The sequence below is a fragment of the Juglans regia genome, chromosome 15 (assembly GCF_001411555.2).
Source record: "Juglans regia cultivar Chandler chromosome 15, Walnut 2.0, whole genome shotgun sequence".
Taxonomy (NCBI): Eukaryota; Viridiplantae; Streptophyta; class Magnoliopsida; order Fagales; family Juglandaceae; genus Juglans; species Juglans regia.
The window spans coordinates 11862574-11934662 of record NC_049915.1 but is presented as its reverse complement, the minus strand read 5'-3'; the positions used below and the strand labels follow the sequence as shown (position 1 = coordinate 11934662).

Sequence of the window (72089 nt, the reverse complement as noted above, 5' to 3'; positions counted from 1 at the left end):
CAGGAAACAAGGCAATTTCGGGTGGATGTGGGAAAGAAAAATCGGGCTTAATGATGGGAGATTCAGCCGAGAAGCAATAGATGTGGTCGGGTGGAGAGGACAACTTTGTATGGTCAACGTGTGTTCCAGAGTTTTTTTTTGGTTGAATTTTGGACTCGAACAATGAGTTTCAATCGGTTTTGAGTAGATTTTTCAATTTTGTTTTAGTTTCTGACAGATGCTGGCATAATGGTTACACAATAGTTCCGCACGCCGGTTGTAAATAATTTAAAATTTAAAATTTTTAAATAATAATAATATTAAAAATAATAATATTAAAAATAATAATATTATTATTTTAATGATTTAAAAAAAAAATGCCAATTGCGCTTGTTATTTTCAAATATTTGTTTATTTTATTTCTTTGGGTAAATTATTTCCTCCTCTTAAAAAATAATATTACAAAAAAAAGTCTCCATCATTGGCAACTGAGCACTCGTTCTTGTCTTTACAAATATTTGGATCGAGCTGGAAATGGGGTCAGGGTGATAGATCATTCATTGCAAGGGTTGTCGGTGGGGGTTTAAGACGAAGAAGAATAAGAAGTAAAAGAAGAGCAAGGGAATTGGAGGATATGTCTCCGTCGAATGGTAATGGTAATGGCAGTGGAGGAGGAAATGGGGCGAACTATATAGAGCACCAAGTATCCAAATTGGACACCCTCGCCGGTGTAGCCATCAAGTACGGTGTTGAGGTACTCTGAACTCCCTTTTTTCATTATTTCAAGTATGATTTCAGGTCATGCTTCTTTTGAATATTCCCATTTCATTTCAATCGCCCTCATATTTTGCATACAAATGCGTACCCACTATGTTTTTCCGCCTTTAATGGTAGGGGAATGTATATTTGTAGAAAATTAAGCCAAGTTTTGAATCATATAGGTTAAACCAGTAGTTTTGCAGTCAAGTTTTGTGTTTTGGAACTTGCGAGATCAATAGTGCTGCTCAAGTTTTAATGCAATCGGTAAGGAATCGCTTCATTTGCCCAAAACTCCGGTTGACCCTTAATGTGGATCTAACAAGCAGGAAATTTGAAGGAAATAAGACCAGCATACGTATTAGGCTTTTTGGATTAGTTTCTCATACTCGTTGTCATTGATCATGAACAGATTAATACAAGACTTTAAGGATAAGTAACAAACACAATTTCACCACTAACAGAGCACCTCTAATTCCACCGCACCATTTCCTTAAATGTTTCTCTCTAACTACTCCATCGTTGCAACTAAAGGAATCAAATGAGAAAAATTTTATTCTCAAGCCGGTGTATAGAGCTCACATAATAAAGTGCTTAGATGACATAATTTGATTTGGAAGATAAATTTTAAAATTTGAATCTTACAAATCAAATCTTACCATTTAAGTAATGTGGATAGTGTGCTCAATACACTGGCTTGAAAATATAATAATAATTCATCAAATAAATGATAGATAAATCTTACCATTTAGTCAGGACTTTGTTCTCAGACACCCGGTACCAATAAAATAGATTAATAAACGATAGATAAAAACTGACTCTTAGACAAGCTCCTACAACTAATTGAGAGCTTGCTCATTTCTCTCCACATGTGCCCCTTCTTTGACTATTCTGTGGTGAATGCTCCCCTTTCCATGCTGTTGCTTTCTTCTGCAGCACGAAAACAGCAACTGGAGTCCTTAAATTTTTCTGCTCCAATTTGAAATCGGCCTGCCCTGTTTCATGCACCATAGAATAGGGTAGCTAAACCCCTAGGGGTTGGCCCAAGTGGTAAAGTTCTCAGGCTTAGGGGTATGTTCCCCCTAGGTCTAAGGTTCAAATCCCCTTAGGTGCAAACAATTTTTAGGGGTCATCGGACTGGGGGACTTTCCCCTTGAATTACCCGAGATGCACCTTCGGGAAACTCTTTGCCAAGGGCCTGTGCACCCCTAGCATTAGTCGGGACGTTGTTCCTTGCACACCTGGAGCCAATCAAAATAAAAAAGAATAGGGTAGCTATCTGTTGGAGATGAACATTACTGAAGCAATACAACCATGATGAATGACATACTGGACTGTTCCAAGTATTTTGGACAAAGGCTTATTTTTGTTGCACTGACTGTTGAATGTACACCATCCGTTTAGAAAAAATTTACACCATCTGTTTAAAGTATAATATATTTACACCGTTCTGGTTTGCCCACATTCTCCTACAATGACGAATAACCGTTGTTTCTGTATAATGCATGCTATTTAAATATGAGGTAAAAAAAGAAGATATTGTGCATGCAACATATTTAAATTGATGTGTTTGCGTAATTTTGAGTTACAAACATAATGATGCTGGAAACTGTTTGAGATGAATCAGTGTCTGTAGAACAGATGAATTAGATTGCTTGGTGATAATTGCTTCTATTAAATGTGCAAATAAGTTTACCTAAATTAAATGTCTCATCTACCAAAATGCATGAAGTGTCACTTTTTGAGCTGATAATCAGATATGATCTTTTCTTTCATCTAATGGAAATTTCATATTGAATTAGGTAGCTGACATTAAAAGGATTAATGGCCTGGCCACAGATTTTCAAATGTTTGCTTTGAAGACATTGCAAATACCATTACCAGGAAGACATCCACCATCTCCCCTTGTGTCAAATGGGTCTACTTCTCCAGGGTATTGATATAATTTATTTCTGCATATAATCTTTTTGAGTTAAGGGTCTAGCTGTCCGTCGTCATCTTTGGCTTGCAGTCTACAAGGCATTACTTAGATTTTTTCTTAGCATGTATGGTGTCGAATGTTATACAATGCTATGTTATATAGGCCTCTTCTTCCCAGTTTATCAGTTACTCATCATTTTACTTAGCGTGTCTTTGTTTTACAACAACACATTCTTACCTACCACAAGAAATGGTATGACAAGACACTCTTGTAGTATCCAAAATCTCCAAATTTACTTTTCTCTTTTTGGTTTCCCTAGAAGATTTGCATTATACATATAGGTATTAAGATATGTGAAGGTTATTGCATAGACGACATTAAAGTGGTAATACCTCAGACTAAGTATAGGAAGGTAGTGAATGGGATCTCGCATTGCTTGGGAGAGAGAAATTCTTACCCTTTAGGGTGATTCTGAAAGACTTAAATTGTATCATTGACTAGGTTTTAAGACTTAATGTTACTTGAACTTTCCTTTGGTTGTTACAAATGGCATCAGAGTTCATGCCGACCAGAAGTGTAGGACTTGAGTTTTGCAACCAATGGAATGGTCCGACGAGGATGTCAGAGATTTAAGGGGGAAAGACTGTAATACCCCAAATTGAATGCAGAAAGATGGTGAATTGGATTCCATATTGTTAGCATATAGTACGAGGTCCACCACCAGGTGTTTGTTGTTGGTTCCCAGAGAAATTAGAGGAATATCGACCACCACGGTTCGAATAATTTCCTCGACCACGACCCTGTCTTCCACAAAAAAAAGATCGATCTACCCCTTTGAGCTCAACCTCCTGAACACTGGGAGGTAAAATGTGCTGAGGGCTCAATTGTTTGTTTGGAAGAGGAAGAATGTGCAAGTCTGTTTTTATGGATGAGAAGCATCTGGTATAGCTCTTGAGAAGAAATGGGGTCAGATCGTGTAGTGATAGAAGTCACAAAGGACTCAGAGGGAACCTAGGCCTGTAAGCATATAGGTAACCAATTCTTTATCTGGTAATGGATTTCCCGTGGCAACTAGGTTATCGACAAGAGACCTGCCTTTTCCAAAGTATTCTTTGATAGTTTGATCTCCACGAGAAAGGTTTGTTAATTGGAATCTAAGTTGAAATTCCTTGGCCTGAGAATGGGATGTAAACATAGAGATAAGGGACTGTCATAGAGAGTGTGAGGTAGTAGCAGATAGTACATGAACAACTATTGAATCCAAAAGGGAAGAGAACAAAACATTGAGAACCAATTGGTTTGTTCTTACCCAAGATGTGAAATCAGGATTGATTTTAGGAATTTCATTCGGGAATCTTTCTGGACAGGGCAAGGTGCCATCAACATAGCAATAAAGATCTTGGCCTCTAAGGTAAGCTGATATTTGCACTTTCCATAGCAAGTAATTTTCAGTGGTAAGCTTAAGAGTGACTATATAAGAGAAGGAAGAGATAGGAGATGAGGAAGGCTGAGGAATGGAGGAATTGAGAGGCGTGGCCATGGATCGAGAGACTGCTTATCGAGCAGCTCTGATACCATGTTAGCAGATGAGGTGTTCATGAATTCCATCATATATTCATATTAGAGGTGTTGTGTATTTATACAGATACAGAATGAATCAATTTTGTTACAACCAAAACAGAAGAATAAAATCAATACAGCTAATAGCCTATTTCTAGAATATTCTAGTGCTATTTACAGAAAAATGACTTTATATGTTAGAACATATTGCTTGGGAGTGAGAAGTTTTGACCCTTTATAATGACTCTAAGGGATTTTAGTTGTAACATTGACTAGTCCTTTTGTAGTTTAGACCCGAACGTAGTTTGGGTTTTTCTTGGGTCATTACATTGTGATATATTGCAAACATTGGAGGCAAGGAGTTGTTGTTCTTTGTAAACATGCATCTTCTTATAAAGCCAAGTTCAAAATAATCATATTAATATTGCTTATTGCATGTGTCTCAGAGTTAAATTTCTACCCCTTTGTTCTTTTCCATCATCAAATGCCTTCTACTTAGTGATCTTCATGAATATCAAAATTCAAGTGCCTTTTGTCCCTTTTCATTGCACAAATTAGGTCATAGAGATCATTAAACTCTTCTATTAATGAGATATTATGGAAGGTCAGAAGGCACAGTCCTGTTGCTACTCTATAGCATGCTAATACTGCATTTTGGACTGATCGAAGGCCACTCCCATTCTGATGATATAATTGTGTTTGCTTTGTAGATCTAACTTAAGTATTGTGTGCATTGCATTAGGGACAAAAAATTAGGAGGTTATTTAAACAAAAGACTTCATAGATTACAACGGAGAATTGGCTGACATATGATTTAAGTTGAGACTTGTTTCTGCTCTCTATTTGATTTATGAGCCCCTTTATGTTGCATGATTGTATCACTATTTCAGCCTCCATGACATTCACCCCTAGGATGAACTGCAAGGAGGTTAAGTATTGCAAGCTTGATATATATATATATATATATATATATATATATTTATATGTATATAAGATGTTTGTGTTAATCTGGTAAATTTAAAATTATGCATTTATCACATTCATGACATTTGGGAAACATGATGAAGACATGGTGCTCTACCATCACAATGATCATGTTGACAAACCCCAAATAGAGTGTGTAACAGGCATTAGATATTTGTGAGATTTGTAAAACTTTACATTAACGTCTTAGTCCTTTAGAAATTGCAATATGTTCTACCTTTAGCTAGTTTTATATGTCCATAAATGGTTTTTCTTTTTTCTTTTTTTTTTCCTTTTTTCCCCTTTCCTTATTATCGGCTTTGATGGCAAAGTAGCAACCTGATAAAAAATAGCAAATTACACTCTTAAGTTTTAGTTGCTCGGAACTTTTTAGAAAAGCTTCACAAGTAGACATTTTGCATCAATTTTATTCGTATTCCCTTTCTTTCTTTCTTTCTTTCTCCCCCCAACCCCGGCACGCGGCTTCTATTCATTATTTTCCCAATCAATAATATGTATATGCTTTAGTAAATTACAACTGAACTTCTTAATGTCTGATGTAGCAGAAATTGGAAAGTGAGAAGAAGAACACCTCCTTCCTAGAGTTTCTTGAGTCCAGAAGGAGAGAAGAAGTGATGGAAACAGAACTCAACTTTATTAGAATTATGTGGAGTGATACAGAGGCTCTCTCTAAAATTACATATTTATGGTCTCCAAATCCTAGGCTCCCAAAAGAAGGAATTAGTGATAAACCCTTGAAAATAATTAAACAAAAGTAACAATGCCCTAGCTGCCACTTGGAATTAGTATACGTGTTTGAGGCCTATCCGAATACTACTTCAAACGGATACATTGTTCAGCTTCCTTTCTAATGATGATTTCATGCTCTTCCCTTCCCATAATGCATGCTTTCTAACTATTTGGTCAATGCTTTTCAAACCTTTTTCATGATGCATTTTGTCTGACCCCATTTGTCTACCTTTTGAAAATGAATGCCATTTGATTGGTCTTCTAACACTAGCCCTTCCTAACTTTATTTCTCTTAGGTGGCCCTTTGTATTATTGTTTGATTTGTCCTTTGTCGGGTCCATCCACTTGAATAAAAACTCATCCTCAAGTTGATGCTAATCTTCTTTAATCTATTAGATTCTATGTTGTCGGGTCCATCCTCAAGTTGTCCTTTCTGAGATGATGAATGGTTGTTGAAGAAGGGGAGTGGGTCAGTATGGGTTCTTCTATGGAGTTGGCCATAGAATCTAAATCCTTTACATTGATAAAGGAGGGAAGCATGTTGGCCATTACTGAAAGGAGTCGAAGGGTGATATCTAAGTTGGTTTTGGGTTCGACAACAGTGCAGTGGCTAACCAAGGCCATAGAAGCGTGTACTAAGGATAAGAAACAAGATTTTTTCTCCACTGTCCGGGAAGGTCGACGTAGTTTCACAGCACATTGCTGCTCGAATGCTCGTGGACGTTATATAGCGGTGGAGGAGTATGGTGGTGGGGGGAGGAGGAATTTTATTTTCATTCCTGAAGAGGGGGGCAGTGGTTGAAGAAGGATGGGGGAGGTGCTGCATCATTTTTCCTTCGGTAAGAGAGGGAGTGACGGCTTGGAAGGACAAGGTGGTGTGGTAGGGAGGGAGAACTTGGAGAAAGACCCAAGTACATCCTCGGTGGCGAGGCAATCCTATGCGGCAGCTCTAAAGACGGGACATGCTTCGGGGGTTCAGAGTGTGGGGGGTCTGCCAATCACACCTCAAGACCAGCTTCTCGAGATGCACAAGTCTCTAAAGGAGATGGAAACCCAACTTGTTGAGTTGAAGACAGCGATAACTTTCATGTCTACGAAAATAGATCGGCTTTCAGCTGGAGGCAACAGGGTGGTAAGAAACATGATAGGCCCGAATCCTTTAAACTTAGAAAAAGGAAAACGGAAGATCGGATTCGGCCCTGTCCCTATAACCAGATCTAGGAGAGTATGGCGGGTCAAAAGGAAATCTGGGTTATTTGAAGTGGGGTCTACATCGGGTATTGGCGTAGAGACATCAGTAATGGAACGTCATTTGCCTTGTGTTACATAGGATAGATCGATAGTCGGTATTACACCCTTGGTCCCGGAAGAAACTATGGCTCCTTCGTTAGAGTTGAAGAAAAAAGGTGTACTGCCGAGGTCTGAAGGAGATGTAGGATCCGCTATCATCCCAGAGGTGAAGGGACTTGTTGTCACTCCAGAATCTCCAATGGGGACCCCGATACCATTGGAGAGAACCAATAGAGTTACTGGAGAACCAATGGGCTTGGCGTTGGTGCCTTGTGTAGAGGATTGTCTAGAGTCGGGAGTGCAGGTTGATGGGGACATTGTGGCTCCCCTGGTCTCTCTTCCTCCAATAGCGAATTGAATTCTGCCTAAAGTTAACGAGATTCAACAGTTCTTGGGAATTTCACATGGAGGATCTGAAGACAAATTTAACGAACTAATTACTACGATCGAGGCAAGCCGCACACTTGAAACCAAATCAAGCTTCAAGAAAAGCAGGGAGTTACAACGTCTCTTTTCGACAATCAACTACGATGCTAAGGGTGATAGTTCAATTAGAGGGAAGTCTAAAGGGAGGGTATTGTGAAGATAGGTATCAAGGTGTTGGGGTTGGTGTTCGGGTAGAGTTTTAGTTCTACGGGAAACTAGGATTGGGGTCGGGTCTGATGTACTTTGGGTTGGTTTTTTTATGGGCTTTTTGGGTCATTAGGGGCTTGTTGGGTCATTTTGGGCAAGGTGTTTTCTTGTATACATTCAGTGTACTTGGTTTCTCCTTTTGATATATACAATATTTTTACTTATAAAAAAAAGAAAGAATCCCATGTAACACCTACCGCACTTATTTTTTCGTCGTCTCGCAAAAGTTAAGAGATAGTCTTGTAGCTTAGAATGCCAGTAAGCGCTTATACTTTTACCCACATGGGCTTGAGAATTATTCTTCAATTTGCGACATAAACAATAGTTGACAGACTACATGCAACAATCTTAATGCACCATTATCTTCTCCCAAATATTGGCTAAATGTAAGCCAAGTATTTCTAGAAACTTGACAAAATAATAATGCTTGATAAATTCTTCCCAAATAGAATCAAGTATCATTTTTTTCTCGTTTGGATAAATATTGAACTTTTTTTTAAGTGAATCTTCGTTATAATTGGTCCTTCAGGAATTTTATCAAACTCTGTTGGGCAATCTAATCTGCACATGTATGTCGGTTGTTGTCAACTTGTTTAAATCTTTTCTCGAGCATTGGATGAAATCCCAATTTTTAATTAGTTTCCTGATGTTATGGCAAATAATATTCCTCTACAAGGTTATCACATGAGGGTTGTGGTTCAGGCTCTGAAGACAACCCATCAGCTTTCTGACCTTTGCTTTCTTCAAGATCGTTTTAAGGTAAACAACTTCTTCAGCCATAATACCACTTCTTCTTAATCTTTTACTTCTTCTAATTCTTTAGAGGAAATTTCAAAATCCTCTTCTTGTGCATATGAAAGGGATGCTGCATATATTATTGCCCTTTAGTCCTTGAGATCATTGCAAGAGGGCTGATTGTAAGGCTAAACCCATCCATCACCATGCTTAACCATGTTAGGAATAGCCTGATCTTTAAATTGAATTTGAAGATGACAAAATTTCTACATCTATAGCTAGCCCATTTGGTGAGATCAACTCAGATAAGAAAAGAGCTAGGGAGCTAGAATGGCTTAACTGGACAGTTAATGATGGGGCAAGCGAAAAGAGTTTGAATCGTGGGAGAGCAAAGGGGAGGGCAAGGGAGGTTGAACAATGAAGCCAAAAACCATTTTTTGGAATGTAAGGGGGCTAAATGAGAAGGAGAAGCGTCTCGCAATCAGAAATCAACTTCACAAGTGATGAGGTGACATTAAATGTTTACAAGAAGCGAAATTGGATTTTATCTCTTTAAGCATCATTAGGAGTTTATGGGCATGTAATTAGGTGGGTTGGCACTATCTACCCTCCAATGGAACCTCAGGGGTCATTCTAGTGATGCGAGACAAATGGGTGGTAGAAAAGATGGAGGATGGCATGGAGAATTTCATGGTGGCTTGGTCGTTTAAGAATGTTGAGGATGGCTTCCAATAGGCCTTCGCAGGTGTTTATTGTCCTAATATAGATCAAGCAAGAAGACTATTATGGGATGGGTTGGCCGGGCTATGTACCATCTGGGATATACTTTGGTGTACTGGTGGTGATTTTAATGTCACTCTTTTACTGAGTGAAAGATCTTGTGGTTCCAACTACAATTCAACATTTTTAGACTTTTCCAATTTCATTTCTAATCAAGATCTATTAGATATTCCTCTTGTAGTGGCTCCTTGACTTGGTCGAGCAACCGTGAACATCCTTCTTGGTCAAGGATCGATAGATTCTTGGTCTCCTCTAATTGGGAAACTCATTATCCGAATCTCATTCAAAAGTGACTTCCCGGACTATGTTCAGACCACTTTCCCATCCTTATTGATTGTGGAGGAATAAACGGAGGTCCAAGGTACGTCAAATTTGAGAACATGTGGTTGAAATCAGAGGGCTTTATTGACCGAGTCAAATGATGGTGGACTTCCTATCAATTCCAAGGAACTCCAAGTTATATTTGGCATGTAAATTGAAGGCACTGAAAAAAGACATGAAGAGTTGGAATGAATAGGTGTTTGGTAATGTGGAAGGCCAGAAGAGGCTACTCTTAGAGGAACTTAAGGGACTGGAGAACATATTGGAGGTAAGGGAAATGGTAGAAGTGGAAAGGGCTCACAAAACTTTATGTCTGTAGAACTTGAGAGGGTCTCTCTCGTGGAAGAGATATCTTGGAGACAAAACTTGAGAGCCCTATGGTTGAAGGAGGGGATAAATGTACCAAATTTCTCCTTGAATTACCTGAGGTGCACTTGTTGAAAACTCATTGCCAAGGGCCTGTGCACTATCGGGATTAGTCGGGACACTGTTCCTAGACACCCGGTGCCAATAAAAAAAAATGTACCAAATGCTTTCATCAGGTGGCTAACTCACAAAGGAGGAACAATGCCATAGATACGTTGTTGGTGGATAGGGTGACTATCTCTAACCAACCCGAGGTCATGGATCACATTGTCAACTACTATGAGAATTTGCTTTCGGAACAATTTTCTTGGCGACCGAGATTAGACAAACTTACCTTTGATACTATCGACTCACAAGAAAAAGGATGGCTTGAGAGGCCTTCTGAAGAAATGGAGGTCCGAAAAGTGTTAAAAAGATTGGTGGGTGATAAAGCTCCAGGTCTGAAATAGCTTCACGATGGCGTTCTTTCAGTCTTATTGGGAAGTGATCAAGGGTGATATCATGGGGGTCTTTCAAGAATTCCATGAAAATGGAAGGTTTGAAAATAGCCTCGATGCAACCTTCATTGCTCTCATTTCAGAAAAATTGGGTGCAGTTGAAGTTAAAGATTATTGCCCCATTAGCTTGGTGAGTGGGATGTGCAAAATCATCTCAAAAGTCTTTGTGAACAGGTTAAGCATGGTGTTAGAGAAAGTAATATCAAAGCCCCAAAATGCCTTTGTGAATGGGAGGCAAGTACTCAATCGGTGCTTATTGCCAACAAATGCTTGGATAGTAGACTGAAGTCGGGAGAGCTAGGGCTTCTTTGCAAACTAAATATAGAAAAGGCTTGTGATCGAGCAATTGGAGCTTCTTACTCTATTGCTCGAGAAATAGACTGAAGTCGGGAGAGCTAGGGCTTCTTTGCAAACTAAATATAGAAAAGGCTTGTGATCGAGCAATTGGAGCTTCTTACTCTATTGCTCGAGAAATGCGGTTTCGGGGTGAAATGGTGCTCACGGGGATTGAGACAGGGGTATCCCTTATCTCCATTACTATTTATTTTTGTAATGGAAGCATTTATCTCCATTACTATTTTTTTCATAATGGAAGCATTTAGCAAAATGATCTCCGGTGTTGTGGAGGGTGGTTTTATATCCAACTTCTCAGTGGGGGAGGCAAATACTAGCTTTCTCAATATATCTCATATCTTATTTTCCAACGATACCCTGTTATTTTGTGAGGCCAGCCATGATCATATCCTTGCATTGAGGGCTCTCCTCCTATGCTTCGAAGTTGTTTCTGGATTGAATGTGAACTTGCACAAATCAAACGTAGTTTTGGTGGGGCAAGTATAAGGTGGATAGTATGGCTTCCATCCTAGGATGTAAAATATCTCATTTATCCATGAAATATCTTGGCCTCCCGTTGGGTGCTCATTACAAATCGATGCCTATGTGAGATGATGTCCTAGAAAAGATGGAGCGGAAACTTGCTAGTTGGAAGCAGATGTACTTATCCAAAGGTGGCAGAGTCACACTCATCAAAAGGACCCTCTCCAATTTACCAACTTATTTCCTCGCTTTATTTCCGCTTCCATTGAAGGTGGCTTACCATATGGAGAAAGTACAGTGGGATTTCCTATGGGGAGGGATGAATGATGTGTTCAAATGTCATCTGGTAAAACGGGCCACTGTTTGTTCTTCAATTTCATAAGGAGGTTTGTCTGAAATTTGCTCTTGTATCACTAGAACATCACTCATAGGCGTTGCTCTTGTATATGACCTGTGTACTTGGGCTTTTGTCTATTCTTCTAATCAATAAAATATTATTTACCGATAAAAAAAAATCTACATCTACAGCTGTATATGCTGTTGCAGTTAGTGAGCATGCCACTTCAAAGTTTAATTTCATTAGGGTGATCTTCTAGAGCATTAACTTCAAGACATTATCAATGTTGTGAATTTGGATTCCAATTGACTCCGCATAAGGTAGAAAGAAAGGAGTACTTTCTTTTTCCTTGTTCCTTGAATCCACCAGGAGATAAAAGAATGATGGAAACAAATCTCAATTTGCTTTTTGTTTTTGGGAATAATGTTGGAGATCTCACTATGTGCTTACAATCTCAAAACCCTAGGCTCCTAAAACCAAGTTTACGAATATGCCCTTGAAAATAATGAAGGAAACATAACTAAACTGCAATGCTTTGGATTAGTATGCACATGGGAAGCCTATTCCAATGCTACATCAAACAAGGCACACTATCTGGGTTCAAAGGCTGTAAATGAACAAGACTTCTCACAAGCAGCTCGAGATCAACTCGGTCAAACTCGAGTTTGGCTTGAAATAAATGAACCATTCGTGATCGATTATTAAAAGGTACAATTCGTGTAAAGCTCAGCCCAACTCATGTACACTTATTTTCTAGTATTATCCTTAACTTTATAATGAAAATATCTTATGTATTTAAAAAGATAAGATGAAATCGTGTTCTTAATACCATGTGTGTTGCTTGAATCCTTATGAATATACGTACATAAACTATATAGGGATATTTACAAAAACTCAAAATTTGCTTGTCAAAATTTATAGATAAAGTTCAAGACGTAATACAAATAATTTATTTTGGTAAAATTAAGTAGCTTGTGAATAAGCTCGAACTCGCCCGAATAATAAATGAGTTGTTCATAAACATCAAATGTAACTTGATGGTAAGCTCAATCTTGACTTGTGCTCGATTTAAATTTAAATTACCAAGGTTTGATGCCACCCTACTCACTAAAAATCGACTTGTTACACCCCTTAGTAGGTTCCGTTCAAACTATAGTTTCACTCCCTTTCCACGAAGCATTCTGTTTGAACATCAGTTTAACAATGCTTCCCATGCTTTTCCTTGGATACATTTTGTTTGAACCCATTTTTCTACTGTTTGAGTGATGTAAAAGGCCATTTGAACGGTCTTCCAATGCAACACCAGCTTTATTTCTCTCAAGCAGCTCCATGTGCCATTGTTTGGCTTGTTCCACCTATTGTCATATCATCTTAGAGATGCAAACTCTTGTTCCATCCAAACGTTATGGGAGCAAGCAGGACCCATTTTTGGAGACTGAATTGAGATTTCTTATCTTGTATACTAGCTGGAATGTTGTATCCAACTTTCTAAAATTGTGGAAGTTGGCTGACGGAGTACTCTGATTATTTCTAGTGCCAGTGCAGGTATTTCAGTACTATATATGCTAGTTGATGTTCTCACCTTTGCGGGCATCACCTGCTCTATGGTGCATACGTGCACTAATTTAGAAAATATTTTCAGTTCATTTACTCTTGATTCGTAATTCCCTGAGCAAGAACTTTTAAATCTGTCATTTTACTGGTATTTCTGCCACTGAAATGGAATAGATGCCTATGGTATAGGGCTGCTGTGTCAGACCAGAAAACAAAGGTCTCCCTGTTTAGGCTAGATAGTTAATTCACTGGCTCATTTGTGAGTTGAGTTGCTTCACAATAGCAGTACCATTATTAGTTAGATTTTGACTATATATACACATTTATCCTTGTATTCAGTGCTTCAGTTTCAGTTTCATTTTCATTTTCATATATGGTATAATTACCACATGGATATACTTAGGGCTGTACAACAACCGACGAAACCGGCCGGCACTGACACAGACTGACTGCCGGAGCATAGAACCGGCAGAGAACCGATTGGTCGGCGGTAGAAATTCCTTAAAACCAACGTCGGCCAGTTTGGTCCTAGTTCAAACTGCTGAACCGGCTGATTAAATAAATCTATATATTTTTTTATATATATCGTAGTTAAAACGACGTTGTTCCACTTAAATTTAAGTGAAACGGCGTCGTTTTAGACCTAACGTATACAAAAATAAATAAATAAATAAGTGAAACGACGCCGGCGTCATTTTATACGTAACATATTAAAAATATATATATAAGTGAAACGATGCCGTCTTTTGGATTTGAGCTTGTCTTCTTCCCCTCTCCTCTTCTTATCTGACTTCTCTGATTCTCTCTTTCCTCTCTCAGACTGCAACACTTCCTCTCTCTACTCTCTCAGATGAACCTCGCCGCTAGGGAGATTGAGAACCGACCGAGAACCGCCGGATTCGGTACGGCCGGTATTTCTCCTCCCCCATCAGTCAGTCCAGTCAGTTCTTGCATGCAAATTCCCTCCATCGGTGGCGTCAGTTTTGGTCAAAAACCGCGCTGATATGATCAGTTTTCACCCCTAGATATACTATATCAAAAAAGATAATTAATTAACACTTGTTACACTATCAACAATTAGTGGAGCTAAACCTCTCTCACCATTCATTTTATTCTCTTTTCAAATGCACTGATTTTTCCATTATGTTATAGCTGCATCATTACCTTTTGCATTTCTTTCAGAGCACATTGATAGCACCTTTATGGCTAGCATAAAAGAAATTTTTGTGCCTGAATACATTAACCCAGGTTGTATGTTAGGATTTGACATTTTGTACGAAAAGATAAATATGATACGTTTATATTCTGCAATTTTTAAACAACTTCTGAGGTGTAGACTTTGGTGTAACTCAGTCTGTGATTGATATCTACGGTAGGTTTGCAAAAACTCATGACAATTAACTTGTAATGCAGAGAACACAGCTCCAGAAAAGCACCCCCGTGCCTGGGACAATCTAACATGCTGGGATCATTACAGTCCTTAAGAGTGAAAGCACCTCAAAAGAGGGTGTCTCCAGCCATGAGCACATTACAGAATTACTATAATCTGAAATCTCCATATTTCAAGGGTGCAGCTGAAGGAACAGAGATGGCAGTCTACAAAACCGAAAGGTCAGAATTCTTTGATGATGGGCTGCTGCCCAAAGCCTCACCAATTTCTGATACACCTTCAAATTGCTGTCATAACTCCAGAAACTCAGATAATGGTTACTTGCCTGAGAATGGTGTGGTGACTGAGCATGTGCCTTGTGCTGACCCTGGAGATGGGGACGGTGAGAAATCTGATGAAAAGTATGTCCGAAGGCGTTCAAAACCTGAGGTTGATACCAGAGCTGGAACACCAGAAAGGTTGTTGAATGGAGAAAACAGTGGTGGGAGCAGCGGCTTCTCAGTTTCTACGGGTAAAGGTTTAGCAATGAGGCCCAAATCAGCAAGCCGAACAACATTAGTTGATTCAGAGTCAGGATGGTTGAATTCTATTCCAGTGGTGCTGGGAGATTCCCTTATAGCTGATGGGCTAGCTGCAGTACGTAAATCATCAAGCACATCAAGCCTGAAAGACCAGGAAACTAACACCTCAACCTCTGCTTGGCCAACTTCTAAGTGGAGCTTAAAAACAGACTTGCAAGCTCTATCAGCTGCAGCCATCACCAGGCCAATTTTTGACGGCTTACCAAAACCAATATGTGGCCGCAGGAATAAGGCTGCCCTTGATTAGCATCAAGCATTTGCAGTATGTGCATTTGTGGAACCGGTTTGTTTCTTTACTTCAATTTAATGCACGGAAATTTCTGAGTCAGAAATACAGATACATCATATAGCTGCTTGGAAAGGAAGAAAATGTTCAAGAAAGGAAAAGGAAGGCAGGTAAATATATAATACGGTACTTAGAAATCTATTCATTTATTGGTGATTAGCCATTGGTCTTTGAGAATGACATTGATGGTCTGAAGCAATAAATAGCAGTATTAGGGAAGTGTTAGTCAAATTAATTCACTTCGTTTCTTAAAGTGCACCTCAACACAATTGTATCATTGAATGCATATTGTCTATCTCATTCAGAAGATTGTATATTGTTATAAATAATACTTGGAAGACGCTAGTTTTCTAATGAAAGTGCCTTTGGATGAAAACATCCAAAGATGTCAAATCTCCTTGGCATCTAAATGCGATTGATGTGTCAGTACTCCATTCATTGAATCTCTAGATTATGTGCTTTGTAATGGAGACTTTGCTAATTTTGTTTGAAAGGATGGTCCTCATGATGTGGTTTCAAAAGGCTCATGATAGCAAAGGTAGAAATGGGGAGGGCATGTTCAAATAATTAGAAGCGAACGTGGATATATGTTTTATGGCAGCTTTTTGTGCATACTTTGGTGGTGGGACTAACATTTGCGGGGTTTTTAGGTCACTATTGGAGGGCAGCTTGCATGCTCTTATGTGTAAAGCTGATTTTGAGGGAGTGGAGATTGAATCATATTTATTGAAGGTTGCGAATTGGTTTAAAAATGGTCTTGGGGTACCGTAGTCTGTGAGTTTTTGAGGGGTTATCAGGAATTAAATATGGTTGCCATGTTGATATGTCAAAGTAGTTATCTCATGTGAGAGGCTATCGGCTATCCACGTAGCATAGTGTTGGTTAAAGACTGAGGGGTGTAAATATAGAATACTTTGAGTCATCGATAGCTTTCAAGAGAGGCGAGGGACTTTTTCTACTGGCTGATTGCATTGGATTCCGGCTTACGTCAGATTTTTGTAGTCACTTTTGTATATTTTTTGCGTACTCCACTAATATGATTAGTTGCATAACTTTTTTTAAATAAAATAATTATTTTAGCCAATTACATTAGTAAAGCGCACAAAGAATACGTAACCACTGAGGAAAAGAAAATTCCTAAAAGCCAAGCCTTAGATTATCCAAAACTATATATCCAAGGGTAATCTCGGTAGAAATGCAAAAAATACTTGGCAATGTCTGACCCAACACCACAACCAAAAGTTGAGGGCATTTATGTTAGAGTTCTTCTACAGCCACCGCTCGCCCATCTCGCTTGACGTGTCATGCCACATGTAATTATATTTAAAAAAAAAAAAAAAAAAGGAAAGGAACAAAAATATAAATGGGGACTCTTTCATTTTATCGAGACCCATTTCTCATTTTGTGCGACTTCCCCAGTCTGACATCGGCCTAGGTACCACCAACATCATCTTCACGCAGATTAAACGTGTACATCATCATCTTCCGGCATGCAGCTGCAATCCGCATCTCCATTTCCGGCGTCCACAACTACCAAGAATCCGAGGCTTCCCAGTTATTATTTATGTGGGTATTTCCATGAACATTCCATCATTTTCTCTTACATTAGGGTTTTTATATGTGATTATCTTGTCAGATTTGACTGTATATTGAGTTCAATTTAATAATTTGCTGGTGATTTTCATATCTTCTTTTCTGATGTTCTTTGTATTTGTTTTAGCCCCCACCAATTTGGGTCACACCAATTCCTTAGGACTGATTGGCACCTCATGGTTTGAAGAACAACTTTAGTCATTTGTAACTTGTTCCATTTGTTCCCTTTGATTCAAAATAAATTTTGGTTGAAATTAATTGGAAGTTGATGATAATGAAATGTTGATCGAAAACAGTACTAGCTAATAATAATATTGTAGCAAAAGATGTTTAAATTTTTTAAATTTCTGTACGAGATTTAAGATTATTGTAGTGCATATATATTCAAATGGCTATTTGAGAAAGTGTCTAACATCATCACAGATTAAGGTAGAACTGGACTTGGGCCATATATTTTGTCCATCACCACATATTATTAGAGGCATAATGAATATAGGTTTTTTACTATGCTGTGTGCATATTCATGCAAACTAAAAAGTGGATTGAACAATTAAAAAAAAAAACAATTTGGAATAGCCATCACTCCCATAAAAAGTGAGGGTTTTATTTTGACCCAACAGGTTAAATTTAAAAGCAGCATCCTTTACATTCTGTAAGAAGTCATGTACTGGATAATTACCAATTTGAAAGGAGAAACATTTTTAGATTCAAGTTTTTGTTATAAGTATTGCTTCCTCTGTTCGTGTACAAAATGTTTCAAGGAGAAATATTTCTAGATTCAAGTTTTTGTTAGGGTTGCAGCTTGTTAGATAATTTGAAGGCTGGACTTGCAATGGATTCAGGCATGGGAGGTGCATAATATGAGTATGATGAAGCAGGTTATGCAAATTATGAGTATGATGAGGTAGGACATGCAGTTAATGAGTGTGATGAGGTAATACATGTAGATAATGAGTGTGATAAAACCATTGAATCTCCTAAGCTTGGAATGACATTTTCATCTATAGAAGAAGTTTGGTCTTACTATATGAAGTTATAGTAAGCAGAAGGGGTTTGAGGTGTGAAAGGAATTCTAGATCGAATGACGATGGGAATGTCAGATGGCTCTGCTTGGTATGTACGCGCGAGAAGGCACATCCAAGAGTAAGGTTGCACATATTCTAAAGCCAAGAGGAACATAAAACGTAGGGTGTATGGCTAGGATTAATTCATCCCTGAATGATGAAGGTGGATATACCTTGACTAAAGTAAAATTGGATCACATAGATGTTTGTAGTCCAGGAAAGGCAAGATATTTCAGATGCTTTAACAATGTTGATGCTCGTGTGGCTAAAAGACTTGAAATAAATAATGAGGCAAGTATACGAGTGTCAAAAAATCTCAAGGTTGTGGTTGTTGAGGTGGGGGCTTACGAGAATGTACCATTCGGGGAGAATGAGTGTTGGAGCTACATTGTCAAAGCACTTCAGCTTCGCCTAGAGGTTGGAGGTGTTGAAACTCTATGTAACTATTTCCAAGATATGCAAAGTAAAAATCTAGATTTTTACTATCGGATAGACGTGGACCATGAGTTGTGGTTAAAAAATGTGTTTTGGACAAACGCCCGAAGTAGAGTTGTGAATGAATCATTCGGAGAAGTGATTACATTTGACACAACATACCTAACTAATGCGTACAAGATTCCATTTGCACTATTTGTTGGTGTGAACTATCATGGTCAGTCAATCCTATTTGGGTGCAGATTGATATCCAATGAGACCGCACGTACCTTTGAGTGGTTGTTTGAGGCATAGTTAAAGTGTATGAATGATCAACTGCCAAATGCAATCATCACAAACCAAGACAAGGCAATACAAATTGTAATTTCGAGAGTATTTTCGACTTCTAGGCATCGCTTCTGCTTGTGGCATATAATGAAGAAGTTTCCTGAAAATTTTGGATCACATTCTCGATATGAGGGGATCAAGAGTACTTTATAGAAGTGCTATATGACTCTTTAAGTGAGCATGAATTCGAAGGACGTTGGTGCCATATGCTCGACACATATGTTCTGCATGAGAATGCATGGTTGGGATCATTATATAGTGACCAACGTTCTTGGGTGTCAGCCTACGTCAGAGACACATTTTGGGCAGGAATATCAATGACACAGCGGAGTGAAAGTATGAATGCATTATTTAATGATTACGTTAATTCTAAGACAACTCTGAAACAATTTGTTGATCAGTACGATTCAGCTCTAAGGAGGAATGTAGATAATGAAGCAATTGCTGACTTCAATTCATTTAATACTGACATTCCTTGCATCAGTTGCTATCCTCTTGAGAAACAATTTCAAAAGACATACACAATGCTAAATTCAAATAAGTACAACAGGAATTGCGATAATTTCTATATTTGACTACCTCATTATTGGGTTGCAAGGGTGGTAGATATACATTCGTAGTTGCCGATGTGGTTCAAGTGCATGATGACTTATTAAAACATGCAAACTACACTGTTAAGGTTCATGAAGATCCCCTTGATGTTAAATGCAGTTGCAAGTTGTTCGAGTTTAGGGGCATATTATGCAGACACATTTTTCGTATCTTTATGCAGCTAGGCAAGAGTACAGTACCATCAAAATACATCTTGGATTGGCTGAGGAAGGATGTAAAATCAAAATACACATTCGTCAAAAGCAATTATGACACGAGTAATAACCACGATGCCCAGAGGTACGATAGGATACAAAATTACTTCTATGAATTGTGTTCCAATGCTTCAAAGGTCGAGAGCAGCACTGGAAAATTGATTAGCCAACTAGAGCATTTAAAAGTAGAATATCCGAGCATTGTTGATCATGATACTAGCAATACAGTTGATCCATCTACTACCATGGAGGGAATGACAGGAAAAGTTCTTAATTCATTAATAGTTCGGAGTAAGGGAAGACCACCGTCTAGAAGAAAAGTGCACCCCATCGAGAAGACGTTTAAGAAACCTAGTACGAGAAGGAGATTGTGATGTGGCGAATATGAGGTTCATTTGTAATACTTTTGAAAACAAAGTTCTTATTATATTATTCAAATTAAGTCTTCTTATTATATTCCTCCAAATCAATCTTTGCACTGTCGAACATCAAATAATCTTTGTACGTACATTTTAGAATTCGAGTAGTATTCAAGTTTTGAGTGATAATTTAATCACTCTTCATTGCTCCACTTCTTCGCTATTTCCCCCTGTATTTGCACAAAATAGTACTTGGGCCTTTAGCACATGGCCAAAGCAATCAATGCTACGTACTCCATCAACATAATATATTCAACCAAGCAACTTATATTCTCTCTTTTCTTTTTTTTTTCTTTTTTTTTTTCTTTTTTTTTTATAATAGGAGCTTCTTTCATTAATAAGAAACGATTACAACATAGAATCTGACCAAATAACTTGTGCAATACATCCGGGATAAGAGCCCCACCAAGTTATCAAATCATCTATATTCCATGCAAATTTAGCCAACCCATGAGCTGCACCATTGTCTAAACGGCTGTTGTGTTGAATAGAGCCAACAAGGAAATCTCAGCATTAGTTGCTTGATCTGCTGCACCAATTGACGTGGAGAGATCTTGATGTGTTGTCACTTTGCACTTCATTCACCATTAGTAAGGAGTCACTTTCAATAACTAAATGTGAGATTCCCAGGGGAAAGCAAAACTGGAGGCCTCTCAAAATAGATAGCATCTCTATTTCGAAACAAGCTGGTCATGACTAATTCAGGAACATACATGATCAGATATACCAAATCAGACACTGCCACAACATCATTGCATGTAGAATGTAAAATGCATATGCCTGAGACACATACATATATATATTATATAAGCCTGCTTTTACATCTTCCACACATTATTTTATCAGAATCTTCCAAAATAAAATTCCAAACAAAGTATCCACGACATTGAAATTACTATACATAAACTGGGACTCTCTAGTTTTCTCTTATGCCTCTCAGCCTTTATTTCTAGTCGATGTCATGTTGTTTCGATATCCATTGATACCAACAGAAAAACCAACAACAATGTCCAACATGCAAAATCAGTATACACATATTAACAAACAAAATTACCAACATATGTTATTAACCGATAAATAACATACCCAAAGTTAAGACCCACATTCAGCTTTTAGTTAAAGTTAAAACGTTGTCATGATGTTGATGCCAATGTTTCTTATGAGCAATCACATGAGAGTGGAAATCCAAGGAATTTTTCAATATTTTTTTCTTTGAACTACTTACTCCCAACCTCTCATCAGGGTTGTTTCCCTAATTTGAACTTGCAAACTCCTAATTGGGTTGGCATAATTAATATAGTCCAATGGGATTTATGATCCCATCAGAGGGGATTATATGTGTGTGTGTGTGTGTATATATATATATATATAACTTGAAAACATAAGCAAAAATGAAATTAATGTGCAGTTCATGACTTGGACTCTAATGAATTAATAAGTACTTGAATTCAAGTTTATGCTATGTTCTCTCTAATTTCCAAGGAGAGGGTAGTATTATTGTGTGGTTAATTCATGTATTTCATGTCATACCTTATATATAACTAAAAAAGGATGCACCAATATATATATAATTGGTGAGTTGCATTTGTGCTATTAATTGTTTTATTCTCATTTTTCTCATTTGCAAGTACTATTGATTACACCCAAACTACTATGTGGTGTTATAATATAGTTCAAGATGTCGATCCACAGGGAGTCGAAATAAACACTACAAGAACGCAAACTTAAAGGAAAAGATCAAATGACAAGATGACAGAAATCTGAAAAATATTTTGAAATCTACCTAAAACACGTAATTAAAATAAGATTAGGACACGAATAAAGATGCAAGTAAAGCTTCGGGCTTCCATCAACCAGATCCAATACTTTAATTTTTCCAATCCAAATTATACACATGATTATGAATTATAATACCAATTTCCTAATTGGAAGATATAACAATATACTCATCTAATTTCTCAAATTTAACTCTAGAATCTATTCTCCCCACTTTACAAACCACAGTTTTCATGTATAAAAGGATCTAAAAACAACACTATGTTCACAAACAATAATGTAGCAAAAGATCACATCAATGGCATGAAAAATCTGTTTAAGTCACAATCATATATTCATAATCCTATAGCTCAACAAAATCAAACCATAACAAGATTTAATATAATTGTCTCAAACTTATAATATCCAATACAAGTAGAGAATTTAATCCTAGAATTTTAAACAATAAAGCTTAATTTGTGACTTGAAACATAATTAAAGCATTTTCACCAATCAATTTATGCCCTTTGTTGATCTCTCAAAGAAAATACTTCTCTGATTTGTTAAAGAAAACACACATGCTTGGTGCAAATTCCATATCAAGAAAACACACATGCTTGGTGCAAATTCCATATCCTCACCCATGTCTGCATCCACCAAACTCTCAAAATTTGACTCACCTTCTTTTGAAAATATCACTTTTTTTCGAAGCATTGTTGTCAGCCTACAATATGTATCCTTAACTAGACCAAATGTCTCATTTGTTGTCAACAAAGTATGTCAATTCATGCATGAACCGAAAACTACCCATTGGACAGTCGTCAAGAGAATACTTTATTACCTAAAATCCACCATTAATCATGGATTATTTCTCTCACAGCATTCTGGTTTTACACTTCATGCATACTTCAATGCTGACTGGGCAAGCTGTCCAGATGATAGGAGATCTACAAGAGGATTTTGTATCTTTTTGGGTAAACATCTGATCTCTTGGAGTTCAAGAAAACAACACACTGTTGCTCGTTCAAATACTAAAGCCGAGTACAAGTCGTTGGCCAACACAACTGCAGAGCTCATATGGTTGCAAACATTGATCAAGGAACTTAGTTTTTCTCTTTTCCAGCCCTCTGTTTTATGGTGTGATAAGTTAAGTGCAACATACTTGACCTCAAATCCTGTACATCACTCACGCACTAAGCATATGGATGTGGATTTTCACTTTGTATGAGATAGAGTTGCTGCAAAGACTCTCCAAGTGCAATTTTGCAGCAGCAAAGACCAACTAGAAGATATCTTCACCAAACCCTTGGTTGCTGATTGTTTCTCCCTTCTCAAATCGAGTCTTACTGTGATTGACACCCCATTAGACTCAAAGGGGCGTATTAACCTTAACCAAGCTGATGCACAATGAAAAAATACCAAGCTGCAGTAATCCATGTCAGCTGTTCCAGAAGCTTCAAGAATTCTGTTTTGCAATTCTGTTGTAACCAACTTATTCTCTTTTCTGCTATTATTCCAGCGCATACCTGCTGTACTGAATGCCTATATAAACTATCCAAGGCACCATATATTTGTATCGTAAGTGAATACGATACAATGAGCACTATGACATTTATCTTTTTGTCTCATTCTAGCACTCTTAAGGGGACAAAGGATTCAATTGTCTAAGCCCTCTAGTAAGAAAGAATCTATCACAAGGGTTCTCATTTATTAGAACTGAGTAAAAAATAGATCGGAGGCAGTGCATGACACAATTGATCCATTTCAAATTAAACCCCATCTTGAGCAAGACAACTTCAATAAAAGGTCATTTTATTTGATCATATGTTTTACTCATATCAAGTTTTAAAGTTATATATCATTCTCTTTCATGCAGTTTCAAGGACATTAAATGTAAGGTTTTATAGGCAACTAAAATGCTATATGAAATAAGTTAGTTTTACACCAACACTTAAGGATTCTATAGTTTTTTACATATATAGGTGCATTGAAGTATTTTTAGAATTGAATTATTTTTATTAAATATTTCAGAATATAGAAAATTAGAAAATTATCAACATTACGTAAAAAATGCACAGTATCATGTATTGCTTGTGAAGCCCTTCCGGTGTTAGTATTACCGCACTAAATAATTTTAGATAATATTTTATATTAATTAATTCAAACAGTGCATGAATGATATGCAAAATATGCACTGTCCCGTACCTAATATTAGGAGTTATTTAGAAATAGTAATGATTTCATCTCAAAATTTATAATTTTATTTTATTTTCAAATATCATTCAAATATAAATATTTTTTAATTTTTAATTTTTAACTTTTTCATCTAATCACTACAATTTTTTCAAATATCTAAACAAAATACAAAAACTAATTAATTTTTTAAAATTCTAAAATAAAAATAATACTATAATAATATTTTTACTTTATAATAATTTTATTTAATTTTTTCTCAAAATTTAATAAAACATCTTAACTCAAATTATTTCACAAATCATATTCTATTATTTACAAATTATTTATCTTATCTAATTCTCCAAACATCTCTTAATAGAAAAATTCTAGATATAAGCCTCACACCATGCATACCCATTTAAAAATATATCATTTTATTTTTTTTACTTACGTAATGGAAATGATTCCAAGCATGTTTGTAAATAAAATAAGATAAAAATATAAAATGACATATTTTTAAATTAATGTGCAGGGTGTGACACTTATGGATAACACTGCTCCTCTTAATATCATTACTTTAAATAAATTTAGATAATACATTAGATAAAAAAAAAAAAAAAAAAAAAGAAGGTTAGCACTACAACCACCGAGGAATCCTCTCGATACGTTCATTCTTCTTTTTTTATGCATTTTTTTAATTTCTTTTAATATTTTTTTAAAAATTTATAATATCGTTAAAAAATAATTCATTAATCATTAAATAAATAAAAAATCTGTCGGTACCATTGTCGGGGCCGGATCCATAACATTTTCCTTAAAAAAACAATGTACTGTCACCGCATTGCCTGTGAACCGTTTCGGTCAGTATCTCTATTTTAAATAATTTTTTATAATATTTTTATTTTAATTAATTCAAACAGTAGTTTAAAAATGCACAGTCCCGTGAAGTCGTCCCATGTGATGTTAGTATCATTATAAATAACTTTATATAATATTTTAAGAATAATGATATCTTTATAAATAAATTTTATAAATTAACGTAATATAATCTTATCTGTTAGATTTAATAAAAATAAATTTATAATTTAATCAATTATATCAACTTACCTCAATTTATAAAATTATTTTTATATAATATCTTTATAATTAAAATATTTTTCATATTTTAATATTGATTAATTTGTCATCTTTCCACTTTAGTCCATCTGGTATGCGAACAAATACAAATACTCTCTCCAAACTTAATATTTATACATTTTTTTAACTGCCTTATATTTATACATTTTTTAACTGTCTTTAAAAATTAACTACGTTTGAGTAGTGAGAATACTTAAAAAGTGTTGAGAATATTTATAAATAATTATGAGTAGAGATTTGAATGAGTTTGTAGATCTCATTAAGAGTATTTTGAGTTGTTTAGATGTGTGAAGTATATTAAGTTGTTGACTTTTAAATAAGTAGTTGAAAAAGATATAGGTCCCATAAATATTATAATAATTTTATTTTTAGTAATAAATATTATAGTGATTTTATTATAGTAATTTTTTAATATTAATAAATATTGAAGTGATTTTATTTTATTTTTATATATATAATAGTGATAAATATTATAGTAATATTATTTTTTATTTATATATAATAGTGATTTTATTTTTTATTTATATATAATAGTGATAAATATTATAGTGATTATAATTTTTATTTATATTTAATAGTGATAAATATTATAGTAATTTTATTTGTTTATAACAGTGTAAATATTATAAAATATTTATGAATATTTATGAGTAGAGAAGTAAGTATTTTAAAGTTTTTGGTATGTAAAATATTTTCATAAATACGTGTCGAGAGTAGTACCATACGTAAAGCAGTCGACGTAGATTCCACCGCAGCATTACCAGCAAAAGGAGTGCCCATCTTGAATTGTTCGCTCTTCACTGAGAGGGTTTGAGAATCTGAGATGGCGTCGTCTGCATCAGGGGAAGTGAAGGAGGAGGAAGAGGAGAAGCTGAAGCAGAAGCAGAAACAGAGGAGGACGAAGAAAGAGAGGTTGGGATGGATAGAATGGGTGAGAGGGTGGTTCAATGTTTTATACGAAATGCTGTTCCAGAGAATTATCGCCAGCCACTTGCAGAACCCTTTGCCTTTACCTCCCCTCAGCGATCTCACCTGCATTGTCACCGGTTCCACAAGCGGTATCGGCCGCGAAATAGCCAGGTTCTTGGCTCCCTCACCGTGTCTGGATGAATCTTATCTCCAAATCAAAGAAAAATTTGTTTGTTTTTACTCTTTTTTCTCGTTTGGAATAGGCAACTGGCGGAGGCTGGGGCGCACGTTGTGATGGCTGTGAGGAACCCCAAAGCGGCTAGCGAATTGATCCAGAAGTGGCAGAACGAATGGTCCGGAATGGGCCTTCCTCTCAATATCGAGGTTATTGGCCTCATAAACCTCTATTTTAGCATATTGCAAATTTTGTTTACTCAAAATGGTACATCATAATAATATGCTTTTGTGGTGTACATACTCACCTATATTGATGGTGCTAATTGTATTTAAGGTGATGGAGCTTGATCTTCTCTCTTTGGATTCCGTTGTGAGATTCGCCGAAGCATGGAATGCACGTTTGGGACCTTTGCACGTTCTTATTAACAATGCGGGGATATTTTCCATCGGAGGTTAGTCTTTAAGATGTCCCTGCATTATTTGTTTTCTCGTCATGGTCTTGAATGACATATTAACCACCCTGGGAAATTTAGACCACTAGTTTAACTTCTGGTTCATAACCGCATTATTTATCAATCTGTATGTATGTGCTTTGTTTTTTTGTTTGGGAAAGATGTTCATTTGATCTGTAGTGGTTATGCATGTGTGTGTGTGCGCGTGAGAGAGAGAGGGAGAGGGGGGAGGGAGGTTCAAACAATTCAAACTGATCTGAGGTCGCTGAACAATGCCAAATTAAGCTTGATATGGTTTTGCTACTCTGTACCCGTGCTCAAGTTAACCTTAACAGCTCCCCTTCCAGCTAATGGAACTGAGTCAAATTGCATTGTTCTTAGTGGACAATTAAATCAGTCAGCTTAATTCTCCAGTATCTCTCTCAAATATGTCGTGATCTATTCCAAAATAATGTCCTTTTAAATCTGGAGCAACATCTATTACATTGAGATGTGTTAGTTTTAGAATGAAAAGTAAACAGAGAATCAAAAGGGAAACAAAGAGCACGAAGGAAGATGGAGAAGGTGTGAAAATATTCCTCTATTCAGTACAGTCTTTCATTGTACAGTGATGGTCTAAATATACACGAAATGATCTGTAACAAACTAACTGATTTCTACAGCTAATAAAGATATTTACTGAGAATTAATAGAGTAAAAATCAAAAAATAGGAAATGTATGGAAAGTACAATATTAACCCTTCGCAAACTATTTTTTTATCTTGTAATAGCCCCCCACAAGATGGAGAATAGAGGTTCACTATTCCCATCTTAGACAAGTGTTGCCGTATAAGGTATGAGGGCAAAGCCTTGGTAAAAATGTCAGCTAGCTGGCTGTTTGAGGCTACATGAGCTGTGGTGATGCTTCCCTCTTGAATTTTGTCCCGGATTAAGTGACAATCCAATTCAATGTGCTTCGTTCTTTCGTGGAAAACAGGATTGGCAGCTATGTGGAGAGCTGCTTGGTTGTCACAATGTAGTAAGGCAGCCTGTGGATGAGAAACTTGAAGATCATTGAGTAGATATCGCAACCAAGTAATTTCAGAACATGTAGATGCCATAGAGCGATACTCGGCTTCAGCGGAGGAGCGAGAAACAACGGATTGCTTCTTGGATTTCCAAGAAACAAGTGAGTCACCAAGAAACACACAATAGCCGGTAACACTTCTACGTGTGTCAGGACATGAGGCCCAATCAGAGTCACAATATGCTTTGATCTGAAGCTGAGAAGAAGATGAAAGCAAGAGGCCTTGACCAGGAGCAGCTTTAATGTAGCGAAGAACCTTATGGGCTGTGGTCAAGTGTGAGGTAGTTGGATGATCCATAAACTGACTTAGTAGCTGGACAGCATAGCATATATCAGGCCTAGTAATTGTGAGATACAGCAAACGACCTATAAGTCGTCTATAAGTGCTCGGGTCAGATAGAGGAACTCCAGTATTTTTGCTAAGTTTGAAATTCTGCTCAAGAGGAAGCTGGAGAGGTTTGCTGCCAAGTGTACCTGAGTCCGCCAAGATGTCCAAAGCATACTTTCTTTGGCATAAGTGAATCCCTTTTGAGGATCTAGCAACTTCCAAGCCAAGAAAGTAGCGCAAACAACCAAGATCTTTGATCTTAAATTAGGTGTTAAGAAAGCATTTAAGAGATGCAATAGAGGATGGACAATTTCCAGCAACAATAATGTCATCTACATAAACTAGAAGGGCAGTAAAGGAAGTGCCATCTAATTTAGTAAATAAACTGTAATCAGCTCTAGATTGGTGAATACCAAAGGCAATGAGTGAGGAGGAGAATTTAGAATATCATTGCCGTGAGGCTTGTTTGAGGCCATATAAACTTTTGAGAAGTTTGCATACTTGGTTGGGTCCCCCTTTGTTGTAACCGGGTGGTTTACGCATATAAATCTCCTCGTCTAAATCTCCATGGAGAAATGCGTTATTAACATCAAATTGGAGAAGAGACCAGCCATGAATAGCAGCAATGGACAGTAAAACTCTCATAGTGACAAGCTTGGCTACGGGGGAAAAAGTCTCGGTATAGTCTATTCCTTCTTGTTGGGTAAACCCCTTTGCCACAAGCCGTGCTTTTAGCCTTTCTATAGACCCATCAGCATTAAATTTGGTCTTGTAAACATATTTGCAGTCAATAGCCTCTTTTCCAAGAGGTAAATCAGTGATGACCCAAGTATGATTTTGTTCTAAGGCTAACAATTCAACTTCCATGGCTTGACACCATCCAGGATGTTTCACAGCTTGTTTATAAGTAATGGGATCAGAAATGGTTGAAATAGAAGTTGAAAAAGCAGTAAAGGCAGGAGAAAATTTCTGATAAGATAAAAAATTGGCAAGAGAACAAGGACTACCAGGTATAGCAGTGGACAGCAGTTGAGAAGGGGTTGGAAGTGAGGTCTGGCTGCAGTGAAACTCTTGCAAATACTGTGGAGCTCTTCTTACTCTGGTGGACCTGCGTAGAGGAGGGTTAGTGGGGGTATAAGGGGTGCAAATGAGTGGTGAAGATGTTGGGGAAGGGGGGTTAGATATGGGTGATGTGTCGGGGGCAAGTGGGGGTGAAGAGGTGGCTGTATGCATTGGTGTGATGGATTGAAAAGGTAGGACAGAAATGGGAAAGTCAAGTGTGTTAGGTAAGGGTTGTGTGAAAACAAATGTGGGATTAGAAGAAGAAGTAGGTGAGTGATTAGTCATGGTGAAAGGAAAAGTGGACTCATGAAATATCACATCCCGAGAGATGAAGGTTGTTCTTGACTCAAGGTCAAGAAGTTTGTAGCCTTTAGTGCCAAAAGGGTATCCAAGAAAGATGCACATGCGACCTCTAGGGTCAAATTTCTTCCTACCTTGATGGAGGGTGGAAGCAAAACAAAGAGAACCCAAAACTCTTAAGTGAGAGTAAGATGGTGGAGAATTAAATAAAAGTTCAAATGGAGTTTTGTTGTTAAGTAAAGGACTAGGGGTCCTATTGATGAGGTATGTGGCTGTCATGACACAGTCATTCCAAAATTCAAGAGGGAGGTTGGCTTGGAATTTTAAGGCCCGAGCTACATTGAGTATGTGTTGATGTTTTCTTTCCACAACCCCATTTTGTTGGGGTGTGGCAACACAACTAGTATGGTGAATGATGCCTTTTGTATTGAAAAATTCTTGCATTTGAAACTCTTTGCCATTATCACTTCTCAGAATTTTTATTTTTAAATCAAATTGAGTTTCAATCAGGTTGGCAAATGATATGATGCTTTTTCTGGTTTCTGCTTTATTGTGAAGGAGATAGAGCCATGTACTTCGGGTGAAGTCATCGACTATGGTGAGGAAATAAAGAGAACCATCATAGGCAGGGACAGAACTTGGTCCCTAGAGATCACAGTGCACCATTTCAAAGGGTTTAGTCATTTTATGTGTGCTATGAGGGAATGAAAGTCTGAAATTTTGCTAATGGACAAACATAACAAGTTTTTGTATTAAAATCAGAGATATGATCTCTTACAATAGGATATGTAATCATGTGTAAAACGGGAAATGAAGGGTGACCAAGGCGACAATGCCATAGGTCAGCAACATTATTGGAAGTAGTAACAGAGGCTGTTATGGAGTTCTTGGTGAGGGACTGAAGTGTGGTGACCAGAGTGGATGGAGAGACATTAGTATTGAGCAAGTAGTAAAGACCATTCCTCACTTCACCCTTCCCAATCGTTGTCCAAGATAGAAGGTCCTGTATGAGACAAAAATCAGATAAGAACACTAGGCAACAAGTGAGTGTGGCAGCCAATTTTTTTGCAGAAATCAAATTAAATTTGAAAGATGGGACACATAGAACTTCAGTGAGGAGAATGGAGTGAGTTAACTGGACTGTTCCAGTGTGTGTGACAGGGACATTTGTCCCATTTGGTAATCTGACTGAGTGAGAAATATTTGCTGTAATGGTGGTCAACAAAGAGGAACAGCAGACCATGTGGTCTGTTGCGCCTGTATCAATGATCCAATGTGCAAATTGAGAGGACAAAGTGTCGTGTGTGCTGGTGGATAAGCAAGGAGATATACCAGAAATGTGAGGAGTGGAAGTGGAGGGAAAGTTGGATTGAATCTGATTAGCAGAGGGCTGAACAGCAGTGACAAGCTCCCGGGGTTGAAGTAAAGCCACAAGTTGTTGATATTGAGCCTTAGTAAGACCTACTCGAACATCACTGTCATCCTCTAGGTCAGAAACATTTTGAGCAGCAAGAGCAGATGGACTTTGAGATTTATTGAACAATTTATGGCCAGGTGGATAGCCATGAAGCTTATAGCATTTCTCCATTGTGTGTCCAGTCATATTACAATGAGAACAGATAGGTGCCTCAGCATTACCAGCTTTGAAACAATGTTCAAAAGTGTGGCCAGTGATTTTGCAATGGTTACAGTAAGGTCGGTCTTTCTTGGATTTAGATTGGAGAGAAAATTTGTTGGAAGTGGGGTAAGGGTGTCTGATGGCAAATGCCATGGAGTCAGGTGAAGGAGAGACAGAGGCCATTTTATAGTGACGTTCTTGTTGTTGAATGAGGGAAAAAACTTTGGTGAGTGGAGGTAAAGGGTCAAGAAGCATAATCTGATCCCTAACAGGCGAGTAAGTGTCATTTAACCCCATTAGAAATTGAAAAACACAAATCTCTTTGGTAACGATCAGATAAAATTTTCATTGAACCACATTTGCAAAAAGGAGTAGGATCATAAATCAACAACTCATCCCATAGGGTTTTTAGCTTGCCGTAATAAACACTTACAGTGTCTGATTCTTGAAGAAGGCTAGCTAAGGTCTTCTTGAGCTGATAAATTCGAGGTCCGTTTTGATGAGAGAAACGATCCTCAAGATCAAGCCAGATCTCACGAGCGTCATCAACAAATGCCACACTAGATTTGATGGAAGGGCTGATGGAATTTTGTAACCACGAAACCACCATATCGTTGCAGCGTTCCCATAGATCAAAGAGTGGATTATCTGGGTCAGTGGGTTTAGAAATCGATCCGGAGATGAAGGCTAATTTGTTCTTCGCGCGAAGTGCTCTGCGCATCGCTCGCGACCAGGTGGAATAATTTTCACTGGTGAGTAAATTCGTGACTAAAATCACGGCGGGGTTGTCACCAGTGTCTAGACGAAATGGGTTGCTAGGGTCCGTGAGGTTAAGATATTGGGTCAGATGTACGGCATGGTTGTTGTTTGAAGGAATGCGTGAATGAACAGAAGGGTGGGTGGGAGAAGAAGACTCGTCTGAACTGTCGAGGAGATCCTCCATGGATGGTGCTCTCGAGGCTCTTGATACCATGTTAGTTTTAGAATGAAAAGTAAACAGAGAATCAAAAGGGAAACAGAGAGCACGAAGGAAGATGGAGAAGGTGTGAAAATATTCCTCTATTCAGTACAGTCTTTCACTGTACAGTGATGGTCTAAATATACACGAAATGATCTGTAACAAACTAACTGATTTCTACAGCTAATAAAGATATTTACTGAGAATTAATAGAGTAAAAATCAAAAAATAGGAAATGTATGGAAAGTACAATATTAACCCTTCTCAAACTATTTTTTTATCTTGTAATAAGATGTGGTAACTAAGGTAGATTGTTCCTGTGAGGAAGAATGAAGCAGAGCACCTCGACGACTCCCCTCATCTTGAAGCAAACACCTATCAAAGAGATGGAAGGGGCTTGTTTCTTGAGGTCTGAACTTTAAAAAAATTACATTCCAAATTAAATCCGGCAAGGAATCCATAAATGAGTCTCTCTTCCAGTATTTTCGAGAATTCAATTGTGTTCACTGCATACTCAATTTGTGAAATTTTCAGTAGAGATTTGATTCCTGCACAAAGCACAAAGCCCGTAAAAAGAAGTTGCTCCTGACCACCCAGCTTAGGTTGTCCCATGAATTTGACGTTTCAGTTCATAGATTTGTGTTGCATTCCCTAGTCGTATAAGTTTGAGAGGTTGCATCCCAAATACCTTTTCCAGTGTTGAGAAACATTCCATTGTCTAATCTCTGGTTGCTTTGAGAAACAAAGTCCATTGACTAATCCAAAAAACCTTTTCATATGTGGGAGCATCTAATTTTGGTTCTTGAGTCTTAATATACTAGTTGTGTTTGAGCTCTTGGCCAGTTGGACAAATCTAGGCGGTATTTCACAAATCACAGCTATGTGGAAGATGGTTCCTATATGTATTATGTGGTGCTTATGGTAGGAACATAATGACCGGACGTTTGAAGACAAGGAGCGTTCATTAGAGGAGCTTAGATTACTTTTTGCCAGAACTTTATTTCTATGGGCCAAAGCTGTAGATTTCAATGGCCTTGATCTTCATGATTTTCATGTTTCCATTTCTACTTCCTAAATACGTGGTACCTCTTGTATACCCTCTTGTGTACTTGGGTTCTGCCTATTATTATTAATACAATCAATTTTACTTATAAAAAAAATATACTTGTTGTGTTTTGCAGAGTTAAATTTTCATTCTGGGAGGTCATGTGACTCTCTACCCTTATTCTGAGGCGTGACTCCTCTTTGGCTTTTAAATCAGACATCCAACCAAATAGCTCCAATACACAATAGCTAGACTTAATAAATATCATGTTCTAAAGCTAGTCAATGCAAATCATACCACATAAACAAGACAAGTAGAGCAGTCATCTTACCTAATAATTAGTGCAAACACTAGGTCTAGTGATGGGTTATTTTTTAAACTGAAAATATTACTCATTCAGATTTTTTGTCATTTCCCCTTGCACTGAGTGACATGTCATTTTCCCTTGCATTGAATGGCATGTTGGTTCTTTCATGTTAGAGGATTATAATTCCTACATGTCACATGATATATCATTTACTCATACAACGTTTCTTTCTCCTATTTTCACCGCTGTCCAAGCACTAGAACTACCATTACTACCACCAAGAACTACAACTTTTTCTTTTTAATGAATTTTTTATAAGTAAAATAGTTTTTTTTATTAATACGAGAAATAGGCATAAACCAAGTAAATAGAATGTATACAAGAGAATGCACCTAGTTAGGAGCTAGAGATCCAAGAAACATCCTATAAGATGCCAGTTACTCTCGTGCATATTTTCTTTTTCAGATTTAACTAAAAAAAGAAACAAGAAGAAAATTTGGAAGGATGATCTTCTATTTATCTCAAACAACATTGGTGGGTAAGCACACGAGATTTGATCAAAACCCTAGGCTACACTTCTGTCAGCGGCAGAATTTGTCTGGTTGACATTAGCAACTGCAGAAGATAACATTTTTTTTTTTTTAGGATTTGATTGCTCTGATGTCAATTTGAAGAATATAGAGTATAGAAGAAAAAAGAGAGGAGAAATTACCTTTGTTTATTTCTCTTGATCATCAATCAAACTTATCTCATTGATCAAAAAAATAATTATTTTCTACTCCAAGCCCTAAAAATGATCATTGTGACCGCTGGGTCCTCCTTTTGGAAGAGTTAAAAAGGTAATTTCTCCTCCATGTGGACACGCTATTCGTGTATATTTGAAAGTTTATTTATAGAGTATATTTGAATGTTTATGTATAGATGCATGTTATATTGTTTCTTGAATCAGTCAAATTATGTCTTTCTCATTTGCTTCCTCAACAACAGCAGGTTTAAGCTCTATGCATTCCTAGAACTTCTTTTTCATCCTTGCACTTATCATTCTTGTTTGACAATTTCCACTGTTGTTGAAGTAGCTTTACCATTTTCCGCAAACTGACATGATTGGGATTTTATGTCTTGTATTCTTCTTTTATATGGTACTCTTTCCAATATAAATTTTATAGCTGTTTTCAACAATTTGGGTGCTTTCCTATCTTGTTGTCTGTAAAGAATTTGAATATAGACTATTGATGTTTAATATAATAGTTGTTATGGTTTTGTCTATTAAATGATATGAATGGATTTGTTGTATCCAGAGCCACAAAAATTCTCAAAAGATGGGTATGAAGAACACATCCAAGTGAATCACCTTGCTCCAGCATTGCTGTCAGTATTGCTGCTGCCATCTCTTATCAGAGGCTCTCCGAGTCGAATCGTTAATGTTAATTCCGTTGTAAGTTCCACCATGATCATTCATACCAGTGATCTTCCTTCTGTCATTGGCTGCTATGACAACTAATTTTTGCAAAGCATAGAGTTTTCCAGCACTGTTGGCTGGAGTATGGAATAGATTCATAGAAAGTATCCTTAGAAAGGGATGAGAAAAGAAAAAAAAAAGCAAATCTATATTTTTGTCTAAAGTACATTCAATAATTTATGATTTAATTGTATTGCTTCTCTCCTACAATTTTTATTTTTTCTTATTGTATTACTCATTATTATGGTTAGCAAGCTGTTAGAAAGGGGGATTACTGACTATCCTTTCTTGCACCTTTTTCTCTGCTTCGGAAAAGAAATACGTGTTAACTAGATGTGTGTTTTATGTTTTCTTGTTTTGTTTTTCTTTTTTATTGCTGTGAAAGTTGATAAAGACGTGTAGGCAACAAAACTAGGCATGTATGGGAATTAACTGCTAGAATTCTCCAAAAAACTGAATAATTAAGGAGTATTGCTATATGTATTTACAATTTTACTTACGAGACTCATTTTGTTAGTTTTCTTTTGAAATTCAAATTTCATGGTTTTCAGCATATTAATAACTGACATGTGGAGAAGTAAGTTTTTTGCAAGTTTTTCTTAAGTACATTTAGCATTTTCCATTAAGGAGTTGCAACTACTGAGTTTCATTGCACAAGGAACTCTACCGTTTACGGTCAATAATATTTGCAAACTTGCTATTATTTCCCATTTGTCAGTAAAGGCATAGCGAGTGAATTTCAAATATGGCTAGTTTTGCTAGATATCCAAATTAAACACAAATGCATGTTTATGTTTCAAAGGTTGCATTTGGGTAGTGAGGTGATCTCAAATATTTTTTTTTTATAAGTAATAAGAAATTTTATTGATATAAAGATAGGCGTAAGTCAGGTACACCGGAAGTATACATGTGAAAACACCGCTTTAAGAACTAGAAGATCTTAGATATTCTGTGAGTAGTAGTGAAAAGTAGGTAAAAAATAATAATAAAATAATGAATAGTAATGGAGTATTCTGAGAATACTCCACTACCCAAACTAGCAAGTATAATAAAGTAGCACTTAATAATACATTGAACAACATGTGAAGCATTCGTTTTTTATTGGTCTTCACTTTTAAGCTTGAGAGTGGCCTGCCTTTTTCCCCTTCAGATGCATTATGTTGGCTTTGTTGACGTAGAAGATATGAATTGTGTTTCTGGAAAAAGGAAATACACGAGCTTAGTGGGATACACGAGCAGCAAGCTAGCAGAGGTACACTTTCAATTCAATATTGAATCCTTCAAATATATGTGGGCCCGGAAAATCTCTTGCATTCAATTATGGTTGTTTTCAGACTTCATATTCGAAAGATAATTTTAAGAATCTTGTGCTATTTTTTGGGTTGTTGTTTTAATTTATATCTCTTGCGTGTTTTATGATATTGGGTGTACTAAGCATGCTTGAACTGGTACTATTGGGCACTCTGTTTTTTTCTATACCTCCAGGCTCCCTTCTCCTAGAGAAATAATATTTGTGTAACGATCCAAAGAAAGTGTTAGCTACATATGCACTATAACTTTAAAAAGACTAGTTAATGTTATAATTTGAGTGCCTTGGAATTATTATAAAAGATCTTTTCCATCCTAGACAATGTGAGATCTCATTCACCACCTCCTACACCTTCTGTTGGGAATAACTGTATATCTAAGACTAACTCGAAGTATAGTAGCGGAAATAAACGAAAGAAATTGATGACAATCATATAGAAAGAACACCAAAAATTAAGTGGTTCGACTTAAAGTGAGCCTACGTCCACTGGTGGGGTCGGTATCGGAGATTTCACTATCAACAAAGATGGAGTACAGATGAATAATACAAAACTTCACAAGGAAGTTATCTCTCAAACTCACTCTAACTTCTCTCTCAAGAAATCACTAAAACTAGACAAAAAATGATTTCTGAAGTGTTAAAATCAAAGGAGGCGCCGTTTGATATTTATAGGAACAGTGAGAATTCACTTCTGTGAACATTGGCTCGAGCGAACACTCGAGCAAGTGTCGAGCGAGCGTAGGTTTTGTAAACTTCGCTCAAGCCAACAGACGAGCGATGTTGAGCGAAACTCTCGGACTGAATATCGCTGGAGCTGAATGTCGAGCGAGGGTTGAGCGAAGCTCTCTGTCTTCATATCGCTCGAGCTGAATGTCGAGCGGTGCTTGAGCGAAGCTCTCTGTCTGAATTCGCTCGAGCTGGATGTCGAGCGAATGTCGAGCGAGGCTCTCTGTCTTCATACCGCTCGAGCTGAATCTCGAGCGATGCTTGAGCGAAGCTCTTTGTCTGATTTCGCTCGAGCTGAGTGAACCTCCTCTCGAGCGAACATACGACACAACACTGTTTCATCTAAATTCAAGCCACCTCTTAACAAATCTCCACCTTGGCTTGAACTCTGCCAATCTCAACAAAAAATCTCTGATCACAAAACCAATCCCCACCACCAAATCCCTTACGGGAATCACAAAATGCGAACACCAATCAAGTCCAAACAAAGTTTGAACTTGTATATTGCAACTGGCTTAGTCATCATATCTGCTGGATTCTCTGTAATAGCAATCTTCAGAATCTGTATAACACCTTCTGTAACAATCTCTCTAAGAAAATGATACCTGACATCAATGTGCTTCGTTCTCTCATGATACATTTGATTTTTAGTCAAATGTATTGCACTTTGACTGTCACAGAATACTGAGATCCCATCTTGCTGTAAACCCAAATCATTGATCAAGCCTTTCAACCAAATGGTCTCCTTAACAGCCTCTGCTGCTGCCATATACTTTGCCTCTGTAGTTGATAAAGCAACAGTGGATTGCAGTGTTGCTTTCCAATTAATAGCAGACCCACACAAAGTGAAAAACATAACCTGTCAATGATCTTCTTTTATCTAAGTCTCCAGCATAATCTGAATCAACAAAACCAGTAACTTTGGAACTGAGATCGACATCTCTATCAAATATTAAGCCAAAGTTCAAGGTTCTCCTCAAATACCTGAGTATCCATTTCACAGCCTGCCAATGAGTCTTACCCGGATTAGCCATATACCTACTAACTACGCTCACGGCCTGTGAAATGTCTGGACGAGTGCAAACCATTGCATACATGATGCTGCCAACTGCACTGGAATAAGGAACACTAGCCATGAACTGTTCCTCTTCATCTGTATGAGGAGATAGGGAAGCTGAAAGCTTAAAGTGTGTAGCAAGTGGTGTACTTACTGGTTTGGAATCAAACATTCCAAATCTCTGAAGCACTTTCTCAATGTACTTTCCCTGAGACAAGTACAACTTTCCAGCTTTCCTATCTCTGAAGATTTCCATCCCCAAAATCTTCTTTGCAGCACCTAAGTCTTTCATTTCAAACTCATTTCTGAGTTGGGTCTTTAACAAACCAATGTCAGATATGCTTCTAGCAGCAATAAGCATATTATCAACATATAATAGCAAATAAATGAAAGACTTATCAGATAATTCCTTATGATAAACACAACTATCATAGTAACTTCTCAAATAACCATGATCAATCATAAAGGAATCAAACCGTTTATACCATTGCCTTGGAGACTGCTTCAAACCATATAATGATTTCTTCAATCTGCACACATGGTCTTCTTTACTTTCAATAATGAACCCCTCTGACTGATGCATATAAATGGTCTCGTCAAGCTAACCATGTAGGAACGCTGTTTTAACATCAAGTTGCTGCAGCTCTAAGTCATACAATGCTACTATAGCAAGTAGCAATCTTATCGAACTGTGTTTCACCACTGGAGAGAAGACTTCATTGAAGTTATTAAGAGGTGGCTTGAATTCAGATGAAACAGTGTTGTGTCGTATATTCGCTCGAGCGGAGGTTCACTCAGCTCGAGTGAAATCAGGCAAAGAGCCTCGCTCGACATTCGCTCGACACTCAGCTCGAGCGAATTCAGACAGAGAGCTTCTCTCGATATTCGCTCTACACCCAGCTCGAGCGAATTCAGGCAGAGAGCTTCGCTCGACCCTCGCTCGACATGCAGCTCGAGCGATATCCAAGTCAGAGAGCCTTGCTCGACATCGCTCAATTGTTGGCTTGAGCGAAGTGTACAAAACCTACGTTCGCTCGACACTCGCTCGAGTGTTCGCTCGAGCCAATGTTCACAGAAGTGAATTCTCACTGTTCCTATAAATACCAAACGGCGCCCCCTTTGTTTTTTACACTTCAGAAATCCATTTTTCTCTTGTTTTTAGTGATTTCTCAAGAGAGAAGTTAGAGTGAGTTTGAGAGATAACTTCCTTGTGAAGTTTTATATTACTCATCTGTACTCCATCTTTGTTGATAGTGAAATCTCCGATACCGACCCCACCAGTGGACGTAGGCTCACTTTGAGTCGAACCACTTAATTCTTGGTATTCTTTCTGTGTGATTGTCATCAATTTCTTTCGTTTATTTCCGCTACTATACTTCGAGTTAGTCTTAGATATATAGTTATTCCCAACAAACTGGTATCAGAGCTTGGCTCAGGGTGATCTGGTGGGATGGCTATGGCCAAGTTTGAAGTGGAGAAATTTGACGGTTAGAACAGTTTCAGTTTATGGCGCATCAAGATGAAGGCTTTACTGCGACAACAGAGCTTGTCAAAAGTATTAGAAGTGTCGGTATCTGACGATTCTCCGGCTCCTTCAAAAGAAGAAGAAGAAAAGGTACATAGTACTATTCTTTTGTCACTATCTGATGGAATTTTAAGAGAGGTTGCTGACGAGGAGACTGCAACTGGTCTCTGATCGGCACTTGAGAATCTGTACATGAAGAGATCTCTCACCAACCGTTTTTATTTGAAACAACGGTTATACACTCAAAATGAAGGAAGGTACTCTTATTTTTGAACACTTAGATGAATTTAATAAAATCATTATGGATCTGAGAAATATAGATATTAAGCTTAAAGAAGAAGATCAAGCGTTAATTATTTTATGTTCATTACCCACATCTTTTGAGAACTTTGTGAATTCCATGTTGTATGTTAGAAATACAATTTCCTTAGTAGATGTAAAATCTACTTTGAATTCTAAGGAGTTGAGGAATAAATTGAGTGTGAAGAACACTAATGAACAAGCTAGTGGCTTGGTTAAGGGGTCCTCAAGCAGGGGTAGATCGAATGACAGGGGTTTAGAGAAGTATAAGGGGAAATCCAGGGGTAGTTCACAAACAACGTTTAGTAAGAAAAACGTCAAATGTCATTACTGCCATAAGTTTGGTCACTACAAGAATGAGTGTCCAAAATTGAAGAACAAAGAGGACGGCACTAGTTCCTCTAATGCCGTTAGTGTTGCTGATGATAGGTCTAACGACCTAGATCTTGTTCTAGCCATTAGCGACTCTAGTAGTCGTTTTAGTGACAAGTGGGTCATGGACTCCGCTTGCACTTTTCATATGTGTCCCAAGAGGGACTGGTTCACTAACTATGAATCAGTCAACGGAGGCTCCGTTCTGTTAGGGAATGATATGGCTTGTAAAATTGCTGGGATTGGTTCAGTCAGAATTAAGATGTTTGATGGAATTTTCCGGACATTGTCTAATGTTCGACACATTCCAGACCCACTTGTCACTAAAGCGACTACTGGAGTCGCTAATTGCTAGAACAAGATCTGAGTCGTTAGACCTATCATCAGCAACACTAACGGCATTAGAGGAACTAGTGCCGTCCTCTTTGTTTTTCAATTTTGGACACTCATTTTTGTAGTGACCAAACTTATGGCAGTAATGACATTTGACGTTTTTCTTACTAAATGTTGTTTGTGAATTGCTCCTGTATTTTTCCTTATTCTTCTCTGAACCCCTGTCATTCGATCTACTCCTGCTTGAGGACCCCTTAACAAACAAGCTTCTAGCTTGTTCATTAGTGTTCTTCACACTCAATTTATTCCTCAATTTCTTAGAATTCAAAGCAGATTTTACATCTACCAAGGAAATTGTATTTCTACCATACAACATGGAATTCACAAAGTTCTCAAAAGATGTGGGTAATGAACATAAAATAATTAACGCTTGATCTTCTTCTTTAAGCTTAATATCTATATTCCTCAGATCCATAATGATTTTATTAAATTCATCTAGGTGTTCAGAAATAAGAGTACCTTCCTTCATTTTGAGAGTGTATAACCGTTGTTTCAAATACAAACGGTTGGTGAGAGATCTCTTCATGTACAGATTCTCAAGTGCCGACCAGAGACCAGTTGCAGTCTCCTCGTCAGCAACCTCTCTTAAAACTCCATCAGATAGTGACAAAAGAATAGTACTGTGTACCTTTTCTTCTTCTTCTTTTGAAGGAGCCGGAGAATCGTCAGATACCGACACTTCTAATACTTTTGACAAGCTCTGTTGTCGCAGTAAAGCCTTCATCTTGATGCGCCATAAACTGAAACTGTTCTGACCGTCAAATTTCTCCACTTCGAACTTAGCCATCCCACCAGATCACCTTGAGCCAAGCTCTGAACCAGTTTGTTGGGAATAACTGTATATCTAAGACTAACTCGAAGTATAGTAGCGGAAATAAACGAAAGAAATTGATGACAATCACACAGAAAGAACACCAAGAATTAAGTGGTTCGACTCAAAATGAGCCTACGTCCACTGGTGGGGTCGGTATCAGAGATTTCATTATCAACAAAGATGAAGTACAGATGAATAATACAAAACTTCACAAGGAAGTTATCTCTCAAACTCACTCTAACTTCTCTCTCAAGAAATCACTAAAACTAGACAAAAAATGATTTCTGAAGTGTTAAAATCAAAGGAGGCGTCGTTTGGTATTTATAGGAATAGTGAGAATTCACTTCTGTGAACATTGGCTCGAGCGAGTATAGGTTTTGTACACTTCGCTCAAGCCAACAGACGAGCGATGTCGAGCGAAACTCTCGGACTGAATATCGCTCGAGCTGAATGTTGAGCGAAGCTCTCTGTCTTCATATCGCTCGAGCTGAATGTCGAGCGGTGCTTGAGCGAAGCTCTCTGTCTGAATTTGCTCGAGCTGGATGTCGAGTGAGGCTCTCTGTCTGAATTCGCTCGAGCTGGATGTCGAGCGAGGCTCTCTGTCTTCATATCGCTCGAGCTGAATCTCGAGCGATGCTTGAGCGAAGCTCTCTGTCTGATTTCGCTCGAGCTGAGTGAACCTCCGCTCGAGCGAACATACGACACAACACTGTTTCATCTGAATTCAAGCCACCTCTTAACACCTTCTATACCCAAAACCCTAACATTTTCATCAGGCCATTCTATTGTAGGTGGCACGGCTCAAGTTCTACACTTCTTGCTAGCGATCAACTCTAAGTAGTAGACTAGTCAATGTTACAATTAGAGTTCCTTGGAATTATTATTAAGGGTAAAAACTTCTCCCTCCAAGGAAATGTGGGATTCTATTCACCATATATGGAATCTGGGTTATTACTATTAAACCATATGGTAACCACAATTTTGTAGGATGCTGTTGAAACATATCTTGAGAAGTCTTTCCCATGTAGGACAGATTCCTCCATGTAGGACAGACTTAAGGAATCTGTCTATGTGTACTTTTGGGATTTGTAGAATGTTTGGAAGTTGATTTGGTGTCAACTTTTTTTTTATTGGCTTTGGGTGTTCGAGAACAAAGTCCCAACTAATCTCGGGGGTGTACTGGCCCTCAGCAAGAAGTTTCCCGCAAGTGCACCTCGGGTAAGTCAAGAGGAAGTTCTCCCATTCCGATGGCCCCTAAAAATTATTTGCACCCAAGATGATTTGAACCTTAGACCTAGAGGAAGCATACCACCAATACCAAGGCCTTTACCACTTGAGCCAACCCCTAGGGCTTTTGGTATCAACTTTAAAGGCAAAAGATCTATTCTTGAAGAAATCGGGGGCAGTATTTTCTATGTAGTAACGGTTTTAAAGGTGTGTTTTTATTTTTTATTTGATACTGATTGGCTTTGGAAAGTATATGTTGTTTTTGGGTTTTTATAGATGTTTGAGAAGAGCTACAATTTAGGGTTGAACGACTAGAAAGGTGTTGTAACTTATAGGCTGTTTGGGGGCTGTAAAAAGTAAAATGAACAGTGCCCAATGCTCCAAGAAGAAGAGAAAGAGAGCTAGAGGAAACACGCACATACGAAACATACCTAGAAAATTACTCAAAAATAAATATTGGGGGAGATTTATAAAACTTCAGATCTACCCTTGTGTATGTAGAATTATTGACAAATCTCAAACTAATATCTCAATGTAAGAACTTTTCTAACGTTAGGCGCTTATGATATCCGCTTTGAGACCACATTGGTTGTGTAACTGGACGTTGCATGCAGGTTTAGCACACTGAAAGCTAGAAGCCAACAAAATTGAAAATCATATTCAGGATAGCAACTTGACATTTCTTCCATGGCAGCAATGGCAAAATTGCCAAAATCATTAGAAATCAAGTGGGTTCCACTAAAACATACAACGCGATATGCTTTACATTGAAAGCCCCAAATGGGAAAAATAATGACATTTCATTCAGAATATGATATTACTACTGGTGAGCAATGAATACATACCTTACTGAACCCACGTAAGTTGTGTGGACTGACTTAACCTCTTGAGACTTACATTGTATCGCTCACGCTTCTTCACCAATTGCCATTTCAACGATCCTTTTTCCTTCTCTAATATTCTGAATCAAATTCATGTCCTGTTCTCCACACATTTTATTATTATGAGAAATAGAATAACATCCAAAAATTAAATATGAGAATAGAATGAAGTATAGTGGTTTCACAAACTATAAAAGTATGTTGGTTTCCAGAAATGTCTTAAAAAAAAAAGAACCGAGATTTGTTTATCAATGTCTCATTTGAACAAGGCTTCAGATGCGATTAGGTAATTTTAATGTGGTTGACAGCTATTTGACACAACATTCAAACCTGCCCACAAATGTCCTTCAAACAATATATTCCGTTGGCCTAGTGGCATCTACCCTGGTCCTTAGGGACCATTGGGCTTTCAGTTGGGGGGTTCCAAATCCCCCTCACAATGAGGCTCTAATGCTCCCCTCAAAATTGCCTAGCCAAAAAAAAAGTGTTTTGCATGATGTTTCTCGGATTGAGGATTTTAATCAACATTCAAACTATATATCAAATGTGAATGCCATTATTCAAATGACAACGAGCAGTTTGTAAATTTGTCGTTTTAAAGCAAAAACAAACTGATCATTGTCTAACTTGCAACAATTTAACTATCATAGTTACTTGCAATTTTTTAACTTCAGAGCAGTTGTAGTATTTAGTTTATACTTACAACCTAAGGTGCAGCCTCAATGCCTCGTGGTCAAACAATGGGTTTGTACCTCTTCCTGGATTTGTGAGAATTCTTGGAAATTTTTTGAGATGTGTTTTGTATTGGGTTTTGTAAAAATAGATAGATAGAATGGAAAGTTGTTTCAATAAAGTTTTTGAGATATGTTTTGGATTGTTTTTGTGAAACTAGGTATGTATAATGAAAATTTATTTATTTTTTAAAACGGGTTTTTTATTGGTTTTATAAAAATTGTTTTGGTTTTTGTGTTTTTGTAACAAAAACCAATGCAAATGATCAGATTAAAAGAAGTTTGAGAGACAATTTTTTTTGGAGTTCAATAAATGTTTGGATTGGAAGAGGAAAATATTTCTAAAAATTTTTGAAAAACTTGTGAAACTAAAGATACCGAGTCGCATGCCATACGAAATGATTGAGATTGATTTTTAGCTGCATGATGGCATCTTTATGAGTGCATGCCAAGCTTCAGTTCTCATGCGACATGACTCATTAGATTTATGTTCTATTTTACTATTGCTGTGTCATCTGAATCTACCAAAACAACTTATGGAATAATAGTGGCGATGAAAGAGAAAACCCATCCTTAGTTGTAAAGGCTGGCCCATCTCCCTTCCAAACTATGACTAAAGGAAAGATCTATCAAGATACTGTAATATCAATATATTATGTTTATTTAGCTGCTACTACAATTTATAATACTACTGTAGTAGTAATAATAATAACAATCCGACATTTAGTTTTTTTTAGTATTTTTAATTTTTTATCAAAATAATTAGAAATTTGCATGGATGAACACCTTAGCTTGCCATGGATAAAATGTCGTGATGTATTTTTTGCCTTTGCACTAAAATGGTAAATTTAAAAGACATATATGAGTAGTCCCTTTTGGAACCAGGCCCTTTCTGCGCTGTTGATAATATGGAGAGAAAAATAATTTCACTTCACTGGCATGGAGGCTACTACTGTTGAGCTTAAATTGTTATTCTTATATGCATTCAAGACTGTTGCCTGCCTTTTGCCCTACATTCCGTTTGTGCACACTAGGTTTCTCCCCTTTTGCAGTAAAATATGTACTGGTTACCAGAACTTTTTTTTTCAAAAAGAACAAAAAACCAAAAGCTATGAGGGGAACTAGCAGAAAAAGTTCAATGTATGAGGTATTTGGCAACTTCTCTGAATGACTTTAGCTTTGCTTTAGGATTATTGTTTGGATTCATGTTGTTAAAGGTATAATTGTACCAACTACCAAGTATACCCCATGAGGGATAATCGTCTAATGTAACCTAAAGCATATACAATGCAGGCAAGAGGGTAGAGAGTTATTAGCCCTACATTTTCACTTCCAAATCTTGTTCTCTCTAAAACCTTGAGATCTCCATCATATCAAAGCAGGTTGTTAAACAAGGTGTCACCCTTTCGTAGTTTCCCTTTTTTCTGTCCTTTTCCTAAAAAATTGAATCTATTGGTGGCTGTGGTTGGTGTGTGTGGCTGTTGATGGCCGGTAATGCCACCATTGTCACTCGGTTAGTAGGGGTCAGTGCTAGTTTTCAATCCTTTGTGCTGGTTGATGGTGCACCAGTGCTCTCAGTGAGTATTAGTAGTGTCTTTTAAGTGTTATGGTGCCTGTAAATATGGTTGCTAGCTCTCACCACTGTATGTGGTGTAAGTTGGCTTCGTTGAGTAGATTAAAGATCTACTTATATTGAATCTTGTTGGGATACTTATATTGAATAATGGCAGGGCATATTCAATCTTTGAAGGCAATCTTACTATGTTTTGAAGCGGCATCCGGATTGAAGATAAACCTTGCTAAAAACAAAGATGGTTGCGGTGGGTGAGGTAAGAAATATTATAGGATTGGCCAACATATTGGGGTGTGTGGTTTCTTCGCTACCATTGAAGTATCTTGGTCTGCTGTTGGGAGCAACTTTCAAAGCCAAGACAATTTAGGAGGAGGTGTTAGAGAAATTAGCCGGGTGGAAAAGGTTGTACTTATCGAAAGGGGGGTGAATCACACTTATAAAGAGCACTCTTTCTAACCTTCCCGCATATTTCTTTTCTTTATTCCCCCTTTCGGCGAGCATTGCAACTAGGATTGAGAAACTCCAGCGCAATTTTTTGTGGAGTGGTCTAGGTGATGAGTTTAAATTTCATTTAGTTGGTTGGGATAGAGTGTGTACTCCTTTGAGAGATGGTGGGTTGGGAGTCTGTAATGTGAGGTTTTTCAATAAGGCTCTATTAGGGAAATGGTTGTGGCGTTATAATCATGAGAGGGAAACCTTATGGAAAGGGGTAATTGATGCGAAGTATGGGAGTGCAAGGGGGGTTGGTGTTCTAATGAGGGGAGGTGGGCTTACGGGGTAGGGTTGTGGAAGTATATAAGGCAAGGGTGGGGGATTACTCGCGTAACACTCGGCTGTGTTTTGGGGATGGCAACAGAATTAGCTTTTGGGAGGATGTGTGGGTGGGAGATTCGGCTCTTAAGGATGTTTATCCTAATATTTTCATAATTGCACGAGATAAGGAAGTTATGGTGGGTGATGTGAGGGCAATTAGTCATGGTTCATAGGTGTGGAATATCAACCTCACTAGGTAGGCACAAGATTGGGAAGTGAGTGTGCTGGAGAAGTTCTTCAACTTGCTGTATAACATCACTGTTGGGGTTCCAGCTGAAGACATGATGGAATGGAGACCTTCTAAGAAAAGGAAATTCTCGGTTTGCTCTTTTTATGATATACTTTCAGCTCAAACTAGGCCCGATTTCTTGTGGAAGAACATATGTGAGGAGTAAAGCACCTCCCAAGGCTGCATTCTTTGTTTGGACAGCAGCTCTAGGGAAAATCCTAACCATTGATAATCTAAGAAAGAAGGGAATTATAGTTATGGACTAGTGTTGTATGTGCAGAAATAGTGGGGAATCGGTAGACCATTTACTACTACATTGTAATTTTGCTAGAGACATATGGAATTACTTATTCAGTAGTATGGGACTAGCTTGGGTAATGCCGGGAAGGGTGGTGGAACTACTAGCTAGCTGGAGAGGGATCGCAGGGACACCACAGATTGCAGCAGTGTGGAAGATGGCTCCTATTTGTATTTTCTAGTGTATTTGGAGAGAACGAAATGATAGACTTTTTGAGGATCATAAACGTTCCTCGGAGGATTTTAGGATATTTTTTTGGAAGACTTTATTTATGTGGGCCATTGCTTTAGAGTTAAATGGTCTCAGCTTCCATAACTTTCTTGTAACAGTTTCTAGTTCTTAATTTGGTGTACTCATATGTATACTTCCGGTGTACTTGGGCTATGCCTATCTTTCTCAATACAGCTACTTATTACTTATAAAAAAAAAAAAAATCTTGTTGGGAGGCAATTTGGTTACCTGGAAGAGTAGGAAACAAATACTAGTTGTTCGGTCAAGTGCAGAAGTTGAATTTAGAGTAGTGGCTCACACTCCTAATGAGTTGACATGGTTGCAACACTCTCTTTAGGAGATTGGTTTCTCCCATCTCCAACTCCTCTCCATTCATCCTGATGATCAAGTTGTATTGTACGTTGAATTTAATTTTGTATCTCCTTTTGTCACTTCATTCAAGATAAGATACCGAGTGGAGATATTTCTACTCCTTTTGTGAAATCTGAGGAGCAACTTGCAAATATGTTTACCAAGTCTCTATGTCATAATTAGTTGAAGTTTATTTGTTCCTAGTTGAGTTTTTATATGTCCTCCAGCTTAACCCCTAGGGGTTCCCTCAAGTGGTAAAAGCCTTGGGCTTGGGGTATGTTCCCCCTAGGTCTAAGGTTCAAATTTGCTTGGGTGCAAATAATCTCTAGGGGGCCCATCGGATTGGGGGATTTTTCCCTTGAATTACCCGAGGTACACTTATGGGAAACTCCTTGCCGAGGGCCTCTGCACCCCAGGGATTAGTCGGGGCGCTATTCCCCGACACCCGGTGCCAATAAAAAAAAAATGTCTTCCAGCTTGATGGGGAGTGTTAGGGGATATTGTACTAAGTATGGTCAAATCCACCCTAAAGTATCTTTATCAAAAAAAGAAAATGGTCAAATCCACCCTAAAAAATATAATATGCAATAGCTAGGGGGTAGAGAGTACTTGGGCTTGGGCTAAGCCTATTATTATTAATACAATCGTTTACTTATCAAACCAAAAGCTAGAGGGTAGAGAGTGACTTTAGCTATTACCATGATTTTTCACCGAGTTCTTTTTTATCTCTGAAACCCTAAGATCTACAAATGTCAATAATAAACATTCAACAGTGTCATCAGTAATAGTAGTAGAGCAAGTTAACTCATATATTCTATGAAAAGATCAAAAGAGGGCTTCATTAAGGCATGCTGGAAAAGTTTCTTTCTGAGGTTACATTAGCAGATTTTAAATAACTAACATCCTTAATTACCTATATTTCCAAAGAAATAATTGGTCATGCTTATCTACATTGTATACATTGTTACTTTTCACAATCATAAAGTTTTCATCTTTTATACTAATTTGTCTTTAGCTTTAGCCAAGACCTTCTTAAGGTGTGGTTCTGCCATTTGAGTGCATACCTACATTACCATAATTATTCTGCCTTTCATTGCCCTTGTGGTCAATCCTTTTTCCTTTTCAGTTCTGCTACCATCACTGTTAGCTTCTTAAATTGGAATATTAACTCTCAAGCTGCAGGATCATACATAGTGAAAAATGGATTATCATTGTAAACAACAAATTGAAGGGGGAAGCTTATACATTGCAGGTTATGTTTAGCAGTGTCCTCCACAAGCGGCTGCCTGCTGAAGCTGGCGTTAGTGTATTATGTGTATCTCCTGGAATTGTCCATACAAATGTTGTAAGTCTCTTGTCATATTATGCTTACTTGCCCAGGAAATCTGCTCACATAAAGCCTTTACACTACTTTCTGTTACACGTAAATACCGAGATCCTCTCCACTACCGCGGGCTTGAATGTTTTGGCTTTGATGGTAACCCAGTTTGAGAATCCCATCATTTATACCTTGTTTCAACATTATAGCTTGGCACTATATAACTGAAGTGTGCATTTTTTTTTTTTTTAAACCCTCACTAAGGTGGAGGAATAACCATGAATACAACTTTTCCCAAATTAACCAGAAAACACCCCTCAAAAAACAAGTCTACTGATGAATATAAGGTATACCCCATCTATCCATACGAACAAGCCCGCGAAATCTCCCCAGACCAAAACATCTCCTAAAAAATCCCTTACCCTACCATTGACCCCTTCTTTTGCCAGAAAATCAGCAACCAGATTAGCCTCTCTAAAAATATGACACACTCGAGCGTTGAGAGAAGTAACTGAAGTGTGCATATGGTTGTGTATAGTCAAAAAACAAATTATCTTACCGAGCTAAAATGTTGGAGCCTGAAGAACCTCACCTGTTGATTATACATGGTTAATTTATATGCCTGTACTCTTAACAAGTGTATGGGCCTGGAAAATGAAATGTGGGACCTATGTAGGGGCCCTAACCAGGCTATTCTGTTTATTTAGTTTAGCCCATTTGATTACGAGAATTGTTCTCAAGAAGTTCAAGGTTTTCTTGATAGTCTTTTCATTCACTAAATCTAACAAAAAGCTCAACATATTTGCTTCATAATCTCAAAATGTTGCTGTGTTATATATATTCTTATTTTCATGGTTTTAACTATATTTAACTGCAGGCCAGGGATCTTCCCAAAATTGTTCAAGCGGCTTATCATCTGATACCCTATTTTATCTTTAATGCCCAAGAAGGTGAGTCTTCTAGGATCGTAGTACATCCTTTTTACCTTCTCAATTATATAGGGTTACTGGGTCTTCTATAAACATGGTGTTGTTAATCTCATTGATGCATTAATATCTTCTGATTTCTCCGTCATCCAGAGTTGGGTAACAACGATATGCATGCGTACTCTTCTTGTTTATGTTCCTTCCTCTCATCTTTAAGTCCTAGTGTCTTTTCATTAACCAAATGAACATAAAGTTGAAGGGGATTTTGTTGTTGGACCTGATAATTCGTGAGAAGTGTAGATATCTTTCCAAAGGAGACATCTCTTTCTTATGCAAGCTGATAACCAATTATTTAAAGGCCCCTATAACTTTGACCTGTTTTACTTCTTTTAGATGCGGCGCGGGTATGAGCAAAACATTATTACATTTTTCATCCTAATGTGGGAATTGAAGAGTTTCTTAAAAAAATGGTGTAGCCATCACTATTTTTATGACGTGTACACTATATCCTCCCATAGTGGCAACAATCGACAGTTTATAACTGTAATCATTCCAATAAAATCTCAAGGGCTTTTCAAGTAAGGAACAGAAGAATATCTTCATGTATAATGAAGACAATAAAGAAAGAATTAGTGTTAAATACACCTAGATTATTCTGCAACTAAAAATGCAAACTGACATCATAAGTCAATCACTGCCATTTCAGGTTCAAGGAGTGCTCTTTTTGCAGCCACAGATCCTCAAGTCCCAGAGTACTGTGAGTTGTTAAAAGCAGACGAGTGGCCCGTTTGTGCTTTCCTTTCTCAAGATTGTCGTCCTACAAATCCTTCAGAGGAAGCACATAACGTTGAGACATCATACCAAGTTTGGGAGAAGACATTAGAGATGATTGGCCTTCCTTCAGATGCTGTGGAGAGGCTTATAGAAGGGGAAGAAGTTATATGCCGATATGGAAGGTAATGATCTGTTTTAATATGTTCACTTTATTATTGAAGTGCTAAATCATATTCAAATGGGTGCACACTTACCAAACATTCATCCAAGATGCTGTTAAGGGATGTTTCTTTAGTTGATTGCAAAGTGATGGCCATTCTCTCTATGAAATGGACGGGAAAAACTGAAACGTCCATCATTCTGCAACACCTGCTGCTATCACCATTTTGTTTCCGTGGCAGCCCGAAATTGAATAGGTGCATATTTAATCTTTGTTCTCTGGTCATCTTGTCTCTGTTGCTGTACACTCATGTTGTTGTGAAGTTCCAGAAAAAAAGGTCATTAGTTTGGACAATGCTAACACAAAAATAACAAACAATTAGGATCCTACCATGTCTCTATGGTTATGAATTGATTTTACATATATATCCGTCTGTTGTCTGTATAAGCTGCAAAAACTAGCCTCTTGAATAGATTTAGCAACTTCCAGTTACATATGAGCAGGCTTTGCCCATCAAAATGATATTTTATTGTCCTTTACCTCTATATCCAATAGAATTAATCTTCTTATCAGTCACTATTCATTACCTCATATCCCACACCCTATGAAAAAAGAAATAAAAAGCTTTCAAGTGTGGGGTGTGAAGGTGAATAGTGACTAATGTATAACAAAGCCCGGGTTAACGCCTTTTTTTATTTTTTATTTTTTATATTTTGGTGGTAGATATATATATATATATATATATATATATATATATATTCAACCTCCCTTTTGGGATTTATTCAGCTAAGTTTAATCTTGATTCTTGACTCAGATTCATTTTGTTCGATGATTCACTTGTAAATACAAAATTATAATCAATTATTAAATATTACTATTCAAACAAAATTCCGTTAGTATTTGTAAGTAAACATTTTACTATATAAAGTTATTTAGCGACCATCTTAATTAATATCGTATATAATTTTTGAAGCAAGAGCCTTGTTCCTGTTGAGCCACGTCATCTAGTTTTATGTCGAATGTAAATAATTTTGGTAGTTCAAGTTTTAATTAATTTGAAAGGTTATGTTAATGAATATTATGTTATTTAGATTTTATAAATTCGAGACGTTTTTACTTCTTTCATATATGACTTTCTTTCGTTTATATTTAGGACTTGTTTGGAAAGTGGGATGATATTTTCTCATCTTATTTTATCTCAAAATTTATCGTAATTTTCTTCTCAAATATCACTAAAAAATAAATATTTTTTAATTTTAAATTTTTAACTTTTTCATTTAATCATTATTTAATTATTACAATTTTATCAAACTTTTAAACAAAACACAAAAGAAAAATACAACTTTATCAAATTTTAAAACTAAAATTATATTAAAAAAATTATATTTTAATAATATTATAACTTTATAATATATTTTTTTTTAATTTTTTTTCATTCATTTTTCAAAATCAAATAAAATATCTTAACTCAAATTATTTCATTATTAATCACAAATAATTTTATTATTATTCACATAATTCTCATCTCATATTATTTTTCAAACAAGCCCTTAATCGATTACAATTAATAATCAAAAAGGTTGTGACAATCAGTTGGTGCACGATTATATATCAATATTAACAATAATATATATATGTAATTAAGTTAAACTTGTAAATTTACAATAATACATTTAACTACATCAATAGTTTTTATTTAAAGCTAAAATAATATATTTAATCAAGTTACTTTTATTTAAAATTAGCAAGCGGGTCTTTTAAAAGGAAAAATGAATCTGAGAAACAGAGTAAACATGACAGTAAACTTTATTTTCTTAAATTACTTTAAAAAGTAAAAAATTTTGGATTCAGAAATAAGTTGAGATGGGTTAGAATAGTTTGTAAATAGTAGAATAAAAGTTGAATTATTTATTATATTTTATGTGAAAATTTGAAAAAATTGTTTTAAAATTTAAAAAAGTTGAATTGTTTATTATATTTTGTGTAGAAATTTGAGAAAGTTATAATTATGAGATGAGATAAGTTGAGGTGGGTTGAGATGGGTTATGAATACAAAGGAGGCCAGAGATGGTTCCTCAACCCCCCTTTTTTTTTTTCATTAACTTTTTGCGGTAGAGGATATAAAATGAATCTAAAACATTTTATGTATCTTTAAAATATTTAAATATATTTAAACTTAATTATTTGATAATATTGCAAAAACAATGGTTCACAAAGATGGGCGTTTCAACTGTTTTTTTTTTTTTTTAATTCAGAAAACGGTATAAAATGAATCTGAAACATTTTTACATCTTTAAAACATTTAAAACATATTTTTAAATCTTATATAGTATTTTAATAATCAAATTATTCTTACATATTGCACTAGTCTACAACCAATGTATCTATATAAAGGAAAAAATTCTACTCATCATTCTCACACCACACATAAATTTTTTATTTTTTATTTTTTCTCTTACCAAATGATCTATGGATGATGAGAATATTTAAAATATTTGTATTTAAATTATGTTTGAGAAATAGATGTAATGAGATGAGAATAGAATTTTGGGATGTGATCTATTTCCAAACAAGCCCTAACTGGTCACTTTTCAAAAGCACCCACCAAACAACAAACTCTAATATTTATTTACTCCATTTAAACATTTAATTTGTATCTTTTTTTTTTTTTCAAGAAATCTGAAATTGTTTTCCTCTCCCTCATGTATGGCAAATTTTCCTTTTAATTGGGTGAGAGTTAAATTTGGAACTGCAATTAATCACAAAAGAGGATAATATTATGAAAAACATATATTACATGATTTGTTAAAAACGTGAAATGTATGATCAGAGTGCTCAACAAACCAGAAAGGGAATAAACAATTTGGTTCATATTTTCTAAGAGCTAGTCAAGAAACAAGTAGATAAAAAGAATACAACCAAATCAAAATTGAAATGAGTTGTTATATTATCAAGTCAGCGTGTAAAGCAGACTATTCTTATCACTTAAATGGTAAGATTTGATTTGTATGATTCAAATTTTAAAATGGAAAAGTATTTTTGCAAACGAGTTCACGCACCTCATCGATGATATATAAGGCATCTGTTTAATAAAACGGTGCGAATTGAGATGGAAATGATTTTCGTAAGACAAAATACCTTATTCTTCTTTCAAGATTTTCCTTCTTTTGTTTTTCTTTAAAAAAAAAAAAAAAAAAGTCATGTCAGCATTGGTACTCGGTTTAGTGCGCCAAACCATTTGTATCTATCAAGGCTCTTTTAAAATTTATCTTTCAAATTAAAGCATGCAAGCATTTTATTCGGTGTGCCCTATATACATGCTTGAGAATATAATTTTTCAATTAAAAGTATAAAAAGTTCAAAATTGAAACTTAGAGACTAATCTATTTTAGAGGCAAACCACAAAGAATATTCGTAGTATTTAACCCTATATATAAAGTAGATGATATAGATATGTCAAATATATATATATATATATATATATATATATATATATATATATACACACAATTGGTATAAATATATTTATATAAACTCATAATTGATTTGTCTAACTATGTAGATAATGCATTGAGAAATAATATAAATAATCTATTATGGAATAAAAGGTTTTCTTTTAGATACAAAACTTATCGATTGAAATTTTATAATTTTTTATATTTATTAGTTCACCAAACTAACTTAAATGATATAATTTTAAAATAATTAAGTAACCAATTACAAAAAAAAATAAACATATATGTGAAAATGTAAAAGATTTTTTTAAAATATAATAAATTTAGGTCTGGTTTGGTTACACAGATGAAACTATCTCATTTCATCTCATCTTATATAATCATTACAATTTTTTCAAACTCTCATACAAAATATAATAAACAATTCAATTTTTTCAATTCTAAAACAAAAATAATATAAAAAATTATATTTTAATAATATTTTATTCAACTTTTAATTTTTATCTCATCTCATTTATATAACCAAACGAGGCAACAACTTGTAAACAAGTTTGAGCTTGTCAAAAAAATAAATGAGGCGAGTATGAACATTTCAGTTTATTTGAAGTGAAAATCTCTATATAGTATAAAAAAAACTGGAGGTATTATGGTTAGAAAAAGCCTACCATGCCGCCCCAAACTAACCGCTCAAATGTACTGTTTGGTGAATTTTTTTTTTATTTAGTGATTAAGAAAATGATTTTAAATATATTGATGTATTGATGTATTTTTTTATTTTTTAAAAATATTTAAATCTATTAAAAAAATGTGAATGAAAAAAAAAATTGAAATATAATTAGCGGTAAAGTAAAGCGGACTACTATGAACGGCAGAGTAATCCGACTCTTATGATTAATATATTTTAAAAGAATTATGTTAGTTAGGTATTATGGTTATTATATTTTAACTAAGCCCAAGAAAAAGAAGCGCCATGGGACACTATTTGGACCGAGAGAAATAAAGTTATGAAAAACTCTAGAGTCAGTCGGCTGGTGTAAGTGCCGTGTAAGCGCAACTGATGTGGCAAAACAAAGAAACGCACCGTTTTGAGCAATTTTCATTTCCCTCCCTATCTAAGTTTTAATTTTCTCTCTCGAAGCCGAAGTCCCCCACCTTCCCTCCCTCTGTGTTTCCATTTCCCTCCCTCGAAGCGCCTCCCTCCCTCGAAGCCCTCCCAAGAAGCCTCTCTCCCTCCTTTGTGGTTGTCGTTAACCCTAGAAGAAGGTGATCAAGGACTCTGGCAATCAATGGGTTTCTTACACTGGTAATTTAAATTTATTTATTTTTTGTTTTATTTTTGTTTTTAGTTAAACTATATGTTAGCACGACCCTTAAGATCGCCTTCCTCAGTGAAAAAATCATGGAAGCATGTCGAGTAATAGTCGCGCAAAATCATCACGTTCGGTTCTCTCTAGGGTTTTCCTTTTGAGTCCACTTTTCCCACCTGAGCCGTCTTATCTGTGAGGCATTTCCCTTTGCCATTGGATCTGTCACTTCCTTAATTTTCTTTGGAGATTAATTGAAGGATTTCAGCTCCATTGGTATGTTTTCAGTGTCTCATTCTATGGCGGGGAACAGTTACTGCTATTCTTTCAATATTATCAGCTCTACTAAAGATTATCAGCTAAGTTAATGTTTCTTGAAGATTGTTCTATTCATGGCGTGTTGAACTGGGTGAATATGTTGCAGAGCATCTCTTTGACTTGGATACTGAAAACTCAGGGGTTTATGTGCACTGCTGTTATAAAAATATATATGAAGAAAGTTCCTGGATGTACTTCAAATTGAGGTGGATGTTGTTGTTTATTATTATTTATAATCAATTATCAAAAAAGGAAAAAGAAAAAGCAATTACTCTCATTCGTTAATGTTTTGAATGGATCAATTTGAAATTAAATTCTTATTATGTAATGTATAATAAGAATTATGACAATATTTTTGCTAGAAGAAAAAAATTGGCATGAATACATGATATAAAGTTTCAATTCTGTATTTCATAATCTGCTTGATGTTTATTAATACAATTCAGTTCTTGATGACTGGCATCTTGTGCTTAAAAGCAGAAACTTGGCAAGCCGGCATTGAGTACAAGTGTAGAAGATTAAACCTTCACTTGATTCTGAAGACATTTATAGCAGGAGCTCACATAGACATTTGTTTGCAGCTGATGATCTACAATGTATTATCTAAACTATTCCAGTTATACGTTTGTATAAGTGTAACTCCTGTAACACTCATTTCCAAGATTATATAGCAGCTAACATGTAATGAATGTAATTCATGTATTGGACACTCAAACTATTGAGGCAGGGTTTGCATTTTTAATAGTTTTCTGTATTTGCAAGTTTATATATATATATATATAAACTTCTGTTTGTTTGAGGAAATGCAAGTGCCTGTGTGTGTTTTTGGGTTTAGTTCAAGCTACAACTTTTATGATTATGGAGGTGTACTGGGAGTGCAAATCAATAAAGGTACATTGGTAGTGAACCTGTAATGGTGGTTGTTGATTTTTGTAGTGGGAGAAAATGAACAATAGAAAAGACATCTACAGATTGAAATGGGACCAAGCATTTTTCTTTATATAAACACACATGCAGATTGAAATGGGACTCGTGTCCTGCAATTATCCCTATTGCAATCACCAAGCATTCAACTAAAATACCAAAACTAAAAAAATGGCATTTCCATTACTTAAAACCTGTATTCCAACTGAAGGATAAGAGTACCACTTGAAGGTCTGATTCAAGAAAAAAACAATGGAGACAAAACCTGGGGACAAACTCCAACATAAATAAATCTACCTATCTGTTTTGACCATACAAAACCACAAGACTCTTAACATTTTATCTTAGTGCCAAACTGCACAAACTATAATAAGAGAGACTAATTAACAGTACATGGGAATAACTCATTTTCCCACTTCTATTCTGGCTAGTTTGGGAATGAAGCTAAATTACATATACAATTAAACATAAATGCATTTGCTCAAAGTGTGGCTACTCACCATTGTAGCTTCAACATGTCCTAAGCAGCACAGCCTCCATAGACAATATTCCTGCAGTTAAAATAAGAATATTTAATGAGAAGTCATATCTAATAGACGATTTTTATGTACATACTTATTATGACATCATGCCATATATTGAGTCCATGATTGGGTTGGGTGTTCAGGGGAAAAAAAATCATCTACATCTATAAAGTTTAAAAAAAGTTTGCAGAAATTAAAATTCAACCATATCATTGCACCGGGCGTGATCCAATGCCCTGTACACGTTGTGCAATATCCAATGTCAGTCTTTGAGAAGAATATAATATTAGAAACATGCTAGCCCAAAGAAATGAAGTATGAAGTATGAGTATAATATTTGAAATCTGAATTTTGAAGCTTCTAAGAAGAAGAACGAGTTCTAGTGCTGTTTCTAAACTCAAATAGAATATATTGTGCTTGCATGCAGCTCTTTCTAGGGAATATATACTTTAGCAGTTTTGAAGTGGTTGAATAACTAAAACCGGTAACATGATTGAGACCTTTTTAGAATTAGTCCCTTGAAGGGACTCCCATCAGTACTCTTAAATTCCTGCATTTTCATGATTTGTCTTTAGGTATGTATGCCCACGTGAAACAAAATTCGTAACGATACTTAAGTTTAGCTGTATTACTAAAATGACATAATAACTGCAACATTAATAAGCATTTGTAATACTTTTCTAAAGAAGTACTGTCATTAACAAGCATTAGCGGTTTCTTACCTTGAAGGGAAGGGGTGTACCTACAGGCATAAAAAGATGGTGGCTCTCCTTGGCTTTCAAGTATTTGTTTGCAAACAACATCACAGAGGTGTTTGAATAGCATCCATTAATTAATTGATTAATTGATCGATTAATTAATGCCACCCTCATTATTTCTCTCCTTTGTACATTGACTGTACCCTAGATGTTTGTGTTTTGTTTTCGGCTTGTGAATTTAGCTTCTAGTACCCCACCAATTTCCAATTGAAAGATTGGCTTATGTTCAATTGTTTAAGCATAATGACTCAATGAGGCATTTCTACCGAAAGAAGTTTGTGGTCCTTAATTCTCTATTTTTAGATCTTTTTACTTAGGTTGAAAAATTAACACTCCTTTACTTCAAATAGTTAACTCCATCCGAACTATGATTATGTGAATTATAGCTTAATTTTGACTAAATTCTTTGTAGATTTTGGAGTATACTTTAACATAAGATGTTACAAGACAATATATAGAAACCCATAACAAATTTTCATACTATAATAACTAATTAGTAGAATTCATTCATTCCTACATCTCCAAGTTAGAGTGGATATGGCAAACAAAATGGCCTCGAAAGAACTTCAGCATGTATTCCCATTCACAATCATCCTAAAACGAAATGGAATGTGAGTTTTGAGAAACTTGCAATATTCTGGTGTGTTTTTTTATTTTTTATTTTTTTAACACAGAAGCATAAATTTCATTCATCACCAATAAACCTAACCAATGTGCAATATTGTTCCTACCAACAGATTTTGTTAACATTGTTCCTAAAATAACAACTCCAAGAAATCATGAAACAGGAGCAAGTAAAAAAATGTGCTTTACCATGTACAGTTTCTTCAATTCTTTAGTAAGTATTTCGCATGACTATAGCCCACACGAAGAAGAAGACCAAATACCCTTTAATGGGTATTTCTTCAATTTTTTACTGGGTATCTACAATGAACAAATACCCTTTACTGATTTAGAGCTTTCATAGAAGTCTGCACTTAGAAAGACGAAGACCCACACTTGAAGATTTGAAGATGACCCACACAAATGGGTGAGCACAGATCCATGTGTAAATCCCGGACACCAACCTCTCCTACTAGTTGTAAGTGTGTAAATCCTGGAGCTTTCGAGAGAGAGTCAAAGCTGTCGTGCTTGGCATCTTGCTGATTTGAAGCTGAAGACCCACACGAGGAAGATGACCCACGCAAATGGGTGAGCAAAGATCAACTTGAAGACCACAATGCAAGAAGCCGAAGACCACAACAAAGAGCAAGTTTACAATCTAAGGAACAACACCATGAAGTCGAAGACGACTGACCAGGCCACCAAAGCAAAGCAGGAATCCGAAAGAAAACAGAGTTTTCTTCTGTTTTGCATTTTGCAAAGCGGGAATCCGACGATGATTCCCAGTATTTTTTCCACTTTCTTTCAACAAGCAAAGCAAGTTTTTTCCACTTTCTCCGCATGGCCAATCTCAAAACATTCGGAGAAAAGTTGCTTGAAGAAGAAGCTTTCTTTTCCACATTTCACTTCTTCATTTTTTAGTTTTTTTTTAATTTATTCACGGGACAATTAAAAAATATTATTTTAGACGCCGACTGTGCGCCGTTTGCAATTGCCGACTATCCCTAGAAGAAGTGACAAAGCTTTCAGCCTTTCACAAGAACACACCGAGCATGGACCCACAACACCCAGCAAAAATTACAGTATCTATGGCAACTTCCAACAGCATTACTACTTCACAAATTCACAAACTAATCACTATTATTTATAAATTATTTATTATTTTTTAACTATTAATCACAAATTATCTAAAATCACCTTAATATTCAAACATTGATAATGATTTTCTTACACTTATCTTATTATTGATTTACTATCCAACTATTTTTTTTTTCTTTTTACTCCTTGAATCTAGATTAAAAATTTCAAAACATGATCTTCTTACATAATCTAAAAGAAAATAATTTCAATCAATCAATGTAATCATATAATTTAATTAAAAATAAATTCAATTTTATAAAAATTGATATTCTTTTATTCTTTGAGTCAATTTTTATAAAAATATATTTATTTTTAATTAAATTACATAATTACGTTGGTAGATTGAAATTATTTTCTTTTCAATTATACAATAGTTTTTTTAATTCAAATTTAAATAGAAAAATAAAAATAGCTGAATATTAATAGTAATAATAGTAAAATAGATGTAAGATATCATTATCTATTATGTTTATACCGGATCAACTTTCAGTTACGTGGCTAAAAGACCATTCCATCATCGTTGCCCTGTGACGTGACTTTGAAGGAAAAGTAGTGTCTCCTTTGGACAAGAAAATGTTTGGTATTAGTATTGATATATATATATATATATATATATATATATATATAATTATATCTTTTACATATCTATTTTGTCATTCAAGTAAAACTTTCATATTGATTTATATATATTTGAGATAAAATAATAATAAAATATTATATATTTTTTATATATATTTTATAATTAACATCCACTACATACATTTGATATTAATAATACAAATGTAATAATAAAAAATATAATTTTTTTATATATTATATTAAAAATATAATAAAATGAAAAAATATATATAATATATTATAATAATAAAATGTATGTGCTGATAAATATTTGTTATGTTGTTAAATGAGAAAAAAGAGGAAAGAATTGACTTGTGAGAGAAAGAGTGGGAGGAGAGAAAAGTAATGAATAAAATAACATTTGAAAAGTGAATAGTAGATAATTAAATTTGTATAAACATTATTCATAACTAGGGGTGTGTAAAATTCCGACTCCGTCCGACTTCCGCTCCACTTCGACTCCGACTTCGTCGGAGTCATCGGAATTCGGAGTCGGAATTCAGAGTAGCTCCGAATATCTATTCGGAGTCGGAGTCGGAGTCGGAGCTTCAAGAAGCTCCGATTCCGACTCCGAAATTTTTTTTACTGAACACTTGCGCTCGAGCGAGGTGTCGAGCGCAAGTCGAGCACACGTTGTATTGAACATTGGCTCGAGCGACATGTCGAGCGGAAGTCGAGCGAACCTCTCTGAAAGAGTTCCGCTCGAGCGCTACGTCGAGCGCACGTCGAGCTTCGATCTTATGTCGGAGCTCCTATAGGAGGTCGGAGCTCCGATAGGAGGTCGGAGCTCTCCGATCGGAGTCGGAGCTCCAATTTGGCTCCGACTCCGACGGAGTCGGAGTGCTCGTTTCATAACTATGCAAAAATATAGAAATACATAATTTAATATGGAAAAATTTAACCTCATATTATGTAAATATGAGTTTACATTGTAAATGCTCAGCCCATCACAGGAGAAGCACTTGCTGCCCTACTGGTAGCCTTTGGAACAAAGATACCCAGTGTTAATGTTTGTAGAATGAGATACACGTTAAATTTGTGAATAATAATAAAATAATTTAAATTAAGATATTTTATTAGATTTTGAAAAATAGTAGAAAAAAATTAAATAAAAAGATTATAAAGTTAAAATATAATATTTTAATATAATTTTTATTTTAAATTTTAAAAAAATTATATTGTTTTTGTGTTTTGTTTAGAAATTTAAAAAAGTTATAATGATATAATAATAATTAGATAAAAAAGTTAAAGATTAGATGAAGTATTTTATAACTCAACATAATACTATTTGTATCAAATTCTAGACATTATAAATTCTATATATAATATATTACATATATCTTTTTATATCAAATGATCTAATTTGATCAATCAAAGGCAGGCGAATTCAATAATTATATCTTTGTTTTATAAGATCTGAAGCAAGGTTCGAAAAATTGAAATCCGGTTGAAAAATGGATAAAGATCGGATGAATGGATCGAACGATTCATAATAAATTTGAATCGATTATCACAATGTTGATAAAAAGTATTAAAAATCATATATAATGCAATTCAAGCATGTAATATTATATATAAAAGAGTGTAGAATATAAACTCATTGGCTAGTTTCTATAAAAATATTATATAAATCCAAATAGTTTTAATAAACATGTAATTGATGTATTTAATCTCAATTGTTGACATTTTCTTTGCCTCACATACAAAAAAGAAAAAGACCATTAAATTATAAACACACGACAAATGTATTATTTTATGCATAATCACAAATTTAATACAAAATACTCGTTCATTTCTTAATTTTTTTTATTCGACTAAAGAGAATAAAGAACTACGTTTTATCTTTCAAATTTTCTGCTTCTCTTATTGAATACAATAATAAAAAAAATTAATATATATATTTAGTTCTATCATATTTTGTACAATAATTTAAAAAAAAAAACTCGTTTGCTAGATAACTTAAAAATAAATACAATTTTAAATCGGTTAAAATCAATTATAATCAATTTGAGTTAGGAAGTTTTATTGGATTTAGGGAAATAATATAACAAAAAATTGAATAAAAATATTATAAAATTAAAAAATAGTTTGAAAATAATTTTTTAATATTATTTTTATTTTAAAATTTGAAAAAATAGTTTTATTTTTTATATTTTGTTCGAGATTTTGAAAAAATTATAATAATTAAATAATGGTTAAATGATAAAGTTAAAAATTTTAAATAAAAAAAATTTTGTAATGTTTAGAAATAAAATATCTAAAAATATTTAAAAATAGTTGATAATAATAATTTTTCCAAACAGACCCCTTAAGCTAGCGATCCTCACATTTTGTGTTGCCAAAAAGAAAAACACTAGAGATCCTCAGCAAACACTTGCCTGCTAAGCAACAAGCCTAGGCAAATGATTAGGAAATGGACTGATTAATTATATGTATGGATAATCAAATGATAATTTTGTGAATAATAGTGAAATAATTTGAGTTAAAATATTTTATTAGATTTTGATAAATGAGAGAGAAAAAGTTAAATAAAAACATTATAAAGTTACAAAATTATTTAGATATAATTTTTTAATATTATTATTGTTTTGAAACTTGAAAAATATGTTTTTTTTTTTTTAAGTTTAAAACAATTGTAACGATTAAATAAAAAAATAAAAAAATTAAAATAAAAAAATGTTTTTTTTAGTAATATTTGAGAAAAAAATTATGAGAAGTTTGGTACTTTCCCAACATGTCCTAAATGTAATAGTGGTGTCTCATTTTCAACAGCTAAATTACAATCCACGCTAAACTCAGGCTTAGTTTGGATATAAGGTCTCGTTTGGATGTTGAGATGTTTTCAATCCATCTCATCTCAACATTCAAACATCATATGGGGATGCTTGGAAAAAACTTCTATCTTATCTCATCCAATCTTAGCTCATCTCATCCTATCTTATTTATTTCTCAAACATTATTCAAATATAAACATTTTCAAATTAATTATTACAATTTTTTCAAATTTTCAAATAAAAAATAAAAAATAATTCAACTTTTTTAAATTTAAAAAAAAAATAATATTACAAAATTACTTTAATTTTATAATATTTTTTATTAAACTTTTTCTCTCCCTTTTCCAAAATCCAATAAATACTTAATTCAAACTATCTCACTACTCTTCACAAATCTTCTTACTACTATTCACAAGCCATTGTACTACTATTCACAAAATCCTCATCTCATCTCATTCTACAAAAACTAACACTTATCACTTTCAAATTTTCAAATTTTTAACTTTTTCATCTAATTATTACAAATTCTCCAAACTTTCAAACAAAAATAATATTATTTTTATTTAAATTTTTCTCTCTCATTTATCAAAATTTTATAAAACATCATAACTCAAATTGTTCACTACTATTCACAAATTATTTTACTACTATTTACAGATTTCTTATCTAATCTCATGTCAACATCCAAACGAGACTGAGTATATTAGATAATTTGTGAATAATAATGAGAATAGTAGTGAAAAGTAGGGGTGTAAATTTTTGTATAATATATAAAAATTAATTTTATATATTATACAAAATATTTATATATATAATATATAATTATATATTAAATTTATATATATATAATATTATAATATATATAATTATATATCATATATGAAATGATTCCATATTATAATTTATAAATTATAATATAAAATATTAATCTTAAATATGAATATTTGTAATTTGTTTGATTATATGTTATTAATATAATTATATATAAGATAATGTTGTTATAATTTATAAAATAAAGTTTAATCTTAAAGATGAAAATTTAATTGATCATATGTTTTAAACATAATACATATATATTAAATTATTAATAACATTTTTATCATAAGAAGTAATACTTTATTATATATTTTTTACATTTAAAAAAAAAATCAGAAAATCGGACCGGACCGGAAACTAGTAAAACCGGAGGTACAGGTTTAGGAGGGTAATAGGGATGTAATCGGTTTTGAAAAATGTAAAACCAGTACATACCGATTCGATCCTAAATTTTGTTTAAGACCAGACCGGATCAGACTAATTACACCCCTAGTGAATAGTTTATAAATAGTAATAAAATAGTCTAATAATCTTTAAGAATTGTTGTGTTCCCAAACATATCATCAAGCTTAGACTTTTGAGAGTTTTAGGCCTCATTTAAATATTTAGAATATCTAAGTATATCAGTTAACAATAGTAATATAGTTTGAGTTAAGATGTTTTATTGAATTTTGTAAAATGAAAAATAAAAATTTGAGCAAAAATAATATCAAGTTAAAAAGTTGTTTAAATATAATTTTTTTTTACTATTTTGAAATTTGAAAATGTAATATTATTTTTTGAGTTTGTTTGAGAGTTTAGAAAAGTTGTAATGATTAGATAAAAAAATGAAGATTGTTACATCCACAAAATAATTATACAAAAATAATCCTACAAATTGATGTGGCTTCATTGGATCCGTTAGATCTATTTTATAATAAAAGTAACTTTACAATCTGACAAATCATATCAAGTCATATCAGTTTGAGAGATTATTTTTGTGTAATCATTTTGTGATTAGAGTGTTTCTATATAAAAATAATTTAAAATTAAAAAATATTTTATATTTGAATGATATTTAAGAATGAAATATCTAAAAATATTTAAAAATAATTATGTTCCGAAACATATTCTTAGTAATTAGTATTTAAAAAAATAAATAATTTACAGTCAAATAATGTAAGAATATCGCACACTTATTTAAAAAAAAGAATAAATATAAAAATTATAAAAAAAATTAATTTTTTAACTATAGATAGATATTTTTTAAAAGTGAGCGTAGTAATCATAAAATAAATAAATTTTAAGTTATGGAATGGGATATGGATATCCACGGAAGTAGTAGTAGGTATTTAAACTTTTAACCTAAATACAGAAGCATTAACAGCAGCAGATTTGAAAATTAAATACGAAATCAGAAGAAAACATACTGACACAATTAAAAAAGAAAAAAAAGAGGGGTGTCGGTCTTCGAGTGGTCAAATCACAAAATAAATTGTGAGGCGGATTTTGAGCGATCTCCTCCTCCTGCTTTCATGAGACGTACTGCAACCCTCTACAGATTACTGTATCTCTTTCCCCAGCACCTTCCTTTCTCTACGTTATTCTCGCAAGATTTTCTGCAGACGACTTCCTTTCCAAATACGTTTCTCTCGTCACCTGCACCAGCCCTTCGAGTGCATACTATCTTCCCTCTCCTCTCCTGTAAGTTCATCTCTCTCTCTCTCTCTCTCAACCTCAGCCCTTTACCCTTGTCTTCTCCGGTCGACGATATTCTGTGTCTGTGTAGGACTTCTTGGCAAGTTTTTGTTTGGAATATCTCTGTAAACAAGTTTTCGAAAAGATATCTTATATCTGCATGATTCTCTCTTCTGATACTTCTCGTCTTGGTTTTCAAATTCTAGCTACCTCTATGTGACTTGGTTTCGTTTATTTCTCTAAAGTAACAAGTTTGAGGACACGCGAAAAGCTCTCATTTTTCCCCTTCTCCCATGTTTTGTGATTTGCTTATGAAGCAGAAAAACATGAGAAAAACTGGTTTGAAGGCGATCCATACATGCGGGTGGTTTTGGGTCATTACTCAAATAAATATTCCAACGCATTGAATTTTCACTTTACTACATGGGATTTGATTTTGCTTGTGGGCTCCTCGTTTATTTGGTTATTTATTGTTCCTCGAGATCCGCGCGTTTCATGTTCCCTGAATCCCTTTTTTCTTTTCTGACTTTTCTGCTTCCATTCCGAGACCACGAACTCTATGTCGTACTGTCTCCCTGTTAAATGCAATGTCAGGCACTTTACTAGCAAGAAAATATGCAGAAAATTCAAGCAAGTTTGACAGTGCCAAAGAAAGTAACAATCTTGCTTAAATACACTGCAGCAGCCCCATAAAATTCAGTTGGTTTTGCATTATATGTATATATTGAACCTTAGTATGTGCAGGTTGAGAGGTGGGTGAATTAAAAAACAATGGGGTTGTGGGAGGGAGACATGACAACAGAGAAAACAGCTTCATCTTTTTCAACTTCTGATGATCAAAACGAGTCAAATCCTACACCAAGAGGAAGAAGAAGCGGTTTCAGGGAAAGTGGCTCAAAGCCATCCTGGCTTCTGTCCACCCTTTCCGGTACACATCCTAACTCCACCCAACAAGTATGTCTTAACTTGTTTGTGCCCTTGCTGATTCCCATGTCCCATTTTCTTTTTCTGAGTCTTCCTTGACATGGGATACTAATTACTAATAATAAACTGCTTTGAATTTAGGCCTCGTTTGTTTTTAGAGATGAGATGAGATGAGATTAAAGTTAAAATGTTGAATAAGATATTGTTAGAGTATATTTTTTAATATTATTTTTATTTTTAAATTTAAAAAAGTTGAATTGTTTATTTTATTTTGTATTGAAAGTTGAGAAAGTTGTAATGATTAGATGAGATGAGATGAGATGTTTTTTCAAAACAAATGAGGTTAGAGTTAATTTGAGATGAGTTTAGATGTGTTCTATAAAATATTATTAAAATATTATTATTATTTTGAGATTTAAAAAATTAAAATTATTTATTATATTTTTTATAAAAATTTAAAATAATTATAATAATTAGACGAGAAGAGTTAAGTTGAGGTGATTTTTTGATTTAAACAGGAATTAAATTTAACTGAATCGAACTTGGATGTTGTATAAATATAATGTCTCGTGACAATAAGTTCATATACATATACATATATAGCTTACCTAAACTTTTGGTTTGAATAATGTTTAATATAATTTATGAAAATGTTTTTAAGAATTATTGTTGCTGTTTGTGTAGTTTGTCAGCTCAGGACAGCCAATGTCTGGATTATAAACCACAATAATTTTCTTATTGATTGAAATGGGGACTTTGGGAAACAAGTTTGAATTTGAAAAAGCCAAGTTAAAAAAAGTACTGTCATAGAATACAAACACATCATAAAGACTTTTAGCGTATGTGGCAGTTTATACTTCCTGTGTGTGTTTAAATTTCAAACTCTCAGCATAAAGAAAGCAATCCCAAGGCCAAACCCAGAAAAAATAAATAAATAAAATTATACAATGCAACTGTACTATTGAATTTTTTTTGTTCGTATTCGCAACGGCGACATTTCTGTTCTTTCGTCGTTGTCAATGTTCAGTTTCCTCGTGAGTCTCTTCCTACCACATCCTCGTTACTCGTGTCCTTATACTTTTATTTTGTATGCTATTTCAAAATAGCAGTGTTACATCTATTCACAAATAATTATATAAAAATAATTTTATAAAATATAATTTTATATAGTTAGATTTCTCAACATTATATCAATTTATAAGATTATTTTTATATAATTTATTTATAATTAAAATATTTTTTATTTTAAAACGAGCGATGATACGGTTATTAATATCTTATATTTTAAATTGGCAATAATTTTATAAAATGATGTGAGAAATTAGCAATTTATTAAAAAATATTCTTTATTGAAAATAAGATTATGTGAAAAATGATAAAATTTCGAGATTTCCTACATTTTTGTCATCCTTGACTTCTTTAAGAGCACTCTCATTGGAATAGCTAAATTAAAGTACATTTTTGATGAATGTAAGATGAATTTAACTTTTAGCAATTCCATTTATATAAATCTCTACATTGGAATAGCTATTTTTTTATTATATGACAATAAAATAATATAAGATGAATTTAATTTTGACTATTCACATCAAATCTCCAAATTGAATTATCTATTTATTCATTATATAGTAATGAGTAATTAATAATTTTGAAAATTTTTTAATTTTTTTAATTATGAATTTATTTTATTTTTTCATATTTTATTATTTATAATATTATATATTAATTTGTAATTGTATTCTAATTATATTTTTTCAATTGTCATTTAAAATGGAGAGAGAAATAATTAATATTAAAAGGAAAGAGAAAGAAATAATATAAAAAAGATTTGATGAATGAATAGTGTCTTCCAAATTTAGAAATTAGTTTGGATATTACTGTAGCTATATTCCAAATATAATTCAATGTGAGCAATTTATCCACCTAATAGCTAAATTCTCATTGAATTTAGCTTTTAGCTAATCCAATGAGAATGCTCTAAGGGTGAGTTTGGTTACCAAACTTATCTCAACTCATTTTAATTCATCATTACAATTTTTTCAAATCTCAATATAAAATATAATAAATAATTTAATTTTTTTAAATTTTAAAATAATAATAATATTAAAAAATAATATTTTAATAATATTTTATCATCTCAATTCAACTTATTTCAACATCTAAACATAAACTAAGAATGAACTCAATATTATTTTAATTTTAATTTTAATGGGATTGAAATTAGATTATAAAGTTGGCAGCAGCACATGGGTCCATGATGTTGACGTTACCCTGATAGATGTCTCATTCCATGCTCAAATCGAAACAAACAATTAATTCAAATTTTTTTTGGAACTTCGGGAACAGACCTCTCTCTCTCTCTCTCTGTTGTTTTTCCCATGTTGTAATAGACGAGATTTTGGTGTAAAATTCTCCTCTAAGATACAGCTACGCCAACCTTCGTTTTCTCTCACTTTTTTAATTTTGTCGGTGCTTGCTGTCCATGGTTTCGCAATTGGAAATGTCGGATCTCAAAAAAATAAAAAATAAAAGTAGGAGATAGTGCCTTTACTCTTTTAGGAGATGAAGATAAGAGCGTTTTGTACCATAGGTCAGTTCATTTTTTTTTTTGGTTACATAGTCCATAAAATAAATGAGTTGAGTTAAATTTGGTTTTTTTGTTCAATTCCATAGGGCTTTTTACTATATATATACACACATATTCAAAAAGAGTAATGCTATATGCAGTCGTGGAGTGTGTAAGCGTCGTGCAGTCGCTTTGAAAAAGAGTAGAATCTATTGTTAAAAAATTATTATTTTTTTCATGTGAATGATTACGTGGCGCTTGCACATTAATAATTACAATTATAATTTCTCATACAAAAATGGGATTATGTCAAAATTCAAGTACAAGGGGGCCCAATTCCCCTTTGGTCCCCTCTGTTCATGACCCAAGCTCAGAGCTTCATTGCTGGTGGGAAGATGAAATGACCTTTTGAGAACCAATCAAGTGAGTCATGTGTGATGTTGCGTTTGGATAGTGAGGTACTTAGGTATTTTGTGAATAGTAGTAAAAAGGTAATGATAGAGTATTAAATAGTAATAAAAAGTAGGTAAAAAATAATAATAAAATATTGAATAGTAGTGAGGTACTCTTAGTACCAAAACTAGGCCGATATTCCTTGTACCAACATGTTCATTTGGTTTATGCTAATAAGCTTCTTTTTTTTTTTTCCCGAAATATTATTTTTCTGGTTGACTGCATTGTGATTAAATTTTTGAATTTTGGCTCGGTATGATAGATTTGGATGCGAGGATGATGACATTGACAATGAAGACGCTTGTAGAAGATAACACTGGTGACACCTTTCGGGAACGTGCTGAATCTTACTATCAGAAACGGCCTCAGCTAATTGCCCTACTCCAAGATCTCTACAATGGCTACATCACCTTATCTGATCGTTACATTCAAACATTGGCCAAATGTGACCCTCATCGAAGCAACTCGTCCCGAATCTCAGCTGTGGATCATGATAAGTCTGACCTCGAAGAAGAAGATGGTGTGACCAACGTGTTTGATTCGGATGCGGAGAGCTCCCTGTCTTACCAACAAACTCAGATAATGCTTGACGGATATGGCACATCGGTAGGTGACGCCATTGTTGCGGATCTCGTGATCAAGAACGTCGAGTATGACATATTACAGCATGAGATGGGCATTATAGAGCAGCGCAGTAGTGAGTCCTCAAGGAAGATAGATTTGCAGAAGAGCTTGCTTGAAGTGCTAGAGTCAGAGAGGCTAATACTACTGAATGAGAATGCAAGGTTAGGGTATAGAGTGAATGCATTGGTGGAAGAGAACAAAGGGTTGGCATCAGAATCTATGCTCATGAAGAGGAAGGCTAGCGAGTTGGCAAGATGTGTGCTGAAGATGAGGGAAGGTCATAGGGTTTTCATGCTCAATCGTAGAATAGAAGATCTTCAGGCACAGATTTATGGGCTGGAGAAGAGGAACAAGGAGTACTATGAGCAGCTTGTGCAAAGAGACCAACGCGTTAAAGAATGCACAGGAAAGAAGAACGCTGTTGAGGATGATGTCTTGGATGATTGCCTTAAAAGGGAGAAGCAGCCCAATCTGAGATTGAAGAAGAAGGGTAGCATCCGTGGGAAGAAAGGTCATGGATGGTGGCAAAGGTTCAAGAACATGGACTTGTTTTTTTGTGGGCTCGACTCAAGTTGTACTTGACAATGTGTATTTGGGTCAAACTATTACATGGTGTTATTATGATAGCATGCCGTGGGACTTAGTTTTTTTTTTTTTTTTTTTTAGGGTTTTTTGGAACATTTGATAGTGTCAGTCTAATCTCTCCTCAATATTAATGATGTATTGATAAAATGTTGTATTTTGTTTTCTTTTTGTTTACCAGTAACGAAGGAATTATGAATAAATAGGAAAAGAAAAATGTAATAAAAAGAAAACCAAAAGGAAATAAGGAAGAAACGACGAAAAGTGAACTGTACTTTATGGATTTGAAGATATGATGCTTTGCAAAATCTGAGGTCGAATTTTTTGTGAAATCAATGAAAGAAAAGGTAAAAATGATAAAAGAGAAGTTTAACTATGTCATAAGCTACTACTATAGGTTACATATCAAACTTTGCACACCATATATGAGATCCACGATCTAACCTTGGGACGTCTTTCTCGCTCTAAGCCAATGAAGAAGTGAATTTAAAAGAGAAATATTTTAGCTACAAGAGTTCTATAAAAGTAATCTCACAAATTGACGTGTCTTGTTGTGATTTGTCAAATTGTAAAGTTATTTTTATTATAAGTAAACATGATAGATCATATAAAGTTGCGTCAGTTTGTGAGAAATTTTTATAGACTCTTTGTGATTGTACTACTTCTCATTTAAAAATTATAAAGACAGTAATTAATAAAGTTGATCATATAGATAAGAAAGGAAAGGAGGAGGCACATGTATTGCTTTAATTAGGGTGCATGAAACTTGTAAGATAAACTCACCATAAAAAATGGTACCCAAGTGTTCAAGGTCACCATTTACACTCTAAGAACGTCAAAACCTAATTGAAGCCCTTAGGTAGGAAGGAGAAGAGCTTCAATTTTGTGAAATGATTTGTGATTTCAGGTGAGATTTCATTAGATTTTCTCTTCAAATCCTACGGAAATCTAATCTGAAATCTGTCACGGGTGCTTGGGGGTAGGATCTTGAAGAGAAGAGAAAGGGCTGTGAGGCTGTGATGAGTTGCCTTGCGAGATCTTGTAGTAGAAGGTGATGAGAAGAAGATTGAAGAAGGCTAACGACATTAACTGTCATTGTTGTTGAATTAGTGAA

At 35.0% G+C, this 72089-nt stretch overlaps 4 protein-coding genes across 5 annotated transcripts; all 4 read left to right on the top strand.

Moving 5' to 3' along the window:
* The first annotated feature begins 458 nt into the window (after window positions 1-458).
* Window positions 459-15924, top strand: LOC109012221. Its single transcript, XM_018993754.2, has 4 exons — window positions 459-733; window positions 2538-2668; window positions 14672-14869; window positions 14951-15924. The coding sequence occupies exons 1-4, from the start codon at window positions 614-616 to the stop codon at window positions 15474-15476; spliced, it is 975 nt and encodes a 324-aa protein (XP_018849299.1). The 5' UTR covers window positions 459-613; the 3' UTR covers window positions 15477-15924.
* A 2377-nt stretch (window positions 15925-18301) lies between these two features.
* LOC109012242 (protein FAR-RED IMPAIRED RESPONSE 1-like) lies at window positions 18302-20114 on the top strand. The gene is made up of 4 exons (XM_018993779.1): window positions 18302-18824; window positions 19217-19359; window positions 19533-19613; window positions 19707-20114. Exons 1-4 carry the CDS (start codon window positions 18302-18304, stop codon window positions 20112-20114), a joined length of 1155 nt encoding a protein of 384 aa, XP_018849324.1.
* Window positions 20115-25953: 5839 nt separating this feature from the next.
* LOC109012223 (dehydrogenase/reductase SDR family member FEY-like) lies at window positions 25954-51460 on the top strand. The gene is made up of 8 exons (XM_018993755.2): window positions 25954-26306; window positions 26399-26519; window positions 26647-26764; window positions 34747-34883; window positions 36058-36159; window positions 48990-49082; window positions 49933-50005; window positions 50688-51460. Exons 1-8 carry the CDS (start codon window positions 26050-26052, stop codon window positions 50939-50941), a joined length of 1155 nt encoding a protein of 384 aa, XP_018849300.1. The 5' UTR covers window positions 25954-26049; the 3' UTR covers window positions 50942-51460.
* Window positions 51461-65613: 14153 nt separating this feature from the next.
* Window positions 65614-71120, top strand: LOC108981594 (kinase-interacting family protein-like). 2 transcript variants are annotated; one of them, XM_018952825.2, is made up of 3 exons: window positions 65614-65832; window positions 66571-66754; window positions 70032-71120. In XM_018952825.2, exons 2-3 carry the CDS (start codon window positions 66598-66600, stop codon window positions 70973-70975), a joined length of 1101 nt encoding a protein of 366 aa, XP_018808370.1. In that variant the 5' UTR covers window positions 65614-65832; window positions 66571-66597; the 3' UTR covers window positions 70976-71120. The 2 variants fall into 2 exon arrangements, with proteins under 2 accessions (XP_018808370.1, XP_018808371.1); XM_018952826.2 differs by lacking the exon at window positions 65614-65832 and having other exon boundaries at window positions 66702-66780; window positions 70032-71108.
* The last annotated feature ends 969 nt before the right edge of the window (window positions 71121-72089 follow it).

Coding starts and splice junctions, on each gene's coding strand:
- LOC109012221 (XM_018993754.2), top strand. CDS start 614: ATGTCTCCGTCGAATGGTAATGGTAATGGCAGTGGAGGAGGAAATGGG. Junction 734..2,537: donor CCATCAAGTACGGTGTTGAG/GTACTCTGAACT, acceptor ATATTGAATTAG/GTAGCTGACATTAAAAGGAT. Junction 2,669..14,671: donor AATGGGTCTACTTCTCCAGG/GTATTGATATAA, acceptor CTTGTAATGCAG/AGAACACAGCTCCAGAAAAG.
- LOC108981594 (XM_018952825.2), top strand. CDS start 66,598: ATGGGGTTGTGGGAGGGAGACATGACAACAGAGAAAACAGCTTCATCT. Junction 66,755..70,031: donor GCTTCTGTCCACCCTTTCCG/GTACACATCCTA, acceptor TCGGTATGATAG/ATTTGGATGCGAGGATGATG.
- LOC109012223 (XM_018993755.2), top strand. CDS start 26,050: ATGGCGTCGTCTGCATCAGGGGAAGTGAAGGAGGAGGAAGAGGAGAAG. Junction 26,520..26,646: donor GCCTTCCTCTCAATATCGAG/GTTATTGGCCTC, acceptor ATTGTATTTAAG/GTGATGGAGCTTGATCTTCT. Junction 50,006..50,687: donor TATCTTTAATGCCCAAGAAG/GTGAGTCTTCTA, acceptor CTGCCATTTCAG/GTTCAAGGAGTGCTCTTTTT.
- LOC109012242 (XM_018993779.1), top strand. CDS start 18,302: ATGGCTAGGATTAATTCATCCCTGAATGATGAAGGTGGATATACCTTG. Junction 18,825..19,216: donor TGTTGGTGTGAACTATCATG/GTCAGTCAATCC, acceptor CTTGGGTGTCAG/CCTACGTCAGAGACACATTT. Junction 19,614..19,706: donor ATGCAAACTACACTGTTAAG/GTTCATGAAGAT, acceptor ATCTTTATGCAG/CTAGGCAAGAGTACAGTACC.